Source organism: Pectinophora gossypiella, chromosome 23 (assembly GCF_024362695.1).
Source record: "Pectinophora gossypiella chromosome 23, ilPecGoss1.1, whole genome shotgun sequence".
Taxonomy (NCBI): domain Eukaryota; kingdom Metazoa; phylum Arthropoda; class Insecta; order Lepidoptera; family Gelechiidae; genus Pectinophora; species Pectinophora gossypiella.
In genome coordinates this window covers 10878429-10950517 of record NC_065426.1, presented here as the reverse complement: position 1 = coordinate 10950517, position 72089 = coordinate 10878429, and the positions used below count along the sequence as shown (strand labels likewise).

Here is a 72089-nt window from a genome sequence, read left to right as displayed (position 1 = left end):
CAATCTCTTTTTCTGTATGTGGTATGGGTGTACGTATTACCAGTGAAGGCATCGTCTGGCAGGGTCCAGGAGTCAGGCCGGCGCGCACGCAGCGAGTTGGACGGCACAGGCAGCAGCGGTCGCGAGTCTTCATACAGCTGCAGGACGCACACGTGGTCACAGCAGGTGATGAGGACCTCCGAGCGATTGTTGCGCTTGTACTCGCTGGGGGAACATGATACTTGGTTGTATCATCACGTCATTGTCTAAGAAAGCGTGTGCCGGTTCTAATCCTGGTATCGGCCTTTCAGTTTTCACTAACACAGTTGGCCATTACAGACAGATCTATCACGTTGGCATACCCTGGACAACTCGTTTTACACAGACACTACACATTGGCGTTATCATACACGCGCAAATGTGTGTGTGACGTCTGATGCCCATACGATTGAAGACTAAAGTAATACCGAGGAGGGGAGGGGGGTATCGCCGTTCGGAGAGTCGCTGTCGACGCTACAATTCTCGTGAATGATTCTTATATTATGTATTCCCCCTAGCAGCATCGCCATTAACCAACAGGGAAACGAGATTGACATAGGCCCGTTCTGGTCATTGACCTCACAACGCATACGAGAGAAGAATGGGACGCAATAAAGAGGCAAAAAAACAAAAACAAAGTGATTACAAAAAAGATAACCTATTTGTAATCCTGATCCGTGATGACCTGAGGAAATTTGGTCATTTTAATACTAAAAAGAATGAGAATACCTGTCTTCCTCCAAAGAGCCAACGCTCGCGTCTCCGTCGTCATTCTGCAGCATCAGCCCGCCAGTAGACCCCTGCACCACACTGGACCGCCGTGACGAGACATCCAGGGAAGAGGGGAACAGCTCTTCGTCGGGGTCTTCTTCTACTGGTTTCTGACGAGCAGGACCTGACGAAATAATTAGACATGCTGATGTAATTAGACTGCTTATACTGAGGTAATGATGCTTTATTTTTCTTTTTATAAACTAACATGGTGAACATTGTTGCGTTCTAAAACTCTTCTGATTGGCCGTAGCCCTCGATATAATTCGCGACACGCGGCGTAATTGCTATGCCACGGTGGCTGGTGATGCTGTAATGCTAAAGATGCTAATTCTGGATTGTCAAGAGCTGCGGGTTCAAATCCCGTCCGAGTCAAATCAACACTAGTTTAGTTAGGTTTAGTTTGGTTTGGTTGTAGTTTATTTTAGAAGAAAAAAATACTTTCTACATAAGAACTTCTAGAACTATCCATTAGTAAACTCCCTACCCGGATGTATGCAGTAGGGCCCGAACTCCAGCTTGCTCCCGAGCACACCGATGAAGGGGAACTTGAGCTTCACCGTTTGCAGCAGATACTCCTCGTACAAGTCCCAAATGTATACCACCTGGAAACATGAAACACTCGTAGCTAGACAAGTGGAAACCTCGCTAGTATACAACTTTCCTGACACCAGAGTTTCTTTAATTTTGGTGATTCATGATATCACATGTGTTCGGTCACCAAAATTCATCCAGTTGTTATTAAGGCGCTAAATTCTTTTGACATGACTCGTGAGGCAGAGACAAGTAGCTGAACGTGCTATCTGAAGCCTGGAATCATCTCACTTTCCGACAATCGGGTGATTCTACCTGTCATATTCTAATTCTAACATGATTGTGAGATCACCGATTCGTGAATGAAACCCAAAGCTTGTCAGATGCTTACACAGTTGCAGCACTAACCGAAGACAATCTGCATGATGCACATACTCGTAATATCTCTAAATAAAGTCAAGAGATCGGAATTGACAATTGACTCTTAAGTCAAAGGAGACTCACACAGTCGCAGCAACACGCGATGACCACTTGCATCAGCTGATGAACAAACACGTCTTGTACGGCGGGCGGCGGGACGGTAGACGCGGTCAGGACACAGAGAGCAGATGGACTGGAACGGTGCCATATGCGGACACGGCCGTCTTGACTACCGCCGGCGATGATTTGCAAGGAGGGGACGTAGTGGAAGCATGTGATGCCCTGCAGATGGAGGCATAGGAACGTAAACAAGTATTACATAACATAGCATCACATCTGCATTCCCCAAGGTGTAGACAGAGTTATGTATAGTTTAACCCACATTTAACGTCTCATCTGTCGAGATACCAGACACAATAGGGGATTAAAAGGTCACATTAATGCAATTCATCAAAGAAAGCAATATGTGAGTCAAATTGCTTCAATGTGGCTTTTTTAAACCCCCAGATCTTCGATTGTGTCTAGTCGAGATCAGCTTTCTGGCAGACGAGAGGTTTATCATTCTCAACCAACTTATGATCCCCAAGCGGGATGTCGATGATATCCTCATAATCCAGGCTTTTGAGATAGACCGTTGTTAGTGTTATTCTGCGCGTGTGCGTCCACTCGAGTGGAAGTCACAATGATGTCTCGTTTAGAACATTTCCATTATCTTCAAATAGAAACGGCCTCTGTGGTCCAGCGGTTGAGCGTTAGACTCATGCACCCGAGGTTCCAGTACGGAATCCCGGCTTGAAAATCACTCTGTGATCCCCAGTTTGGTCAGGACATTGCTGGCTGATTATCCACTTGTCAGAAAGTAAGATGACCCGTGCCTCGGAGGGCAGTCGGTCCTGGCTACGTAGTCGTTACATGAGCCACATCAGGGGCTTTTAGCGGCTCAATAGTAACCCTGACACCAGGGTTGATGAGGTCGGTTATTGATGTTACAACCCACACGATAGAAGAAAAATATTTAAATAGTGAAATCAAAAATTTTGTATCCAGTTACCCGTGGCACTTTAAACACGTAATCATCCATCTTCCCGGGCAGATGCTTCAACCTCACGGAGCAGTTCCCGTCGTGCGCGCACGTGGCCAGCACGCCGCGGCTGTAGGCGGCGCGCCGCGCGGCGCGGGAGTGGCTCTGCTTGTGGCGGGTGGTTGAGACATACGAGGAATGGGGAGGGGAGGACAGTTCCTGGGAACGAAATGAAGTAAGTTAGTCTTATATTGCAGTTTTCTTATGGTACTTAAAAGGAAATCGGAAATCTTCCTCCTATGGATGGATCGTAACACAAACTCTTCATTGTAACACAACATGATATAAACAGGACATTGGAAATATACAATACAAGCACAAATGGATGAAAGAACCTTCAAATGGATGTCCATGACTAGAAACGGTCAGGACACAATCTGTGAATAGTTTCACAGCCGGTTACATAATATGTAATTTAATGTTTGACGTTCAAAAAGCGCTGTGTAATTTTGAAGAATATTATTTTTTAATTTTGACGAATTACCCACCAGCGTCTCATCCATCCATAATAATGGCACAACTCAGAAATTCGTAGCAAAACCGACTGACATCGTAACGAATACTAAGAGGGATGATTCAGACCACGATTGTGAGTTAATATCAAGTGGAATTTTCCACCCCGTATAATAAACATTTCTTTTTCTTTCTTCCAGTAGATTACCATCCAGAAGTAACAGTTGGTCCGGTCCGCATGCTTCGCGTAGAAGAGAGTGCGCGGGCGCATGAACCGCAACCGCGTGACGTCACCGCGCTCGCCGCACAGCGCCAGCTCCGGACTGTCTACTCCCCACTCGGTGTATGCCATGCACTGGGGAATGTATAGTTAACATCACCATACCAGCTGAAAGCGCGCCCCATTTGTCCGGCCAAGTAGTTATAATACCATTTGCGGTAAATCTTCAATAATTCAAACCTCTTCTATAGTTTTATCCCGTTAAAGATTCCGCTTACCTAACCTGAAGATTTGACAGGTTCGGACTCTTACAGAAAGTCACTTCTGAAACGCATTTGTCGAGAATGTAGACGAAGTCACCTCAAAAAAAGCTGCAATTAAAACCAGTACACACCATCTAATTCTATTTTAAGTTATACTTACCTGTTATTTTCTTATCCACCGAAAATAAAAGGGACGGGTAATCAACAGGTATAAAATGTATACCAATTTAACATTCCTTTCTCAATCTTAGGGTGGTATTAATAAACGAATCTCAGCTGAGACTGCCCTCAAGATCATGCTCAAGTCTCTGTTTTTATATGAGAACTGTCACATTGACATGATCTTGAGGGCAGTCTCGAAGCTGAGATTAGTTTCTTAATACCACCCTTAGATGTTACATTTTAATATGTGTATTTTTGATAATATTGTATGGTGTGCCTGTGGTCTCCTTCAATAATAAAAAAAAAACATTTTTCTTTCTTCTACTTGACCGGACATATGGGAAGCGCTGAGGGCTTCAAATATGCAAGATAATACTTAGGAAACGTCTACTAATGTGGGACCACTTACGACAGGTATATTGGGCAGTCCAGTGATACAAAATGTAGCGGTGTGCGCAAGAGTGGAGACGTCATAGACTGTCAAACTGCGGTCTGAAGCTGATATGATCAGGCTTTGGACGTCCTACAAACAAAATACAACAATATACAAACAACAACAATGGTATTATATTAATTTTGTGTAAGTTTTGGTTGCGTGATGTTGGTCGCCGTGTAAGGGTTGGAGGCGTGTGATGCTCTGTCGCGGGGCCACCACCTCCAATTCAGTTGAAAACGATATAGATTACTGTACGTACCATGTACATAGTGTACGTGAAAAGATTTTATGTGTACGTGCTATAATTAGAAAGAAAACAACAAATTAAAGTGGCTTCGCTGGAGAGCATACTCCCCAGCGGAGCCACTCAGTTTGCATACTTCGAGATGTTTTCTTCCTGTAAATTGTAGTATAGTTTGATGTACGTACTACGTACATAGTGTACGTGAAAAGATTTTATGTGTACGTGCTATAATTAGAAAGAAAACAACAAATTAAAGTGTATATGACGGCATGAATAAAACGTGAAGCGCTGAAGATTTTAAGAAACAATCTCCTTGCGAGAACTTTTTATCTATGCACAAACTACTAAGAGAACCTATTTCAGACGAACGTCTCTCATACAAAACAAAGAGCCTCAGAATTTAGAGTATGACACTTGATTTGACATATAAAATTATATTGCCACACGCAAAAATAATTGTGGGGTTGCCATAGTAATGATATGGCACGGCGTGGCAGTAGTGATAGCTTTAAATTATTTAGATTACTTTAAATTTTGATGACAAGGTTTGGTGACGGATCGGTACGGCACTGACAATTTATGTCAAATCTGTCATAGATACACGGCCGGAAATGTTCATACAAAAAAATTGTACCATAGCGCAAATGTACCGAGTTTAGAAAATGACAGCTACTTCACCCCTCTCCTACTTCATTTCACCCCTCTGCGATCTTCCGCCATCTTGGGACAATCTTAGGTTAGGATATAAACATAGACACAAGGGCAAGCGCTGCCCGCCCGGCGTCCTAACCAAACAAATTCCAAAATCAATCATTGTTTCATTGTAGTTTTATAAATGTAAGTGATCGAGTGAAATTTGCGTTGAATAAATTCCGTAGTTAGCCTCTCAACTAGAAAACTGTGATATCCATACAGTATGAGTGTAAGATAAGTAAGCGAAAAGACGAAAAGACGCTATATTTCACCAGTTTCCTAAAAGTGAGCTAGGAAGAACTCTAGAAGTGCAGAAGTTACAGTGTTTGTGTGATGACAATTTGCGAAGGCTTAGGACTACTGGGAACAATTGTGTTTGCCATGCGGATTGCACAAAGACATTTTTATTAAAAACTATCCGGGTCTCTCAAGATTAGCAGTGTTATTATAAACAAAATATTAAAGGGTACAGATGTCTCTAGATTAGAGAGTTTAGAGGAAAGTTTGCCATTAATGCAAAAAGGCATATTTAAAATAATAATAATAAAGCTCTATTTCAGAAAAAAAATCCATAAAGTATAAAACAAAATTAAAAAATAAAATGTTATACAAGTAAACTGCAGTCTTTTTTTATAAACCTTGTCATCAAAATTTAAAGTAATCTAAATAATTTAAAGCTATCACTACTGCCACGCCGTGCTATATCATTACTATGGCAACCCCACAATTATTTTTGCGTGTGGCAATATAATTTTATATGTCAAATCAAGTGTCATACTCTAAATTCTGAGGCTCTTTGTTTTGTATGAGAGACGTTCGTCTGAAATAGGTTCTCTTAGTAGTTTGTGCATAGATAAAAAGTTCTCGCAAGGAGATTGTTTCTTAAAATCTTCAGCGCTTCACGTTTTGTTCATGCCGTCATATACACTTTAATTTGTTGTTTTCTTTCTAATTATAGCACGTACACATAAAATCTTTTCACGTACACTATGTACGTAGTACGTACATCAAACTATACTACAATTTACAGGAAGAAAACATCTCGAAGTATGCAAACTGAGTGGCTCCGCTGGGGAGTATGCTCTCCAGCGAAGCCACTTTAATTTGTTGTTTTCTTTCTAATTATAGCACGTACACATAAAATCTTTTCACGTACACTATGTACGTAGTACGTACATCAAACTATACTTCAATTTACAGGAAGAAAACATCTCGAAGTATGCAAACTGAGTGGCTCCGCTGGGGAGTATGCTCTCCAGCGAAGCCACTTTAATTTGTTGTTTTCTTTCTAATTATAGCACGTACACATAAAATCTTTTCACGTACACTATGTACATGGTACGTACAGTAATCTATATCGTTTTCAACTGAATTGGAGGTGGTGGCCCCGCGACAGAGCATCACACTTGGAGGCGGAGATCCTCGAGCTGGCTTTTTCCTCGCGCAGCGTATTTCACTTGCGGTCCAGAGAGGCAACGCTGCAAGCATAATGGGTACGTTCGGGCGGGGCTCGCTTTCCGGAGGGCTTTTTGACGTTTGATATGAGTTTTTTTTATATATTTGTGTATTTTGATGTATTTTAGTGTAGGTTTTTAATTTGACTGTTATATATTTTTTAACATTGTAACTATAATGAATTACATGACTTAACTATTGGTTATCTATCTTATGAAATTTAATTGAATTTTATATCATTATAATTATCAAATCAACTAATTTCGTTATTTACATAATTAAGTCATTCATTACAACAAAATTAAAGGAATCATTTTTGTGTACTACATCTTTTTTTGTACTTTACAGTCTTATTTTTATTTTTTTATATCTAGTTTATACATTATTGTTTTCTCGTTTAACAACGCATTAGGTTCCTCTGTATTTCTGTATGTTCATTTGAAATGATAAATAAAAATACTAAAATCATAGACTAAAAGCCTTATTAAGATTTCTCTTCGTTTAAACTTCTAATTTCATAGATAACAGACATATTATTATGCATCTTTCATCTTTGATTTTGGGTATAAATTATGGCCATTTTTATTACATCAAGGTACAATTACAACTCCCATCCATTATTATTCTGATCAAAATAAAGAGAAGTGATGGTAAATATAGCGCAGCTTCGCTGTGACATCAATCGATTCAAGCAACTGTTGGAATCTAAAGGTTTTTTCAGAAATCCCGCAATTATTTTCCCGGGATATAAAATAGCGTATGGTCTAATAAGTACTTTATATAATGTCCATATTGTCCGTCAATAGGTAAAAAATAAAAAGTATCAAGACGTTTTCATCCAATTACCCGAGTGTTGCTTACTATACAAATTATATTTCCCCATTTGCCATGAGATTCTGGTACACCTATAGCAACATCATTCTTAAAATCTCCCATGACTCGATTGGTAGTGCCAAGCAGTAGTGCCTAGGGGAACACAGGAATAATAAAGGTTATTTAAGATCACACATAGAACCTTACAGAAGCATAGACAGCATCAGTGACCCAGCGGTTCCTGACGCGTTTTTTTATGCCCATTCTGTCATAGAATACCTGGAAACAAAAAAAAAATAAGCAACAAATTAATTTGATTCCAAAACCTCTCAGACCGTCCATATCTTAACCTCCTAAGGTCAAGATTTCCAGGCACAATAGTTGAACAGTAGATTCGGATTTTAAAAGAACCTTCCGTCTTACGAATTAAAAAAAAAGTCTACACAGAATGGGTCCTCGTCGACGTACCTTTGGCTGATAACTTAGGCATATAATACATAATATAAACAGCCTATATACGTCTCATACGTGCTGGGCACACGCCTCCCTTCAATCAACCGGAGAGGGTACAGACCGCATTCCACCACGCTGCTTCATGCGGCTTAGTAGAGGTGTTTTACGGCTAATAGCCAGGACCAACAGATTTACAGCCTCCATGGTCTAGTGGTTAGAGCGTTAGGCTCTCAATTTGGAGGTCCTGGTTTGAATCCCGAAGGAGACATTGTCGAAATCACTTTGTAAGACTATCCTTTGTTTGGTAAGAACTTTGCAGGCTAATCAGCTGATTGTCCGGAACAGTAAGATGATAAGTTGTCCTTGTTGATATCTTTGTCCAAACCAAACGTTTCCTCACACCCATATAACAACTAGGACTGGTACAGTTCCAAGTGCGGTTGTACTATATACCAAGTGTGGAGTGTGTGTGTGTGAAAAAGAGGAGGCCTATACCCAACAGTGGGTGGATATGTCGTAACGTGGCCAGATCGTAGAATCGATCATTTCATGATGTTGTTGATTTCATCTTTTGGCGAACATTTATTTCCATAATTCTTAAACAATATCTTTACAAGTATACCCAATGCGATATCGATACATAAATGCGATTAAATATTTTATAAAACAAAGTATGAACACACCCACAACATAACATCTAGTACCCACTGAAATAATTTTGAGACCGTTCTGTGAATTTCACCACCGAACAAGTAAATAAGTCAACCTCGTAGTTACGTTCCGCTATATCATTAATGTAGTGCAAAGCCCTAGTGACAGGAGCACAGTCCCCCATGTTCGTTCTCGAGGGCTGCACCCGAAACATTTGCGGTCTCCGCCTTGGTTCTCTCGCGTCTCTGGGCACTCTCAAGTGTAACGATTCCAGATAATACAACATTCAACACAAGATAATATTCCTCCAATTGAATGTGTAATATACCTGCTGTATTGGTCTACTTGAAAATTCAATTGTTTTGATTGTATTATTATAGTTTTAAGTCTAAATATTTGTACGCCAACATGGCAAGATGTGGAGATACTTTATTAACTGTACCTACTCTTACCAACGGCCTCCGTGGTCCAGTGGTTTGAGCGTTGGGCTCACGATCCGGAGGTCCCGGGTTCAAATCCCGGTGGGGATATATCACAAAAATCACTGTGTGATCCCTAGTTTGGTTAGGACATTACAGGCTGATCACCTGATTGTCCGAAAGTGAGATGATCCGTGCTTCGGAAGGCACGTTAAGCCGTTCGTCCCGGTTACTACTTACTCATGTAAGTTAGTAGTCGTTACATGAGCCATGTCAGGGGCCTTTGGCGGCTCAGTCAAACCCTGACACCAGGGCTGATGGGGTTGGTAATCCACATCAGAACCCACACGATAGAAGAAGACCTACTCTTACCAACTTAATGTACTCATATCTACAAATAAATGTCTGATTTCAAGTATCACCTCATAAGAGTGCGCCAGTTTGAGGTCCCCGCTATACACACCCACCCTCCCCCCGCGCGACACCGCCACGTAGCAGAACGAGTCTTCTCTCTCCACACTCACCAGCTTCACTATCGTCTCTCGCTGGAATGAAAGAGATAGTCAATAATGACAATAGTAACATTTTCTTTTTCAGACAACTGTCTCGTTATCTCCCCAGCATTATTCCGTTTATCACAGGGTCCGCTTACCTAACCTGAAGAATTGACAGGTCCGGTTTTTGACAGAAGCGACTGCCTGTCTGAACTTCCAACCAGCGAAGGGTAAACCAACCCAATACATGTTAGGTCACATACTTCTGTGATAATACTACTGCTCTCAGATGGGGAGGTGCTCGTCGTAATCAAACAATTCAGCAATTCTCTTGAATAACGTTATATTTTCATAAACAATTTTAACTCTCCAACTCTTCATAGCAGATTACCGCAACCGAACAAAATTCCCGTCATCGCCTTTAAAAAGGCGGGAAAACGTTCCCGTTCGAAAAAGAAGAAATCAAAAATAAAAACAAAAGAAATAATACGCCAGTTTCAAATTAAAAATAATAAAGTCGTGACACAGATTCACGACTTCATTCCGTCTGTTATTAAGTTATATAATCTAATAATAATTCAATAATAAAATAAACATTACGAACCCTAACACTTGCAAAAGTGCATTTCTCAGAAATGTGTGTTTGCTCACGATGCTTTCCTTCAGTGTCTCTTAAATTAGTGATGTGAATATCAGCTGGACTGACCTTACAGTGTTGGAGTCGCGTTGCAGCCAGCTCACCAGCCGGCGTCCACAGTTCAGCTCGCGCCCGCGTCCTTCTCGCCCCCGCCCCCACCAGCCGGTCTACCAGCCGCCTCCACCGCGCGCGGCCCGTGTTGAACCCATCCACTAGATGGAACAGCGCGTGAGCGTGGGTGGTGTACTTGTGGTGACCTGGCGGATTAAGACTGTATTATCTTCTTGGACTAACAATGGGGACGCAGCCGTGCTCTCCAGACTGGCTCAGAATAGAGAAGGCTTTGCGGTAGTGGTCACCGAGACGCCCGATAGGGTATGACAGTTTTAGAAGAAGATTATGGGTTGTGAGGTGAATGACCAACCTCATCAATGTAATGTCATAATATTTAATTATAATATATAGGTACGTCTGATATAAATGGGTATATGTATGTATGTATTTATATTTATACATTTCTACTTTATTTTTATTTATTTATTTTACTTTTATTTGTTTTTTATTTATAGTATTTATTATTTTATACTAGATGTTGCACTGTCCCGCACCAAATTGTAATAATGTTTCCTATCCACTGTTTTGTTGTCTGTTTGGTTGCCTGGAAGAAATTGCTGCTTAGCAATAAGGCCGCCAGATTGTACTGTATCTATCTTCATCTGTGTGAATTTGTTTTGTATGTTGTGTGCAATAAAGTATATTTGATTTGATTTTGATTTGATTTGATCAACCCTAGTGTCAGGATTACTATTAAACTGCCAAAGACCCTTGACCTCCTGGCTCATGTAACCAGACCAACGGCTTAACGTGACTTCCGCAGCACGGATCATTTTAGTTCCGGTTATATGATCTGTGGTTCCGGGCAATCAGGGTGATCAGCCTGAACATAATAATCCTGACAAATCGATTTTCTATCCGCGCCGCCTTCACTTCATAGAAGGTCCGTGTTGCTCTATGGTCTCACTTTGAATGCGAGACTTAAAATGTTGTGCGCACACGTGCGCATGATCTCTAACAATGACCTAGCACTATGTTCTTTTATCGTATGTGTTATGAGGTGGGTTACCAACCCCATCAACCCTGGTGTCAGGGTTATTATTAAGCCGCCAGGGGACTACGTACTTACATCAGCACCATAAATACCTATGGAAAGTCGTTCAAAGTAGATATACGTAAATTCCTCTGCATAGAAGCAACGAACCCCGCTTTGTACAGTCACAGTAAGTCATCAGTTAAGACCGCTGTTTGAGCAAAATCCATGCCCTTCCCTATCTACCACATAACTTGCCCGGCCGTATGGTGAATTGGTGAGCTTACCAAATATCCTCTCTATGGAAGCAACGAACCCCGCTTCGTCCAACCACAACGGGTCGTCTGTGGGCGCGGCGGTGCGCGTGAAGTCGATGCCCTCTTCAGCTGCTGCTTGACGCATTACTTGTTCCACTCGCCTGGTACAAATGAGACATATACATACATACATAAACGGCCTATATACCCACTGCTGGACACAGGCCTCCCCTCAATCAACAGGAGGGGGTATGGAGCATTGTGGGTTGGTGGAGGTGTTTTTAAGGGACCAACGGCTTAACGTGCTCTCCAAAGCAGGTGATTCAAGCCTGAAAAGTCCTTACCAACAAAGGACAGTCTCACAAAGTGATTTCGACAATGTCTCCATCGGGAATCGAACCCGGACCTCCAGATCGTGAGCCTAACGCTCTAACCCCTATACCACGGAGGCTTTCCGTGAGACATATATAAAAAAAAATATTCGTCATTTGCAAGTCCATCTCGAGCACTTAGATGGGTACCGTATCGGTATACAAAGGGTGAACTCAACCGATATAACGCAGCGCGACGCGTCGTTATGAAATATTTGTAAGACATTCCGACTCATTCATTTCGTTGATTTCGTTTCGATTTTTCATTATGAGGCATGTGCCCAGCAGTGGGACGTATATTTTTACTTTACATGCCTATATTGGCGAAACATGCTGTACCTAAATGTAATAAAATAATCTAAATATATAAAAGGAGAAACTGACTGACTGACATATCAACGCACAGCCTTAACGGCTAAATAAATGTAGGCACTTGAAATTTGGAAAGGACGTAGCTTAGGTACTGTAGAGGTGCACTAAGAAAGGAATTCTCGAAATTCCCACGGGAACGGGACTTAGCGGGAAAAAACATTTGTATGAAAAAAACATTCTCGTCTCTGAATTCCAGACGAAAGCTTATAGGTACTTCAGGGTTAGCCTCCTCTGATCGTATTTTCCTAAATTTATATTACTTAAACCAAATTATCATAAACTAATAATCTAAAAATTAATAACAATTCATTATTTGATTGAGCTACTTATACTATAACCTCATTTAAAAATAATAAAATTAAGCATAATTTAACCTTTCTCCCACACACACAAAGATCTCTCTTTTATAACACGCCACGAGGACGAAGTCGCGGGGAAAAGCTAGTAATGTAATATTAGTCAATTGTAGGCTCTCTTTTTCTTCACTTATCACTATAATAACATATAAATACTGTATTATGTCTATCTATTGTTCAAAATAAAATAAAAATAAAAAAAATATTGTGAACTTTACCACCATGTTTCCTGTGAATGATTGATGATTGATTGATTGTGGGACGGCTACCTGTATTTACGTAATTGTACAGGGTGTTAGTAACACGGTCAGTACAATACTGTGGGGGATGATTGAGCTCATGATAGTGACTTAATAACATAAACATTAACAGCCTATTAAAGTTAAAATTCAAAAATATCTTTATTCAGTAGATAACATAGTTACACTTTGAATCGTCAATTTTTACATAACGAACGTCTCATCCGCCTAAAACTACTGCAGCTTCTCACAACCTGTAAAGCCCGGGAAAAGAAGCTGCAAGAAAAACCTGTTAGATTATGGAGGCTGTTATTACTCTGCATTTCACTTAAATTACATACATACATACATAAACTCACGCCTATTTCCCACCGGGGTAAGCAGAGACTATAGGATTCCATTTGCTTCGATCCTGACACACTTCTCTTGCTTCCTCTACATTCATCAATCGCTTCATACACACACGCCTGTTTGAAGTAGATCGTATTAAACCTTTTCTAAGGAAACAAATTCAAAAATTTTCACTTAAATTAACTCACTCTTTGTCCTGCCTGTCTATCCTACACATAAGATCGCGCCTTTTTCCCATTGGGGTAGGCAGAGACGACGGAATTCCACTTACTACGATCCTGACACACCACCTTCTCTTTCTCCACTGACAGTTGACTTACCTCTCAATATCATCAGCTCGTTTCTTCTCCTTGCTCTTGTGGAAACTCCTGCGCAGTTTGAAGAGCACGGCTGGCGTCAGCTTGCTCATCAGTGTGCGCGCTAGCGACTCCTGCTCATCTTCGCTGAAATGTTGTATACAAAATCATTATAATAAATATTATATTTTACTCCAATAAACGCGCGCGATTTTAAATCCATGTTCAATGACGTTGGTCTAATAGAAAGCTCGTTGAAGTGTGGGTACATGTCAAATTGCAATAGTGTTTTTAAATGAATTGCTGCAATATGGCCTTTTTAGACCGGAATACTTAGCACAGAACAATCAAAAATGTAGACAGACACTAGAAGTCTTATCATAATCATTTTACTTAAGTAAGTACCTAGCTAATCTCATATGAGTCATATCCAAGGCAACTTGCAACCATAGGTACGGTCCTTTAATACCATGTCATATTCACATTTTTTCCATATTATATTGTAAGTCTTACTAAATTTTATGTCCTAGGTCTGCCAACCATTGCACAATGGCTCAAATTAGCTTCAAAACGTTTTTTCGATTATGCTCCGCACCACCCAAATCCCTTGGTAGTTGCGGCTTCCGAATACATTCCGCTTAGGGACGGTACTGAAAAGTATCGGCGTCCGAAGGACGTAATATACGATCCCGACGACCCGATTACTCTAGCCATAGAGGCAGCCAATCAGCTCGCCAAAGACACCAAACACTTCAGAACCCCGATACCGACCCCGCCGGCGTGGTCGACGATTTCCCTCATTCAGCGCTTATCGCTATCGACCCACTAGGGTCGATTAATTCTTTCAAATATTCTTCCTCTCAAACGACGCCCTGAGCCTAGTTCCGCGCCCAACTGGGCACCCTCAGGCCTGTTGTCTTAAATTTTGTACCGGGGAGCAGAAGTCGCTCCTCATTTGTCCGGCCAAGTAAATATTGCCATCAGCGGCAATTCTACAATAACACGTCAAAAAAAATAACTAAATTTTGAATTTGCGACAGGGTTCTAAAGTGGGTAGATAGATAATATTACTCAAGACTGTACTTAGTATTGGATTCCTAAGCTATAAATAGATATATATTTATATGGCAGTGATGGAGGGTATCCAGGCCATGGTAACAGGTTAGCAGCCCATACATAGCAAGTTGAATTCATACTATCCTACGTACTTACCTACATTTTTATTTATTTTGTTTTGTTGATTTGTCAATATTATTTAATGCCAGATCTAAGTTTTTGTTTTATTTTAAGGTTTTTACTTATATTTTATTTAAAAATGTAATTGCATGGTTGAAAATGTAGTCTCAAAGGAAAATATTATGTAAGCTTAGTGTAAAAAATGTGAGGTAACCGGGCCTCTTAAAACGCCAAACAAAATAAGCGCGCAAGGGCAACAAATATTAAATAGAAATATGTTTTTTTATTAGATGAACCGCTACAATGTTACTGATGATGTACTAACCCTGATAAACTTTCTTCAGAATAGCTCCTCACTGAATAACTCCTTTCAATGATCTCTGAACACTCTTCAGCCAAAGATTTTTGAGATTTTATAGACATTTTTATGGAAACACTTAACTTGCAACAACCGCCAAAACAAAATTGTTTTATCAATACTTTTGGCGGTAACAATGACAGCCAATTGACACATCGCCATCTAGCGGCGCGTAGACGAACTATTTAGTTCGCTGTACGACACACTGTAGTTTAATTTTTATTCGTTAGATGGCGGGCAGTATTATTTTAATATTTTTATTGATAGATGGCATTAGGTACTATGTTTTATAAAGTGGTAGCAGAATATAAAATGTATTTTTTTTTAATATGTTTTCTTTTTCTCATTATTGTCACTCTAGCGTTATCCCGTTTTTCACGGGATCGGCTTACTTAAAGATTTGACATAACATTCACATAAATAGCCTAATACGTCCCACTGCTGGGCATAGGCCTCCCCTCAATCTATCGGAGGGGAGTATAGTATCGACCGTACTCCATCACGCTGCTCCACTGCGGGTTGGTGGAAGTTATTAGTCTACTAACCCGTGACCAACGGTTTCACGTGCCTTTCACGGAATCATCTTATTTTTTCGGACAATCAGGCTTATCAAGAAGCAGTCCTAGATTTCGACAAGTGATTTTGAAGTTTCGACAGGTCTGGTTTTTTACAGAAGCGACTGCCTGCCTGACCTTCCAACCCGCGAAGGACAAACCAAAATGCATTTCTCAGGAATGTGGGTTTCCTCACGATGTTTTCCTTGATCCAAACATGAATTCGAAAACAAAATCGCCCGTTAATGGTGCAGGTCAATGGTGCATACGGTACAACGGGCAAAATCGACAATCATTTGTTTAGGCCTGTGCTGGATATGAACCTGCGACCTCAACGTGAGAGGCAAGCGTTCTACCAACTGGGCTACCACGGTCCCACCGAGCTTTCTGTTAGACCAACGTGATAAGTAGGTATATATTTTTAAGGAAATAAAACATAGATGGAACATTGTCTATTTTATTTATGTATGTATGTATAGTAATACTTATGCTAGTCATACATTAAGGGCTTTACAACGAAGGGCGAGCGAAACTTCGAGACTTCCATTACACGCTGACATTCAGTTCTTTAATACGAGAAGTGATATTTAGCGCAGTTATACAAAAAATAGTTTATTAGAACAAAAGGGATTAAACCATGTAGGTGGATAATGGCCCCGATTCCTGCAGACACCTCCTAATTTTATTTTAAGTTATACCCGTCATTTTCTTATCCGCCGAAAAGGAAAGGGACGGATGATTGTCAACAAGTTAATTTTAAAACGAATGAATAACCCGGGCGAATAAAATAGGCATCTCGCTGGTATGCAATCCGTTTGACGTGCTGTCTACTTAATTCTGTCGGGTTATTGGCGCATGTAAAATTTTTAGACGGTTGTTTTAGATTATTGCTTAAAATTGACGTGTGTTCCATAAATTTTATGCCTGTCGATTACCCGTCCCTTTCTTTTTCAACGTATAAGAAAATGACAGGTATATAACTTAAAATAAAATTAGATGACGTCTGCAGGAATTAGCACCAGTAGTTAATTAAATTATTAAATGTTTTCGAATGACTAAAAACGATTCTGACAGAAATAAACTTTATTTTTATTTTAATGTGACGTTAAAATCTAGCTCTAAACAGTACTTTTTAAGAGCTTTCATGTTAAAATAAAATTCTGACAACTAAAATGAGCACTTATCAAAATATAGGCTTTATTTGTATGCTACCCGATCCGTCGAGCCCGACAATTTTATATGTATTGTGAAATCGTGGCTCGATTTGCTATTACATTGCCCGATGCATCGGGTCCGATGGATTGTGTAGTGTAATAAGGCCATAAAAATATTTACTTTGTTGATAATAACATGCATAAAACAAAAAAAAATACATAAATAAAAGAGTGTGTTATAAATCCAGTTTACTTTCGCTCACCTCTGTCTACACCAGATTGAACATGGCATGAAGGTATGTTAATAAAATCTACGTTTTCATGTAGTTTCAAAAGCTCTTTCGTAAAACCAAATGTATAATTATAATAATTACATCACTTTGGCTTTAGTGTATAATAATAACTAATACAGAAACTTATAATATAACACTAATGTAAAATAAAATTATGAGTTGAAGGTACCCGAGAAATATTAAATTAATAATACAAAATATAAAATAAAATTGAACAAAAAGTAATTTTATTACTTACAATACTTAACGTATAAAATAACGGACGGAAAAATCTCCTCGGTTTTTTTATTATTCTGTGACAATAATAATTATTATTACAAAATGAAAATAAATATACAAATTGCTAATAAAATTATAGAAATCGGGACCTAAAATTATAACAAGTAGGAACTATTAACCACTTCAAAATTAATGAAAAATAGTGGCCGCAAGTTTCCAAAATATTTTTTTCCTATTGTATTTTTAATCCTAACTATTTATTTCATACACACAAAAGTATACTTTGGACTTTACACCTAGTTTATGATTTGAAATTATTTTTCAACTATTATTTTTTAATAATTTATTTGTTTCGCTCGTTAGAATATGCTGTTTTATCATTATTAAATTATTTCCGATAGTTTATTTTTAATCGATAAAAACATTTGACGTTTACATTCACTCAGTTAACATATTCACACTTAAAAATTTTGGCTTTAGCGGATTTTTAGAGAAAACAATATTGTTTTTTTTTATACTACAACAATGATTTATTCTACTTTGAATTGGAATGTATATCTACTTAATCGATTACCACATTTTTCGTAAATACATCGATATTACTAATTAAACACTAATAATATTTTATAATAATCGTTACTTAGAATAAATAGCTTCAGTAGTAAACTATGCTAACTTTATATTTATTATTGTTCAAATGCGTATACATGTATTTTCTTGAATACAGCTCACAATTAATGCAACATTTTCATTAATAGTCCTGAATATAACTAAATTTATATTCACCCTCAAGTAAACAACACTTTAAGGTGAAATGTGAATAATTCCCGTATACTTTTTAGGAACAGGAATCGTTTATTCATTGGAAGGAATGTTGCCAGTCATATTTAGGGGTTTTAACACGATTTTGTTTACATTTTCAGAGATAGCGACAGTGCTTGTTACGAAAATACTGACGATAGGAAAATGTAAATAATAATATCGTCAATCAAATTCAGCCAATCACCGTAGCGGGCCTGAAACGCGCTAACAGAGTTTTCCTTACTCGACGCACATAATAAATAATAAGTTTCGACCACGCTGTTAGTAAACTGATCATACTGTTTATATGATTAGGAGCGCAAAACTTCAGCAGTTCCATTCAGAAATATGGACCAAGATTTTAAGTACTGGGACGTCAGAACACAATGGGGTAGCCTAGTATTGATGGTTTCCTGCAGAAGAGGCTGTATGGCAAGTACAGTTTGACGTATATCATCAGTTGCTTGTCAGTCAGGCCCCGGCAGGGATTTGTATGAATACTAGGAGAACAGAGGATCTAAAAGGACTCAACCACATTGGCTCAATTCATCTAAAAAAAGCAATATTGCAATTTGATAATTGCGCCTGTGATAAGGTATAGGCACTTAGTTCATCTTGCGATGGATGGACCTTTGACCAATTATTATTGGGATATATTCGTTAGCTTATGCTATGTAAGTGTGCAATGTAATCAACTATCAAATATTTCTTTTTAGATGAACTGCTTCAATTTGGCCTTTTTAGCCCTTCAGAACAGCATTAAGCAAAGATTGATGGAAAATATCTAGGCGCTGGGTCCAACCGAGATTATAAAGTACCAGGAGTACATAGTTCAGCAATAGCTCATATGACAGGCTTCCCCGGCCGCCGGTCAGTAGACGGGGCTGTGTGCGTCATAGTTGAGCTGCAGGTAGGGCGGTATGGCTGCCGACAGCTCGGAGGCGCGGCGTCGCAACGCAGCGATGCTGTGACCACGCCACACCTCCTCCTCACCATGCTCGCCGCCTCCACCTGTAGGAGGAAGTATTATGTTAAATTCAAACTCAACTTAACTTCATTCAGCATAGGCAACACACTTTAGATCGCCAATTTTTACATAACGAACGTCTCGTTCGCCTAAAACTACTGAAGCTGCCAGAAAAACCTCGTAAAAGGGCCCTATTGTTATACAATGTAAGGCTGTCTAATATCGGTTTATAGCGCCTGCTATAGTCTAGGAGTCGAGAGCCACAGGTCTCCAAAAAAACAAAATTAGTCATTAGCAGTCTCGCTTACATTGTGTTAAAGAAGTCTATTCCTTGGTCTACTGATATGCCCGGGATGATATAAGATATAAGCAGCTCAACGTAATAATTAAGCTTTTTATTTAAACCCTAAAGCACATAGGTATGTCATCATTGGCCCCAATGCAACAAAGTGGATTTGAACGAGGTATCGGCGCCGGCGGCGAACTATGCGTGTCGTCTACATCAGAAATCTGAATCACTACATCTGAACATGACAATGATGGCGTGATGGGATAACGGCGTACAAAGTTAAGTAATTAAGTAAGGTACCAGGACATCAGAACATATGGAGAGCGATCACCTGAAGCAGTCGGCAAGGTTTGCTATTACGGCGTGGCGTACAGAACAGTTGAGTTTGAGTACCTGTAGATTATAGAGTAGAGGTACCAGGAAATCAGAACTCACCAGAAGCTGTGGGCGATGCATTGTTGTTCCCGCAGTGCGGCATGTGCGGTGGCGTGGGCGAGCCCTCGAGCGGACCTCCGCCCCCGCCCCCGCCGCCCGGCGCGCCCAGGTTGTTGCAGTACGACATCATCGTGTCTCCTGGAACGTACAGAATAAAGTTAGTTATCTCCTGGCTATCAGAAGAGGGCATACCACGAAACAAAAGTCATAATGAGCGCAAGAGTTTCCGCGGAAAACTGCTATCGTAGCAGTGTTGAAGGAATTACTTTCGTGGTACGGATTCTACACTATGAAAAATTTCGGCACACAAATTCGGTGCTTTTAGGGTTTTTTGGTTGATTATGGATCATATTTGGCAAGTTTACAATAACGCTGATGTTCGCTTATGAATCCACTCACTGGCAACATTGGCAACTTTTACGTACCAGTGTAATATTGTCGTCTTACCAAGTGAGTTGAGAGGGTAATGCGACTGGTACCCCTGTGCGGAGGACACGGAGGTGATGGGCAGCGCAGGGTTGAGGTCCGCAGCTAGTTGCGGTAGACCTCCTGCGCCGAACCCGCCCATGCCGACGCCGCCTTGAGACAGCTGGCCCAGACCTGCAACCAGGGGATTACCGGGTTCTGACAGGTGTCTTGTACAATTGCTTCCTCTGCTCAGCTACAGCAAGCTATCTTCTTCTTCTATCGTGTGGATTGTGAGGTGGATTACCAACCCCATCAACCCTGGTGTCAGGGTTACTATTGAGCCCCCTGACATGACTCATGTAACGACTACTAACTTACACCAGTAAGTAGTAACCGGGACTAACGGCTTAACGTGCCTTCCGAAGCACGGATCATCTTAATTTCGAACAATCTGGTGATTAGCCTGTAATGTCCTAACTAAACTAGGGACCACAAAGTATTTTGTTATGATGTGTCCCCATCGGGAATCGAAACCGGCACCTCCGGATCGTGAGCCCAACGCTCAAACCACTGGCGGAGGTCGTTAGGAAGCTATAATTATTTTCCTCGATAATAAGTGATTTGGATTGTAAAATGAAGTCACAGTTTCCACTAACACAGTTGGCTCGATCATAGACGTCGATACGGCTCACCACCTATCACGTTGGTCTAACAGAAATCTCGTGTGGGTACATTTTTTACGATAGATGTACCTCTGACTACCCCATGAAGCCATACTTTCATCTGGAATTGTTTTGATGATGATCGTCGATCACTGATGATCATAATGACTATTGAATTGTCTTTCACACATTAGAGCTGGTTGATGTAAAAATACCCAGCCAGAGCCAAGTTAGAAGACGAACTTTTCTAGAAACACCCGAGCAGGGATTGGAACTAGTCTGGTTTGACTACAAGGTGTCGTTACCAATTACACAACAAACAAAAAAGAATAAGTAAGAATGTTCCAATAATTACGCTCATCTTTATTCAGTTCCCAATTAAAATACCTTCACAAAGCCACTGACAATGCCGTAAGCGTGGCCATATTGGTCAGCAAAAATTTAGTATCGATCGTCATCGACTCACAAAGAAGGAGGTTAAAAGTACCAGGCTAGCATAAAATATCAACAGCTTACCAGCTGGCATAGACCACGGCCGGTCGCCGAACACGCCGGGGCTGCATACATCGCCTCCGAACGGCGGCAGGCCATGAGACGGCAACAGGGCACCAGGCGAGCGAAACACGTTCGTGCTTTTCTTACGCTTCTTCCATTTCGCGCGGCGGTTCTGGAACCACACCTGCGGGAAAGAGATGGGTAGATGTTTGTCAGTTTTTAATTTACTAGATTTAAAAAAGGAATCTAGTCCAGGGGACTTTTTTAATCATAAAAGTGTCATTTAATGCCTTTTGTTTCTGGCAGCACAACATTTTTTTTGGTTTTCACCGAAGAGTAAGACAAAGGGAACTATGCCCATACAGCCATGTCTTACGTATTTTTTTCTTGATGATTAATGAAATGATGAAAGCATAAACTTTCGAGTTATGAAGCGGCTTGTTGGCACGAAGCGAAAATAGATAGATACACTTTGTTTAGTGAATATTCCGATATAATAACCCTGTCGCGAATGTTTTCCAACTAACTTAATGCGATCATTAACCACAACACACCACTTCGTATTAATTATTTAGATTATTCAATGAAGAAAGCAACTGTCCCGATCCCGTTCCCGCCAAAAAGGCTGGCAGCAAAATATTTTTTATAATATCTAAACAGCGCGTCGTGTAAAAAACAATAGATTTTACATCAAAAAATAGCCGTCATCTTTCAGCAGCTGCAATCCATTATCATATTTAATAATTCGAAATTCAAAATTTGTCATCATCGAGACGTGTAACTTTTAGTAAGTAGCATGTAATAATATGTGTAATGTAATTTAATAATGAGTAGATAAAGTAGTTCATTTTAAATTCAAAATTAAGAACATAATTTTTCAGGTCATTCTTAAAAACTAATGTAGTATATGTAGGTGTTATTATATGTATGTATAATTATTTAGTTATATATAATAGTCAATAATAAATATGTAAGTAGGTGTGCCAATATTTATATATATTAATTTTATATATTTATGTATACTATAAATATGTAGTTAAATGTACTTATTTTATGTAGGTAGTTCTTTTAATTATTTATTTTGTAAAAATGCACTAATCCGCTATTATTATACTTGTACAAAATTTTCCTATACCCGAAGGTTGTCTGGAAGAAATTGCTGCATGAACAATAAGTGTCCTTATCTCTGTATTTTGTGTCCATTGTGCTCAATAAAGTATTTTATCTATCTATCTTTCTGTAGGACCTTATAAACAAAATAAACATCTGCCTTAAATCGTTTCTCAGCCCGTCAAATCCCTTCAGAAACCACACAAACTTCCATAAACAGCGATCAGCATTTATCCTCAGTTTATCCTCACATTATCTATCAATAACTCCATCGCGTTGAGAAATGACGAACAATTCCCCGTGATCTTCGGCTTAACCCACAGCCCCGCCGATGCGGTGATAAATGGGAACCAAGGAAGTCCAGAGGGAGGGGGTTTTAGGTTTCTCTTTGGGATATTAATGGTTTTTGGATACATACACTACCTACTTAAATTATTAAAAACTACAAGTGAGACAAGGCGTCCCAAGCCGGACTTGCGCCAATGAGTTATTAATGTATCTTAAGTGCAGTTTTCACTAACACAGTTGGTTCGACCATTTTAAACGGCGATACGGCTCACCAGCCATCACGTCAAACAGAAAGCTCTGTGAGGCGTGGGTACTTAGTTTATCTTGTGATGGATATACCTCTGACTACCCCAATTGGGATATAGTCGTGAGATTATGTTATTCGTTTCTGCTTCAAAAGACAAAATTCGCCTGAAATGTTCTTGCGAAATTTTTCGTTGACGTTCTAAAGTGAAGGACAATGACAGTTCATGGTAGGGCTGCTAGAAAATATTTTTAAACGACTTCAAAACAGAAAACTTGCAATTTTCTTATTGTTGTAATATAGTTCTTTACCAAACCATATCCCACATAGTGAACGAGTGCCCTCTGCACCGGTTCCCAGGTGGTATAGCCGAACTGCATTGTGTGACGGATGCAGCGGAGACTTGGTTAGGGGAGCTTAAGCTGGATATTTGATCCAAGCAGGATATTTGTGTGCCATACGCAATAATAGTTCTTTACCGCGTAATTTGGTTTTGGTTTTTGATGTAGAGAAATATTACAGTACATACAGTACATACTACGGAGATGGAGTTTAGAATGGATAAACATTGATACATCAAAGTTACATTGCTCTACCATTATTTTAGAACTCGAACAAATTATTTACAAACAAAAAAAACTTCCAACTTCGACAATCACTGGTAAACTCGTCAAAAACTCAAACAAACCAGAGAAAAATAAACTGAAAAACACATTTAACCACTTCGCGAAACAAAAAACAAAAGTGGTAACATTGCAAAAAGACAGACACATTAAATATTGACTGCGACGCGCGAGGGAGGAAGTGGTCCGACTGGTGCGAGGGAGACAGAGGTACTCATTTGGCGACTGTCAACTGCAAACTTCCATTATTTATCGTGTGTCAGACAGCAGCGGCCGACGGAATTTCGTTTCGGAGTTTTCCGCGTTTTCCCCTATTTTGTTTATTGCCTACAACATTATGTTAGGACGCTTCACAGCCTGTTTTCGTGAGGAAATGTAAAAATAGTTGCGTATTTTAGCATCTTTATATATATGTATGTATTTTTGAAAACAGATTCGTAGAGAAGCGTTTGTAGAATTCAGGCATTATTGTAAATGAAAGAAAATTGATATGATCCATTTTAGGACTTCGTTTCGAAAGTAGTTGTCTTCCGATTGCTTTTGGTTCTGCCCACCCTACTACGGATTATGTTAATTTGGCGGTTCTAAAAGGTCCTTCACTTATGACAAGAGCAAGAAAAGGTACAGAACTAAACATATAATGTATATGTGTGTCGTAGATTTAACCTAAATAAACTTTTTTATATATTTTTTTTTTAACTAGAGGTAGAAATATCAAACTAAAATAAAGTTAATTTGATTTGAACCTGCAGCTATTTTCAAGCGGGGACGAGCATGTTAACTAATATAAAATAAAATAAATAAGTATAGAAAAAAAATATATAGTCTCTATGCCAACGCCATCTATCCGAAAATTTTGTTGAAAAAAAAGTTTTGTTGAAATCCCGTGCAATTTTGAGATTTTCTATTCAATTTTTTATTTATGAGCTGGGTGGTGTAACAAGGGTCATCAATTATACTCAAAAACAAAGATAACAGAAGCATAAAAGTAGAAGATTAAACGATGGCAACTCTTAACAGTACCATCTATATGTTTTAGGGTACGTTCCCCAAACAAAATATGCGATTTGGTATTTGCTGTCGCTGCGCACTTATTTTTCACGCGCAAAATGTCAAATAGCAATATTGCTTTTTTTAGATGAATTGCATCAATGTGGTCTTTTGAACCTCCCAGTTATCATCGCCAATCACATCATCACCAGCCCATTAACGTCCCCACTGCTGGGGCACGGGCCTTCCCTATGGATGAATAGGGAGATCAGGCCTTAAACCACCACGCGGGCCCAGTGCGGATTGACGGTTATTAACGACTGCTAATGCAGCCGGGACCAACGGCTTAACGTGACTTCCGAAGCACGGAGGAGCTCGAGATGAAAACTTTTTTTTTTGTGGTCACCCATCCTATGACCGGCCTTTGCGAAAGTTGCTTAATTTCAATAATCGCAGACCGAGCGCGTTTACCGCTGCGCCACCGAGCTCCTCAGCGCCACCGAGCTCCTCCAATCACAATTTCCCAACAATTCAGTAACCATTCGCATTACAATATATTGAATATTTCAAAACCCATACTTATAACGTAAAAGGTGTAAAGGTGTGTAGTGTATGTCGTCACTATCGTGAGGGTTGAGTTAGCGACGAGTGTTTGTTCTTCGTGTTGCCTCGAACGTGCACTTGGTAGGGTGTGGTGCGAGTAGAGGAGGTAGCGGGAGCGGGGGCGGAAATGTAAGCGTTTTTCTCACAGCTGCACAAGCCTAATGCCTTGTCGAGGCATTTGTAGCCGCCGATTGTTCTCCTCTTGTAACTTTTGTAATTGTTTTTAGTACATTGTTTTAAGTTTAATTTGGATTTGAATAAAACATAAATCTATTTTTTTAAAGATTTACATATTTTAATTAAGATGTGCATACCTAATAAAGAGTGCAACGGTTAATGATGGCGTCATACGTGTATGTTTTATACGAATTCTATAAAAATGTATCGTTTTGTGCTTCGTAAAGAGTATCTCATTCGACTAGGTTATACTGTTGCCTATTGAATATATTCCTATTAGTCGTCCGTTTCCGCTCCCGCTCCCGCCGACACAAGCACCACACCCCCGCGTGAACACACTAATACGCTTCCCAAACATACCGCAACTAACTGTTGCTACCTGTGTCTAGCGGCTTTGTATGGAGTATGCTCCATATTTAACAGAAGCTTTTATAAAAGCATTATAAAATAGATTTTTGCTTTTTTCTTGCATAATTATTCTTCACTAAAAAACTTAAGTATGATCGGCTATTTGCAAAAAATACTTTTGTATGCAGTATCTTACGAAAAGTAATGATAAAATTGCAGCATATCACATAAAATATACACTGCCGGTAAAGTGGTTACGGAATTTGAGACGTGTTGTAGTAAAAGAGAGTGGGATTGAACCGGCGACAGAGGTTCTCATACAAAATGCGCGTTAGAGGTTTTCCAACATCTTTCTTCTACTCCGTGGTGCATACCTTCACCCTGCTACTATTTACCATCTTCTTATTTACGAGTCGATGGCGATCGATACTAAATTTTTGCTGACCAATAATAGGCCACACTTACGGTATTGTCAGTAGCTTCGTAAAGGTCTTTAATAGTGCAGGTGTTATGGCACTTAGGACAGCATAAAAGGTGAGCCATAGTTTGTGGTGATACTCCACACTCGCAATCATCGCAACCATCAACCACATAGGTAGGCAACCTGCAGAGATTATCCTTGCAGCGGCCAACCTGTGTCCGGAGCCTATTTAAAGACTTCCATGTGGGCCACGCTAGGTTGCTTCCAGGCGGGAGACCCTCCGATGGCGCGATAAAAGGGGTGGGAGAACACTTCCGCCGCCAAAGATTTAAGCGGGCTTGGCTAGGTTCGGAATGGATTCGGAACTATTTACCATCACACCCCCAAACACAACCACCAGACAGGGTCTATAATGCGCGCATCTGTATTCGCGACCCGTGCCCGCAGTAAATATCAATTTACCGCGACGATACCGAAGCGATCGACCGAGCTATGATCAGAATAAGGATGTCTTTATTCCTAATAGCCGATAAAATCGAGAAGGTTTTATCGGGAATTCTTAGATAAAGCGTTTAGGAATATAACTTTGACGGGTTTGTAATGTTTTGGAAGAATATAAAGTACGTTAGGACCTTATGATGTTTACAATACAGTCAGTTTTCTTTGTATGTCCTTTTGTATATGTTAACGGAAATGTATGTAATATCTAAAATCGCACGGAAATGTGTGAAATAAATTATATTATACTTGCACATTACACATTTGCTAAATAGCAATCGGAAATGTAAAACATTTAAGATATTGGTGGGTACGCGGGGACGCATTTATAATTACTTAATTATCAGACTGATTACTTGCCGAATGGAAATTTGATTTTATAAAAATAAATATAAGTTGATTTTGTGATACGTTAAAACTTAATAGACAGTTGATTTTAGAAAATTTAATTAGGTAGATAATATGAACATATTATTATTGTTTTGACTGTTACCCGATTGTCTCGATAAGTGCTATAATAAAAAAAATTCATTAACAACGCGTTTTATTATTCCTTGATTTCATACATTTCCGGTAAAATATACAAAAATTAAAGTCAAATTTTCACAGCGTCAGACTTATAATGATCGGGAACCAGAATGTATCTGGTGTCAGGGTTACTGTTGAGGCGTCAAAGGCCCCTGACATAGCTCATGGTAACGACTACTTACTTACATCAGTAAGTAGTAACCAGGTTAAAGTGTCTTCCGAAGCATGGATCATCTTACTTTCGGACAATTTGGTGATCAGCCAGTAATGTTAGGACATTACTACTAACTACTATTACCAAACTAGGGACCACAAAGTCATTTTTGTAATATGTCCCCACGGGGAATCGAACCCGGGACCTCCGGATCGTGAGCCCAGCGCTCAACCACTGGTCCACTGAGGTCGTTCGTAAGTCCCGTGTAACAGGGGGCGAATCCTGGAAACACATTAATTCAAACTCAAGTCGAAGCCCCAGAAGCGAGTGTCTTTGTTTCAGAAGAATTCAAGTTCCATTTAAAAAAATAAACTATTTAACCAATAGGTATGCATAAACGAAAAAGATGTGTCAAAACCTTCGTATGGAGTATAGCCCTCTATGGATGTGAAACTTGGACACTGACACAGAAGGACAGAGAGAGACTCGAGGCCTTTGAAATGTGGTGTTGGAGGAGGATGGAAAGAATAAGTTGGACAGAAAGGGTTACAAATGAGGAAGTGCTAGTAAGAGTAAGGGAAAAGAGACAAATACTGAGAATTATTGAGGACAGAAGAGGCAAGATGATTGGACACCTAATAAGACACGACGAATTCATTAAAAACATCATAGAAGGAAAGCTAGAAGGAAAGAGAGGAAGGGGAAGACCAAGAAGAGCTTACATGGAACAGATTAAAGAAAAGGTTAACGTCGTGTCTTATAGGGAAGTAAAGGAATTGGCCTTTGATAGACTGGAATGGAAAATGCTACACCGACAAGAGCGTGGCTCTTAAATTGATGATGATGCATAAACGGCATTCTGAATTTGAATCTTTCTATTCTATTTTCAAAACACAGCAAACAACCGACTGCACGAAGCGTTTGTTTCAACGCCTACACACAGACATACGTAGTACTTGTGAAGCATACAGTGCTATGGAACACAGTAGAGCGGTACATACAGTAGCATACAGTGGAACGGTACACACTGTACACAGTGCGTAGTGTAGTACATACGGCCGCCGCTCGATATGTACGCGCGCGCGCCCCGCGACCCACTAGGGAGGGGAACTTGTCGATAAAAATATTGGTTTTATCGATGATTTTAATTAAATTTATGTAATTTCAGTGTGGTGTAATAGTTTAAACGCTCATCCCCGTTTGACAAAAGATGCGAGACTTCTTCGATATTTTTTTCTCATTATAGCCTCTCATTGTCATTTGTTGTCAGATAGAATTGTCAAACTTTTTATGAACATAACAGTAACATAATATTAATTGTGCGTGTCTTTTAAAACCATTTGAAGCAGAGACTGGCAATCATTTATACTTAGGAATTATTACCAAATATAGTAAGTACCTACACTTACTAAACCTAACAGTAAGGCAGATAAGAGTCGTAATCACTACTAATAAGTAGGTAATTAAAACACATTTTAACAGGTTCTTATAGCGTTTAAAGCAAGGATGAGACTCCCGATATTTATAAGTAGGTAGTTTTAATTCGTTCTTCGTTAGGAACTTTTCATTCATAATCTCAAGTTTTTAATTCTTTTTGGGAATGTAGAACACATATCGTCTGAAGATGGTTTTGCAGTAGGTATGATAGGATAAACAAGTTTGAATCAATCATTGACGAACTCGACGAAACCATGGAAGACTATGTGGAGTAATCTCGACTCAATGTATTATCCTGTTGATAGATCTGTGGCATATTTAAGCTGTTTTATACAAAATTGATTGACAAAACAAACTTCGGGCGAGCGAATAGAAAATTCACAAACGATAAAATTAAAAATTAATTCTATCGACATCTGAACGTTGAAGTATTCCCTATCGCCCCGCCCCGTCACATCCGGTTCAGCGAGCGGAAGTTATGTGCTCACTTATATTATGTTGGTAGCGCTGTTTCTGCGCTCAATTTATATTGCTTTTCAACGAAATGTCTATTAAAATGTTCAATATTGAAAATTCTTTTGAGTTTTCGCATTTTTTCGCTTGACAACTTTGTGTTTTGCTCAAGAGTTAATGTCATTAAATTTATGAGGTAATTCTAAGATGATGGAAGAAATAATGAAAAATACTTCATTAAAAGGTAAATATTATGTTTAAGGTACACAAAAACTCATGTCGGTTATCTACTGGAATTTGAAATTGGAAGAGAAACAAATTGTCAAAAGAGTTGCATATTTGTATTTGAGTAGATAGTTTAATGAACTTTATAGTAACAAACCTATCCCATCTCGTTAAACAACGCTTTATGCTGTCATTGAATATAATATGCTCAACTTATAACCTATTTGTAAGAATATAGGTAAGTTTTTCCTTTATCTCTGGCTACGAATTCAACTTATAATAACATTTTTTCCAATATTCCCGCCGCTTAAACTTCGCCAATTTCCTTCAAACAGAAACGAAAAATTAATACAACTCCATTCCTTAAGAAGCATGAACTTTATATTAGCCATTTCCCCGTCCCCGCTTAACAAAGGATTCCTTTTAATTAGAGCGAGGGAGACAACAGACGTACAATATTATATACTTTACTAGAAGAGCGAGAGAGACAGAAAACGTCGCAGTTAGATTAAAATGTCTGTCTTATTGTTTTACGTACTTCTCGCGCTATCTTATTGTTAAACTTTGAGTCGCGAATCCCTTTTTATTGTAAGGACTATTATTGCTTTGCCGAGATTGTTATTAAGACGGTGAAGTAAAATGTAAGATTAAAGGTGTAATTTTGTGAGGTTTACGGAAATGTAAAATGGTTGGGTTTGCGTAGGTTAGGAGCAGTAAGTTATTGGAGACCTTAGACCGCGATTGACTTGTGTAGTTGAGTATCGACAGAGTGACGTCATACATTATGTGAAAACGACTATCTTGTTCTTCTACAATATACAGCAATCGAGCGATAGTCTCACCTTCGCCATTGTAGTTCATCATCATCACCAGCCCAATAACGTCCCCACTGCTGGGGCACGGGCCTTCCCTATGGATGGATGGATAGGGAGATCGGGCCTTAAACCACCACGAGGGCCAAATACGGATTGGTGGTTATTAACGACTGCTAATGCAGCCGGGACCAACGGCTTAACGTGCCTTCCGAAGCACGGAGGAGCTCGAGATGAAAACTTTTTTTTTTGTGGTCACCCATCCTATGACCGTCCTTGGCGAAAGTTGCTTAACTTCAACAATCGCAGGCCGAGCGCGTTTACCGCTGCGCTACCGAGCTCCTCACATTGTAGTTAACCCTAGTAAATAATATTGCAAAACGTGCACGTCATTCTACCATAAAAATAACCTACATCTGTAAAAACGGATGCAATAGTACGAAACAGCTCTAATCTATTTTTAACAGAATCAGAATCAGAATCATTTATTCAATGTAATTATCATGGATAAACTTGTTGAAGGTCAATGTAACATTTTTGAATTTACGTCATTTAGCAAGGTGTTATGGCTGAGGAGAAGAAATGACAAGAAACTGCAACAGCAACACATCTTTTAAATCAATGAGGGTAACATTCGTTCTATGATGGATGTGGTGCGACTAATTCGTAGTGAAAGCCACAGGGCCTCGCCTTAAGATATAATTTCTCATTTTATGCAAAGTACATTTGCAGACACACTTATATTGCAGTCCTAATATGATAATTACGTTATCCTCTCATAGGAATATGATCAATTCAATTCTAAAAACTAAAGCATTTAATTCGCACCTTAAGTACCAACCGACACTGTATCATGCCCATAAACAATGGGTAATATAACAACAAAGAAAACCAAACCCCACAAAGTCAATGAACGCGGCACTAAGACAGATGTATCTCAAACGCCGGGGCGGGTGCTCCTAACACTCCCGTCGCTCCGAATGCTCCCAACACTCCGCGGCCTCCAGGGAGAGTTAATTCCTTTTGCATGTAGCTGTCCGTCTGTGTCCCCCCCCCCCCCCCCACCAAACGAGGGGTATTTCAAAGAGCGATGGATATTTAAAAAAGTATTTCTTCAAATTTTGACTGAGAGCCGCTAGAGCTTTTTAATTTTCTGTAGGTTGGTATTTTGGTTGTTTTAAATGAGATCTTGAGTATATGATGTTAAAACAATTTCTTTACCAACAAAATTCTACGTTAATAATGCAACTTATCTATCTAGGCATTGATCCGTTTTTCACGGGGCCCGCTTACCTAACCTGAATATTTGACAGGTCCGGTTTTTTACAGAAGCGACTGCCTGTCTGACCTTCCAATCCGCGAAGAGAAAACCAGCCCAATACATGTTAGGTCACATAATCTCCAGGCATTTATTGGAAATGTGGGTTTCATCACACAAATTCCGACAATCATTGGTTTAGGCCTGTGCTGGATTCGAACCTGCGACCTCAAAGTGAGAGGCAAGCGTTCTACCAACTGTGCTGCCACGGCTAATAATGACAACTAAAAAGTATATATTTCAAGGATGTCGTGGGAATTCAGAAAAATGAAATTATATATAACTTGACAAATTTCCCAAAAGCCGAATGACTTTTACAATTCTTAAATAATAATGTAACGAAACGGTAAATGTCTATTATATACAATACTAATAAAACAAAACTGAACTGTCAGAATATAACTTAATTAAAAATAATTCTGCAGATTAAGACGAGGAATTCCCTAAAGATATATGTACCATTACGAATTCAAATATTTGTAAAGTTTTACAAGACTAACAATCCTTTTAAAATAGAGTTTCTTATTTATTTTTATTTTTTTTTCATCGAGTACGTTAAAAATGACACTTTAAAAGCGAACATTTAAAATAGACTTAGAAAAAAAAAAGTAAATTCGCACCAAATAAATTACCAAAAGCGAAAATTCATTGCCATATTAAAAAATAATATATTGTCTTACACAAATCCCCATGAATCCTCAGTTGGGGTAACACCTAATTACGTGCGCTCGCCCCTACATATTGACTTTTAAATCCGAGGCGCGCCGGGGGGCAGCGTTGTATTATTAACGGATTACGGCGCTCAATTACCCTGTTTGTAATGTAATGGACTGGAAAAATAAGTCCGCTTTAATGTGTTCAAATATCGATAAAATGAGGGTACATCACTATGCTTTGTTTTAGTGTTGTGGATAGTTTTCTAGCGGTGTAGTTTTTTAAATTGTTATTCCTGTTCCGGCTTTTGATTTTGTTGATTTATAATACGAACATAATAAAACCATCACTAAAATGACGACTTTGAGCGTTTCATCAAAAACCAAATAATTTATACATTGTTTTAAAAAACCAAATAATTTCCTGAATTCCGAGGTTTTCTCAAGCAATCCTGCTATGTTTGGTGAACTGGGGGGTTAAAATGGCCACATCAAAGCAATTCATCTAAAAAGCAATATTGGAATTTGACATTTGCGCATATAAAAGTAAGTGCGCAAAGCAAACAAATGTCAAACAGCAATATTAGTTTTAAGAGGAATCGCTTCGATGTGGCTATTTTAACCCACGGTCGCATGATTTGGAGAATTTGCAACAGTTCAGTATATAATACAAACATTATTATGATACATCAAAAGTGGCAATTATAGACTTCCAGTTTATATTCTCACATACCAAGGTCGCAGATACTAAAAATAATATTTTACAAACGAGAAATTGGCTGTTACATGTCTTTTCATTATGGCTTTTGTTTTTTATTTCACGTTCTTTTATTTTTATTTTTGGCCTGTGCCCGTCCGTTTATTACGCTGTTTATGTTTTTGTCTCCTCATATCCATCTCTGACAGAGAGCAGCAGTAACTGTTAGTACTATTCAGAGGCGGAGCACAGGAGTCCTAGTACGGCTTTGTAATAGACTACTCTGGGCGCCATCCCACTTGTATGCAGTCGATCTTCAAATCTACACTCAGGCTCCTTTGTGTGATCTCTCTGATGCAATACAGGTGACCAACAGAAATCTAAAGTGCATCGCAGACTGGAGCCACTCTTATGGCCTAAAGGTCAATCCTACCAAGACTCAGACCATTTTAATTGGAAGTCGCTGGTTCGTGTCTAGAATTGACTTTAATACTTTGCCCCCTATAACGTTTGACGGTGTACATGTTCCGTATAGCCAGCCATACTGTTAAGAATCTGGGCATTATCTTTGACGAGTGTTTCTCCTGGAAACCTCAGGTGACAGAAGTTAGCAGGAAGGTGTTTGCCGCGTACGGGTCGCTAAAGCGTCTAAAAAACCTCTTGCCGACCAAAACCAAGATCACTCTAGCACAGTGTCTCGTCCTGCCTATTTTAGATTACGCGGACGTTTGTTACCCGGATCTCTCTGTGGAACTAGTTGCAAAACTTGAACGTTTACAAAACCTATGCATAAGATTTATTTTTGGCCTGCGGAAGTTTGATCATGTTACCGACTACCGTGCGAGGCTTGGGTGGTTACCGATTTATCGTCGGAGAGACTGCCATATCCTGTTCCTTCTATATTCCGTCCTTTTTTACCGACTTCAAAAAAGGAGGAGGTTCTCAATTCGACCGTATATTTTTTTTTTTTTATGTTTGTTCGGGCATATCTTCGTCGTATATGAACCGATTTTGATAATTCTTTTTTTGTTTGAAAGGAGATGTACCCAAGGGGGTCCCATGTCAAGAAAGTCAGGATCTGATGATGGAAGACCAGAGAAATCGAGGGGAATTTTCAAAAATCGTAGGAGCGACTAGTGCGTTTGTAAAGTCATATTGATCGGATCGCTCTTTAGGCTTCGGGAAAACTTCCCGACCTTCGAAAACTGGTCAGCATCAGGGAGACACCCTATGGCCTGGCAAAACTATACAACCTGGAGCAATTTTTCTTTCACGAAACGTATTTAAATCTTGATCAAATCCAAACGCCGGTGCAAAAAAACAAAATGGCGGAAAAAAAAGATGGCCGCCATACAAAATTTTGTCGATTTTAGAAGAAGCCCCTTTGGGTAAAAATAATGTATGGGGCGCTTACTCAAAACGTCATGTAGAGTACGGAAATACTTTCTGGTCACCAAAAACTGCTCCGCATCAGAGAGATACTCTACGGCCTGGCAAAACTATCGCACGTGAACCAATATTTCTTTCAGAGCACTTATTTAAATCTTGGTCAAATTCCATAGCGCGTGAAAAAAAAACAAAATGGCGGAAAAACAAGATGGCCGCCATAGACAATTTAGTTTTTTCAGAAAATGTCTCGGGGTATAAAATATATATCGGGGTTGTGATCGGATCGTCATGTTAAGTATGGAAATACTTCCCGATTTTCGAAAACTGCTCCGCATCAGGGTGACACCCTACGGCCTGGCGAAACTATCGCACCTGAACCAATTTTTCTTTCACGAAACCTATTTAAATCTTGGTCGAATTTAATGGCCGGTGAAAAAAATACAAAATGGCGAAAAAACAAGATGGCCGCCATACAAAATTTTGTTTTTCCAGAAAATGTCTTGGGGTTAAAAATGATGTATAGGGGTGTGATCGGAACGTCATCTTTGAAAACTGCTCCCAATCAGGGAGACATACTACGGCCTGGCAAACCTATTGCACCTGGATTTTGTTTGTTTCCACGACACCCATTTAAATCTTGGTCAAATTCTGTCGCCGGTGAAAAAAAACAAAATGGCGGAAAAACAAGATGGCCGCCATACGAAGAGGGACAGTTTCGAATAAACAGGACACGCGAGCTGCTTTAGCAGCGAGCGAACCACGCGAAATCTACTGTATCTATATGTGTGCGTGAGTGTGTATGATAGCAGCTTCCACTGACAACCACATGTGTGTATGTGTGTGTGTGTGTGTGTGTGTGTGTGTGTGTGCGCGTGTGTGTGTGTGTGTGTGTGTGTGTGTGTGTCTGTGTGTGCGTGTGTCTGTGTGTGTGCGTGTGTCTGTGTGTGTGCGTGTGTCTGTGTGTGTGCGTGTGTACGTGCGCGTGTGCTCGTGTGCGTGTGCGCGTGTGTGAGTGTGTGTGTGTGTGTGTGTGTAAACATGTTCATCAATAATAATTGTGATCACTACTAATCATATATTATTATATACAGGGTGTTAGTGACATCGTAACGAAAACTTTGAGGGGTGATTGAGGCCATGATTCTGAGATGATATCAAGTGGAATTTTCCGTCGCAAAAGTATGGAATTGAAAATAATTAAAAAAAATACAAAAATTTTCAGGATGATTCAGACTGAAAATTCCACTTGATATCAACTCAGAATCATGGTCGGAAACATCCCCCTCAGTATTCGTTACGGTGTCACTAACACCCATACCTACTTGTATGGCTACCGTATGTACTTGTGTGGGGTGTAAGTGACATCTAACACCCTGTATCAATATAAATCAGAAAATCTGTCTGTCTGCATCCTTGCTCAGTCTAACCATCACTTAAAATCGTAAAATAAAATAAAATTTTTAACAAAAAAAAACCGACTTCAAACGCAAAACTAAAAAGCAATAAATATACTTCGCACAAAGTAATTAGTACGTATTTTCAATTAGTTAATTATTTTATAATTCTGAAGTCGGTGCCAAGTAAATGCTACAACAACCCTACTACAATATCAAATTACTATGTACACACAATATTGTTTAATACCTATATCAAAGCAATTACAAAACAATGTCAAACAAAAAATTACAAAACAATCAGTATTGAAAAATATATGAATCGGTACTTCGTTGTAGCATTTCCTTGGCACCGGCTTCAGAATTATAAAATAATTAACTAATTGAAAATACGTACTAATTACTTTGTGCGAAGTAAATTTATTTATTGCTTTTTAGTTTTGCGTTTGAAGTCGGTTTTTTTTTGTTAAAAATTTTTAACCCTAAATCTCCTTGCTATCTTAAAGATCGCTTCGTCTTTCATTCTTCCACTCTTACCCGCAACCTCCGTTCATCCAACAATCTGTCTCTAAATATTCCTTCCCATTCCTCAACTTTCTACTCCAAGTCTTTCACGGTGCAAGCTGTCCGTTTGTGGAATTCTCTGCCTGAAAGCATTAGGAGAGCTTCGTCATTGGAGTCCTTTAAACGGCAAGTCAAGGCGCATTTCCTTACCTCTATTTCCTCTTCATCTTCATAATCTATCTACTCCTTTTCTTCCATAGTATATGAAGTAGTTTAAGTAGTGATATTTATTTATTATAACAATTATAATTATGTGTATTATTATTATGTAGTTTATGTAGTCGAAAGTGTATTTATTTTTATATGCACAAGTATTCCCATGCTGCACTATCCCGCTATATTACTTAATATTCAATATCTCCTATACTTAAAGGTTGCCTGGAAGAGATTGCTACTTAGCAATAAGGCCGCCTATTGTACTAATTCTATTTCTCTTTTGTTTTGTATTTTGTTTTTTCCTGTTTGTGCAATAAAGTATTTGTTATGTTATGTTATGAATTAATTTATTATTTATCACCCATAATTGTATATAGTCAGGAGCTTAAGTGTTTATCTTCCGATTATTTTAGTCTCTGTCTACCCCATTTGAAATAACAGGTATGTTAGCCTTAGTTTAGCCAGGGACCGTGCCCTGGATAACAGGGAACGGCAACTCCAAAATCCGGATAAAAATAGCACTGACCACAAAATTAATAGTGAATTTCCCGGATTTGACGTGAACTAACGATCGGACCGGACTCTCTTTGAACCACCTGGGAATCAAAACCGCAGTCATCGCCCCACAGACGACTTATTAACTACTGCCCCTACTACAAATTAACGCGCCCTGATCCTATGGATTAGGACAGAGATTACATGTTTGCGGCCAGGATGTTTATGAAAAATTCTGGGGTTTAGTCAAAATAGGGCTGGGTTAATTTGGGATAATAAATGTAAAAATAATGAGATATCCATCTAAAATATTTACAACTACGCAAACTTACAATGTTCGTGGAAATATATGTATATTGAAGGAATAACTGTTAAAAGAGTTTAAAAGAGTTGCAATAAATAGATCGAATAATTATAATCGATTTTCTTTCTGTAATAGTATTCCTTTATTTTTTATAGAACATCAAAAAAGAAAATAAATAATAATTCTTTCTCCTATAAATAATATTATATTAGGTAAAATAAAAGTCATAGTCAATTATTTAATTAAATACCTGCCATCTTACTATTCGGTACGACTGCACCGAACTTGTATTTATCGTTCATTGGCACTATTGTGGTTCCACTAATGCACTTATATAATGACACGCACAGATTTTTTACTGTTATTTAAATATTGTTTAAAATTGAAAAGCACACATACAGTCGATAGAATTATTCGTATCAGATAGATAAAAAATTGCCACAGTAAAATATTATTAAAAAAATAATTTGTTGGGTTGCCAACACTTACTCTATTTTTATTTACACAGCCACACTAAATAGTGGTAGCTTTTAGTTTTATTTTTGTATAGTATCATCCCTTACTCGTCCCTCCCATCCCTAGTTATTGCAACCGGCAGCAAATAATGCTAAATCACGCAAATCCCGCGGCGGGGCGTCCGACAATTCTGCCGCCAAAAATTTTTCGCCTTCGCACATTATTTTTTATTGTGAAAAGTGTATATTGCCTCTTTAGCGGATCAACGACGTAATAAGGTTATAGTTTATTGTGTAATATTTGTAATTTGTTTCCTATAAGGGGCACTGTTTTAAGTGTGGATTTTCGTTGACTTTTTTGAAATTATAGTACGGGGAAGAAAATAAAAGACAAGCTGTAGAAAGACAGAAACGGTTAGTTTCGGCTCGATGTGCAGTATTTACTGCCGCGCATTTTATACTATCTGTTGTATTAGGAGTAACGAAAAAAAAAATACTTATCCTCCCAAGCATGTTACAACAGTTGACTAATCAAGAATATTATACAATATAATTAAAGCACATAATAACGGGTTCTTACTGCGTTTAAATGGGGATATGAGACTCCCGATATTTCGGCACTGTTGCAAGTGCCATGATCACGGGATGACTGATGAGGTTGGAGTGGATTGGAGTGTGGAGTGGATCATGGCACTTGCAACAGTGTCGAAATATCGGGAGTCTCATATCCCCATTTAAACGCGGTAAGAACCCGTTATTATGTGCTGTAATTATGATAATAACCGCGTAAACTTAAAACAATGTATTATACAATATGATGAACTGACGGGGGTTAAAATGGTCACATCGAAGCAATTCATCTAATAAAGCAATATTGCTATTTGACATTTGATTGCATTGCGTACTTACTTTTATATGCGCAAATGTCAAATTGCAATATTGCTTTTTAGATGAATTGCTTCCATGTGGCCTTTTTATCCTCCTGTTTATATGTATTATGAACGAGAGTGTTGCTTGAAGATTTGTCTGTCATTTAACTTTTTTAAAACATAATAATACAACAAAATTTAACACAACGCTGGTGATGAGTATCTCAGCCTATCCCATATTGATATAGGTGTGATGCTCTGTTATGTTAATAATACAGTTTCGTATTTTGTGTTACTTAGTTTTGTATTGATAATTATTTATTTATTTAACGTAATTATCATGTATAAACTTGTTGAAGGTCAATTTGATATTTAAGTATGATGTCAAATAGTTTTATTATATGTACTTATAAAATAAAAATATAATAATAATATATATAATATTTTTTATTTATTTTTAGTAATTGGTAACAGATGGAATAAAATTATAAATATGTGGCCCTATATTTTTAATTTTACCTGGCTGGTTTTTATTCTTTTGTTTTATTCTTTTTGTTTCTCTCTCGATTGGATGCGTCAATTTTAGTGCAGTATTTAATTGTAATATCTAGATATGTACAGTCATGAGCAATATAATGTACCCACTTTAGGACTCTGTCGCACTAACATATTTGACATTTAGTGAGACTTACAGTTCAATTTGTCAAAAAAGTTAATGTGACATGGTACCAAAGTGTATACATATTAATGCTCGTGACCGTATATGAATATTGTAAAAGCTAGATGGGTATCTAGTAGATTAACTACCTAAGTACATCCTCACGTGGGCCAGAGGTAGTATTGCCACAATATAAATGTCCACACCAAACCCTCCTTTTAACCCACACCTTATAGTTAACCCCTCTTTATAATTTGAAACACAATCAAATTAATCATCAAATTGACTTTCCAGTCAGCATCTGCCGATTAATACACGTACCAGGTGTTGACTGTTCACCCCGCAAGACACACACCTTGATGATCCCCAAGTATTGTTCTGATTGCATATGAATTACTATTGAATATATTGAAAGGGTGATGGGCGATGTATGAGGGCCGGGTTCATCTTTTGACGAGGTTGCTTGTATTATAATAATTACCAACTTATTGTTTGTAAATTGAATTCATTTTATTCAGCAGTAACAGTGTATTTTATTTAGAATAAAAATAAAAATGACAGTCAAATAAATATAACAAGACTATAATAATTATAATTATTTGCATTATTATTTTATTTTTATCTATAGTATAGTAACATTAATATAGTTTAGAGTTTAACAATTACAGTATATTTTATGTATTATCTATACATAAATAAATAAATTATATTTATAATTACCATTAATAATTATAATATTTTTTTTTTGTAACGTGGTCTTACTTTATTCATCTTTAATATATATTTATTGGATCTTTACCATTTTTTTTTCTTTTTACATATAAATATATTTTGCATTTAATATATATCGATATTTTTCTTATTCCCCCTGAGTCGCGCGTTCACAGCATCACTATCGCCATTCATCTGGCAAAGCCAACATTACCGAACATTAACATGCGGCGCGGACTGTATTGAGATTTATTACCGGCGCGACTGTACCGCCGGGGAATAGAGCTAGTATTGATCAGATGACCTTTGAAAACCGTTTTAGAAAAACATGTAGAAATTTGGTATTTCATTTATTGTGCCGGAGTGTACCTAATGCTAGTATGCGATTTTTAAATATTTGTGATTAATTATTCAATTTATACTAATTAATTATAGAAACTTTAACAAAAAGCTCCGTGAGGCGTGGACCACCACTTAAGATATATGCGTGAGCTTTTTTTTGACGTGATTTATTGTAAATTTTCCGCAGACGGCATTAACTACTTGGCCGGACAAATGGGGAGCGCTGAAGGCTCCTGAAGGCTCTCACCCGGTACAACGTTTAAGACAACAGGCCTGAGGGTGCCCAGTTGGGCGCGAACCTCGGCTCAGGGCGTCGTCTCAGAGGAAAAATATTTGAAAGTCATGAGCTTATGTTTATGGAAACTGTAGTAAAACTATGAACTAAGGTAAGCGCACTCAAGTGAAATCGGGACAAATGCTAGGACGGACATATTTTTAACCTAGTGTTTTATATATTATTATAATTTCTATAATATATATTCACATACAACTTGAATACGCCCTTGGAAGGTACGGAAGATTCAACGCGGGCAAAATTGCATTCATTCGGTAAACTTTAAATAGAAGTAGATAAAAAATATAACAACATAATAGAAAAGAAAGAAACCAAATACAAAATAAAGTTTAGACTACACACACGAAAATAAAACTTCCGAACATCAACCAGAAGCTGCAACATAGACCAAATGTAAGTCCAAATCAGATCTTATTACATATTAAAACTAAAATGCAAAACCTGTGCGACGCAACACTACGTCAATATCCATTAATGACGTAATGTTGTGTGACGTAACAAAAAGCCGGTAATGGCGCAATGTCGTGACCAGTGATGAGCTGTTCCCGGGAATTTTTCCAAAGTGGGAATGTTCCTAAACTTTTTAATAGTAAGAACGCAGATAGCTTTTCTTTTTCAAATTGTTCTTTCATCTATTCTGATGCTCTCTTTCTAAAGCTTAGGTAATAAAGCTCTTATACATTGTTTTAAGTTTACGCGGTTATTATCATAATTAAAACACATAATGGCCCCGATTCCTGCAGACACCGCCTAATTTAATTTTAAGTTATATCCGTCATTTTCATATCCGTCGAAAAGGAAAGGGACGGATGATTCACAGCTCTTAATTTTAGGAAGAATGAGTAAATGAATGAATAACGCGGGCGAATCAAAAGGTACGTCGCTGGTATGCAATCCGTTTGACGTGCTGTCTACTTAACTGTGTCGGGTTATTGACGGATGTAAAATTTTTAGATGGTTGGTTTAGATTTGTGCTTAAAATTGACGTGTGTTCCATAAATTTTATGCTTGTCGATTACCCGTCCCTTTCCTTTTCGGCGGATCAGAAAATGACAGATATAACTTAAAATAAAATTAGATGGTATTTACAGGAATTAGCACCAATAATGGGTTCTACCTACATAAATTATGGATCTACCTACTCCACTCCAATCTCATCAGTCATCCCGTGATCATGGCACTTGCAACAGTGTCGAAATATCGGGAGTCTCATATTCCTACTTTAAACGCGGTAAGAACCCGTTATTAAGTGTTTTAATTATAATAAAGCTCTTTTTACATAAGCTTTCCGCATTTTTACTGCCGGGAATATTCCAAAAGGGGAAATATTTTCGGGAACGACACATCACTGGTCGTGACGTCCCAAAAAGTGCAATGCATTATAGAATAGCAGAAAAGATTCGAGTGTAACTGTCGTAACTGTCGCGACAGTTATAGTGGTTACGTACGTATGGGATTTATTTATAGCACACATTCGCGAAACGTTTTTAATGGTGAATTAAAAAAAAATGGCTTTGAAAAGAGGCCTTATAACTTAAATTAAAGCTTCTGAAGTGTTTTTAAATTTAGTGTCTACAACTGTATAAATGCAAGGTACAACAACGCTGTGTCATCCGGGGGGTTTGGGGGGGGGGGGGGGGCGATGACCTATAATACAGGTTTCCACCTAGTATAGGCATCGGCCCTCCACAAAGAGATGCTGTACTCTTATAAGTCAATTGTTACTGTATTTGTCTTTTTGTGGATTGTAATAATAAACTTTACTTTACTTTACTTTAACTACTCAATGCTCAACTCAAGTAGAGAATGGCGCCCAAAGACATTTCGGTGGGACATTTCGGCGGGTACAGTCATGAGCAATATAATGTACCCACTTTAGGACCCTGTCACACTAACATATTTGACATTTAGTGAGACTTACAGTTCAATTTGTCAAAAAAGTTAATGTGACATGGTACCAAAGTGTATACATATATTATTAATGCTCGTGACCGTACTAAAAAAGATTTGTTTTGTCACTTTATCATGACCTTTGTTACCTGAACTTCTTCTATCGTGTGGGTTGTGAGGTGGTTTACCAACCCCATCAACCTTGGAGTCAGGGTTATTATTGAGCCGCCTTAGGCCCCTGGCATAACTGATGCCCCATGACCCCTGTAACGACTACGTACTTGCATCAGTAAGTAATAACTGCAAACCTAAACTATAAAATTTAAAAGAAGTAGTACTTACTACTTCTAATACCTAGTTCTAATACCTTCTAGTACCTAAAAAAAACTAATATCTAGTAGTAGTAGTAAGTACACAACTAGTTATTAGACTTTTTTTGCCGGAGAGCTAACTCAAATCAAATCAATTCAAAAACTTAATTGCGTTCCATGTAGTAACTTTCAACATCAAGAAGTATACTTACTTCGTAAATACGTAAATTAATTTTAAATTTTAATAAACATAATTATGTCTGTCTTTAGAAACAAATAAAATAAATTTACACACGTACACTACTTAAATAAAAGATACATTTTATTAATTATTTTAGAAAACATAACAATTATAAAAATACAGTAAGCAAACAAAGTTCTAATTACTGGTTTCAACTGGTAACCCTATAGTAGTTAATATTATTATGATAATAATAACAATTAATATGTGATAATAATAACATTTAAATTAATTATAAAAATAACATCGATATCGACTCCCGCGACCCATCCCTATACACAGTGTTCAATTATGTAAGGCTTAGTCAAACAGACGCGGTAGCACGATAATTTATTTATTTTTATTTTATTCGCCGACGCCCGCGCCGAATGCACGCGTGAAATTTTAATGAATCCGTTTATTAGCTTTTAAAAAAGTGTCGGGGAGAACGGGAAGCGGTTTTTTTAAAGTAATTTAATATGGATTACATTACAACAAAAATACGTACTTAATGTAATATTGGTTATTACTGCTATGTTGCCTAATTGTTTTTTAGGCATTTACCTTGGTAGTACAGTCATGAGCAATATAATGTACCCACTTTAGGACTCTGTCGCACTAACATATTTGACATTTAGTGAGACTTACAGTTCAATTTGTCAAAAAAGTTAATGTGACATGGTATGAAAGTGTATACATATTAATGCTCGTGACCGTACTCATTTAATTAGGTGTATACTTAAGGTATGAAAAATAACGGTATAATTTCAATATTTTTCCTTTCCAAAGAGTAGTTAGTTTAAAAAAAATCTAAAGTAAGCTGAACGCCGTTTATGTCTACGTCTTTGCTTGGTAAAAATGCGTTCATCAATTGTTTTTGTTTGTATTCGGAAGTGTGATGATTTCCGAGAGACATTAAAAATATGCACTGTACGTACAATAGTTTTTTTACTCATTGTAGATTTGGCACTAACTACTTGGCCGGAAAAATGTGGAGCGCTGAAGGTTCGCACCCGGTGTACAATAGAATGGTCAGCTACGAAAATACAACAATGAAGTAAAGTCAAAAGCTCTCCAATCGCTGTCAATATCCGCGCAGGCGTAGGCGGTGACTGGTCTCACAGCCGATCGGGGCTAGCTTTTCATTAGTACTTAACCAGTTGGGGTCAGAGCGAGCGAGTTAGACAGAGGCCGTACACATTCATAGTTACAACGATATTATATTGCTTCACATAGTTGGTTTCATGACTCCGTCTATCCCAAAAACAAAAACACTTAGTTTGGTATTGGCCCCGATTCCTGCAGACACCTCCTAATTTTATTTTAAGTTACACCCGTCATTTTCTTATCCGCCGAAAAGGAATGAGACGGATGTTTGACAGCTCTTAATGTTAGGAAGAATAAGTAAATTAATGAATAACCCGGGCGAATCAAAAAGGTATCTCGCTGATATGCAATCCGTTTAACGTGCTGTCTGCTTACCTCTGTCAACTTATTGGCCAGTGTAAAAATTTTAGACGGTTGATTTAGATTTCTTTTTAAAATTGACGTGTTCCATAAATTTTATGCCTGTCGATTACCCGTCCCTTTCTTTTTCAGCGGATAAGAAAATGACAGGTAATATAACTTAAAATAACATTAGATGGTGACTGCAGGAATTAGCAGCAATATTACCATAAATCAATGATTATTACTGTTAAAAAAGGCGGCCCAAGTTCCGATGGCTTTATTGAGCCAAAAACAATAACCAAATTGACAAGAGAAACACAATCGGCGACCTTATTGCTTATTGTTATCACGACTGTAATATACAGGGTGTTGCCATCGTAACCAAAACTTTGAAGGATGATTCAGACCATGATTCTGGACCGATATCAAGTGAAATTTTCCGTCGGAAAAGAATGAAACTAAAAATAACTGAAAAAAAAACACTAAAATTTTCATCAATTTTCCGACAGCATATCGACTCAGAAAATTATGGTCTGAATCATCAACACGAATACTGAGGGGGATGATTCAGTTCATTATTCTGAGTTAATATCAAGTGGAATTTTCCATCGCAAAAGTATAGAATTGAAAAAAAATCCTTTAAAAATACACGAATTTTGCGACGGAAAATTCCACTTGATATTAATTCAGAATCATGGCTTGAATCATCCCCTACAGTATTCGGTACAATATCACTTACACTCCTTATATTATGCTTCTTGTAGCCTAACCAGACAGAATCCTTTTCGTTGTTGTAAGGCCTATTATTATTTTTAAACCAAATCTTCATTGTTTTGCTGTTATGTCTGGAAATCCGATCAAAATCAATATTACAAATGTGGCTACTACCCCAGTTAAATATAGTAATGTTAATGTTTGCAGGTGGGTGTGTTATGTTTAGTTTGAATTTATTTGCGACGCATCGATGTAAAACGATTAGAGGTGGGCTTTTTAATTAAGGTTTAGTTTTAAGTGTACATAATTTATTTTATTTTGAGTTTCGTTTATTTGATTTAGTTTTATTTAATTTTATTTTTGTTTTTGTTTTATATACAGGGTGTTAGTGACATCGTAAAGAATACTCAGGGGGATGATTCAGGCCATGATTCTGAGTTGATATCAAGTGGACTTTTTAGTCTGAATATTCCCGAAAATTTTTGTGTTTTTTTAAATTATTTTCAATTCCATACTTTTGCGACGGAAAATTCCACTTGATATCATCTCAGAATCATGGCCTCAATCATCCCTCAAAGTTTTCGTAACGATGTCACTAACACTCTGTATTTATTCTGTAACTGTTTTATGGTGTAAATAAAGTTTTATTTTTCGTCATCGTCTCTATAACAATCGTCGGCCCCGCAGCCACTGTGTCCCACACAACACCATCAGCCTCACTGCCCCCCTCCCCCCTTCACAACTGTAAGTAAACACAGCTCACCCCAGAACACTTCGCAGCACACCGCTACATTCCGACCGTATTTATTCACGCATATCCCACAACGCGCTACTTTTTTTAAACTATTTTTTTTATAATGCAGCCTACATGGTATACGTTAAAACTATCGTATCATTTACGTAAGAATGCTTCTATTTTTAAAAATCGCATTTCCGAGTGCCAACGAACGAGAATTCCCTATGGACCAGAATTCGAATTTAGAACTTTAAACTTTACTGAGCCGTGGTAGCCCAGTTGGTAGAACGCTTCGAATTCAAATTCAAATTCAAAAATATCTTTATTCAGTAGGTAACATAGTTACACTTTGAATCGTCAATTTTACATAACGAATGTCTCATCCGCCTAAAACTACTGCATCACAACCTGTATAACCTGTATAGGGAAAAGAAGCTGCAAGAAAAACCCCGGCACAGGGCCCTAGACGTTCTTTAAAAAAATAAACATAAAATATTGGTATACAATTGAGTAATTTAGCTGCCTAATATCAGTTCTCAGACAGTTAATCCCATGTATTCATATCTTTTAAATAATCACTAACTTTATAATAACCCTTTTTGTAAAGTTTTTGTTTAACTACTGTCTTAAAACAGTTGAAAGACAAATTCTGAATGTCAATGGGAATCTTATTGTAAAAACGTATACATTGCCCCTTAAAAGATTTAGTAATCTTATGTAATCGACTGACTTGTAAAGCAAGTTTATTTTTATTCCGGGTATTAACAATGTGCCGATCGCTATTTTTTGCAAATAATACTATATGTTTTTTTACATATATTAAGTTTTCAAAGATATATTGTGATCTGTGAATCTAGCACAGACCTAAACCAATGATTGTCGCATTTGTTTTCGAATTCATATTTGGAACATAAATGATTATCACGTGCTCAGCGGTGAAGGAAGGAACGTGAGGAATTCCACATTCCCAAATGCATTTTCGGAAGAAAGTGACTTAACCTGTATTGGCCTGGTTTTCCCTTCGCGGGTTGGAAGGTCAGACGTGCAGTCGCTAGTCGCTTCTATAAAAAAAACCGGACCTGTCAAATCTTCAGCTTTGGTAAGCGGACTCTGTGAACAACGGGATAATGCAAAGGAGATGATGATACTTTACTAGCCGAAACTTTACTATTTAATTTATAAGTCTCATACATACTTTACCTCCTCTTGGAATGTTTTTCGCAAAATCCCGTCTTAATGAGCACCTAGGTCCTAATCGTAGTAGGAAGGTCCTAAAAGGAACCAACGAGCAAAATTTAAGACTCGGAGAACTTCTAGTTTTGATACCTACAAGGTTTTCTTAGTGCAGTAATATGCTTCACTCACAAACTGTATTACATAACTTCACGCCTGTATCCCTGAAGAGGTAGGCAGATAGAAGTGTATTACATAACTTCACGCCTGTATCCCTGAAGAGGTAGGCAGATAGAAGCTGCAGAAGCAGCGTATAATACACCCACGCCAGCTATGCGTAAGTCCCATGTAATAGGGGCCATGAAGGACATAAATCCTGGAAATCTCGTGATATCATTTAACTATGATCCAAACATGAATTCCAACTCATTAAGTCAAATTCAGTAGTTTGGACGGCCTCTGTGGTCCAGTGGTTGAGCGATGTGCTCACAACCCCGGAGGTCTCGGGTTCGATTCCCGGTGGGGGTCAAATCACAAAAATCACTTTGTGATCCCTAGTTCGGTTAGGACATTACAGGCTGATCACCTTATTGTCCAAAAAATAATATGATCCGTGCTTCGGAAGGCACGTGAAGCCGTTGGTCCCGGTTACTTCTTAGTGATGTAAGTACGTAGTCGTTACATGAGTCATGTCAGGGGCGGCTTTGGCGGCTCAATAATAACCCTGACACCAGAGACGATGGGGTTAGTAATCACCTCACAACCCATACGATAAAAGAAGAAGTAGTTTGGAGCCCGAATCGGGATTCGAACCAGGGACACTGAATAAAACAACCAATGTACTTCAATAAAACAGAGAATTAGTTCACAACGGTCAGAGAGGCTATTATTCTCCGCTATACAACCACTATAACACCATAAGCAAATATGGAGGTTTAATATTTTTATTGCAGTGCTAAAATGTAGACAAAAAACTACTTTTTTTGAGCTTCTGAATGACTCTTGTGGGGGCTAATTCTGTGGTATAGAATAGACAAAAAGTCACACCTAAATGATAAAAATGTCTGCTATTAAATGTGTTTCTCTAGTTATAAAATAACTTGTATACCTACATTAATTTAAAAGATGTGTTGCTGTTGCAGTTTCTTGTCATTTCTTCTCCTCAGCCATAACACCTTGCGAAATGACGTAAATGAAAAAATGTTACATTGATTGAAATGTTTGGATCAGCGGTGAAGGAAAACATCGTGAGGAAACCCAGATTGCCGAGAAATGCATTTTCGAAGGTATGTATGTATAACCTGTATTGGGCTGATTTTCCCTTCGCGGATTGGAAGGTCAGACAGGCAGTCGCTTCTGTAAAAATACCGGACCTGTCAAAACTTCAGGTTAGGTAAGCGGATCCTGTGAAAAATGGGATAACGCTAGGGAGATGATGACTGTAAAACAGTCTTAAGTTATAATGTAACTGAGTTATTCTATATTTTAAGTTCCGCTTTATGAATAAAAGCTAGATTTAGCTATTCAGAAAACGATTAAAAGAAAAAATGTTCATAATATTTTTTTTCCTCGCATATTTTTCTCAAGTATAACATACGTAACAGTTTCCTGCACCAAAATACCACAACATCGATATTAAGTGATCCAACCTTCAGCCGCGCATTGGCAAACACCGGTCACATGAGTTCCGAGCTGTTTACTCTCGCCGCCGGCAAGCAAACTGTATTAACTAAATACGCCGCCGACTCTACAAACACTCTGATTTGGGAACCACTATGAGAGATCTAAATAAAGGAACATTTAGTTTAACTGATCATGTATTTGTTGAGTGCCGTGGTAACAGGCGAAGCAAAAAGGTTACGTTTTATTTTGATTTAATCCGAGCTTCGACTTGATGCGTTTCCCGGTATAGAGTATCCAGAATCTGAACGTGGTATATATGCCTACGCCTTCTTCCAACTCTACCACTTACACCTTAATTTTGACGTGACTTATTGACTGGACAAATCGGGAGAGCTGAAGGCTCTCACCCGGTACAATGTTTAAGACAACAGGCCTGAGGGTGCCCAGTTGGGCGCGAACCTCGGCTCAGGGCATCGTCTGTATAATATCTGAAAGAATTAATCGAACCTAGTGGATCGATAGCGATAAGCGGGGTCGGTATCGGGGTCCTGAAGTGTTTGGTGTCGCGAGCTGATTGGCTGCCTCTATGGCTAGAGTAATCGGGTCGTCGGGATCGTATATTACGTCCTGCGAACCAGTTACACTCGCATCTTATATCTCTTCCGTAAGTCTACCTTCATTCATTCTCTCTCATCATCATCAGCCGTATGACGCCCACTGCTGGGCATAGGCCTCCCCCAAGGATCTCCACGACGATCGGTCTTGCGCTGCCCGCATCCAGCGGCTTCCCGCGACCTTCGCCAGATCGTCGGTCCACCTTGTAGCGGGCCTACCCACTGGGCGTCGTCCGACACGTGGTCGCCATTCTAGAACCTTTCCGCCCTATCGGCCATCGGTTCATTCATTCTCTCTACCGAACCGAAAACCATTGGAACATCCATTTCTCAACTCTCATCACTGCATTTTCTTTCACAGCACAACACTCCATTATCACACTATTTCTTATTCTATCATTCATTTGGAGTTGGTTTGGACACGTAGAGCGGATGAAGGATTGGTGGTAGTGCTGGCAGAGGAAGACCTAAAAGGGCGCCTATTGACCAAATTGGAGATGTCCTTAGAAAAGAACACAATTAAAACACATAATAACGGGTTCTTACCGCGTTTAAATCAGGGAGTCTCATATCCCTCCCAAATCAAATCAGGTATATGAGACTCCCTGATTTAAACGCGGTAAGAACCCGTTATTATGTGTTTTAATTATGATAATAACCGCGAAAGCCTAAAACAATGTCCTCAGAAAAGGTTCAGTACGATCTACTCTGAACCGGCGTGCGTGTATTAAACGATTGATGAATGTGGAGGTAGCAAGAGAAGTGTGTCAAGATCGAAGCAAATGGAATTCCATAGTCTCTGCTTACACACATACTCCTCAACGCTCTTATTTCCTCTTCTTTCTCTTACGTGTCTTCTGCCAAATCCAACATTCACTACTATCGTTTTCGTAATAGTTTGCAACATGGCTTTGGCCCTTGGGTTATCATATCCATATTAGAACTATGTTATAACAAGTGGCTGCCAGCTGGCTGATGCTTGTGGCTCTACCCACTACATTTGGGATTACGGGCGTGAGTTTTTGCAGATAAATAGGTTTTTTAATACATCAAGTCGAATATAAAGATTACGATTACCTACCTAATATTATATTTTTAACTAAAAAATATCGCATACATCCACGATGTAACAGAAAAAAAAACTGAATCATAAGTTATTTTCAAAACAATAAGTAAAAACCCCGATGGTTATCCAAACATGTCCTAGGTTGTCTACTCAATCACGATAAGTCTGTTTCGAGCAAAAACTTTGCTTATAAAAATATAACGCCAAAGTTCTTCATTTCTTCATTAGTACACGAACTTGGTGGGTAACTACGTGTTTTTGCCCTTCGCGGTTGAAACTGCGGGTCCTTGGGGACATGAGGCTTTGTCTTTTATAAGGGAACTTGGGAAGCGTCTGCGGGAAAGGGGGCAAGACCTTCGCTCCGGTTCATTTCTGGTTCAGCGTATCTCTCTGGCAATTCAGCGCGGGAATGCTGCCAGTTTGATGGGTACGTTTGAGCCAGGAATGATCCGGGGCGGGCTTTTCGAATAGTGACGAAGTTTGTTGCTGATTTCGGTTTGTATTTTGACGAAACTTTTGTGGATTTTTGGTTTATTCTTGTTTTTAGTTCCTTTTTGACGAAGCCTGTGGTGGATTTAATTATGTGAATTTATTTTCTTCATTTGTAGACATTACAAATTACAACATGAGGTGTTTATAGGATCGAAAGTATCAAACCGCACCTAAAGTGCTGTTGAAAAAAAAAACCGGCCAAAGCGAATCGGACACGCACTATTAGGGTTCCCTACCCATAATACGAGCAGTCAATTCAATGTTTATAAAGAAAATTCAAAAAGTTTATAAAGATCTTTTGCACTTTCCGCAAAATCTATGTAGTAATGAACCTTACGTTGTTTTAATTGCTTTGTTTTTGTTTCGACGTCGGTGTTTGCTGCATATTATAACCTGGGGTCCTTTAAATCACGAGTGAATAGGCATTTTCTGGGTAAGCTCGTTCCACCGTCGATCTCTTCTTCTCCTCGTGGAAGAACGAAGTCAAGAGCAAACCCATCTTAATTTAAAAAAAAATAGAGTTGAAGAAGCGAAGTGGTATTTCGTGGTCACTACTTAAGGTAAACCTAACCTAATAGGAAATAAGCGTAATCCAAGTATTATGTATGAACTTATATTCACTAAAACTATTTAAAACAAAAGTTTGGTATAAAAAACCTAAGCGCATACATGAAACCGATCTTATTTGCCTTCAGTTTTTCCTAATTTAAGTATACGGAACATTAAAGCAGTCAGTATGCGCAAGATTCACAATATATTCAACACAGTAGCAGGCGACGAACAGATTGTCAACAGACATAATGAGTAGAGTTAATACACTACGATACGAGTAGTTAACGATCGAACGGCAATTTTCACGGATTACAACCGAGACGTCTTAGTGGGGACACACGGGTAGCAAGACTGGTGGACAATGTGACAGACATAATACATACAGTAAGTAATAAATTGAACAACGACTCACTAACGACAAGGATAAACCGACAGGGGTAAACAGAAACTATAGAATTCCATTTGCTTCAATCTAAACGTACTTCTCTTGCTTCCTAACCTAACATAACTTGCTTAAGAAGGTCTGTTTTGTAACAGATATGACTATTAATCTCCTAAAAGCGATTTAATCCCAATCACAGGGTCGACAAAACCACAATTTACAATGATTAATTATTCTAGTATAATACTACAATAGTAAAAAATAAAACAGAAAAAATAAAGAATGAAGAAGAAGAAGAAAAAGAGGGCGAGAGAGAGAAAGAGAGAGGGGGGGGAGTGTATGAAGAGTGTAATAGTATATGGAGTTTTGAAGGCGATTACTCCACCGACAAGAGCGCAGCTCTTAAATAAAGAGGGAGAGAGAGAGAGAGAGAAAGAGAGAGAGAGAGAGACTACAATAACCCATGATACCCCTGTTTGGAGAATGCGTGACTTACATCATAGTGTCACTGGTTCGAATCCCGGCTCGGTCTCTAAATCACTGAATTCGATTTTATGAATTTGGATCGTAAATAATAGATATCCAGTGGATTCTAGAATTTTTGCCCTAGGTGTACTATACACCTCTGCCTACCCCATCGGAGATGCAGGCGTAACGCTGTGATTCATTCTACTTCACTCCCAATCCAGTAGACAAGCGACTGATAAACTGTTCACCATCCAATCCGTCTGTGTGTGACCCGTGTTAACGAAATACAAATATTAGTTCAAACACGACACAAATTAAGCCTAACGTGTAACGCAAAGCACAGTTTAACTTGAAACTAAATGCTTGGACAAAGCCGCAGTTAACGGATTACCCACGTGCTTATTTGATAGAATTAGAACTGTCAAGTTACATTGTGCACCTCAATATGGCGAGCAAAGATTTACTCGATAATAGTACAAATTGAAATCACAAATGATAATCTAACAACATTTGAATCTATAAAAAAAATGTAAAGATGAACTACAAACACACAATTTACTTTATTGATTATATTATAACAGAGTTTTAGTTTATAAAACACGATTATAAAGTTTTAAAACCTATAAAATAAAATATTCAATAACAACAACTTCTTTGAAAAGGAATACGTGTGAATGTATTAAAGTACTACTGAGACGTACAGTAGTCTCACAAAGTCATAAAACGATAGCATAGTCAATACCTCGGGCTTTAAACTCCATAAAACACCAATAAACCGCGTCTCGCGCCCGTGAAAATTTTACTAAAGCGTTTGACTGCATCGACCACCCATTCGCAGTGGCTTTACCGCACATAACCTCGGCTTATGGCCGGTTAATATGTGACATGAAGGTTGTTTCCACTGCCGGTCGATTCAGGTAGAAGGTCCTGTGAAATGTATCGACTTAGTGCAACTTTTGTATGGAACGTGCGAAGAGGGTGCCGCAAGGTGATATTGTCGGGCCACTTTTATTTTTTGACACGATTTTGTTTTTTATTGAGAATATTATTTGGCCGGATGTGGGTTAACGGTTCGGTTTATGTTTGATGCCGATTTGTAAATGTTTTTGGATATCACGTGTGGTAGTGTAAATATTATTTTGAGAGGAAACTTAATTCGTTAGTATCATAAATCGTTTATATCATATTTGATGCTTACAAATAAAATGAATCCTTTAGGGCTTGTTTGACATTGCTTAATGCGTGAAAACCCTAACTGTTAAAGTCCTTACCGCATCGGAGATTTTCTTTTGTTATAAAGGTCGCTAGCTTCGAAAACCTGTTTCGTTTGGCGTGGGATTAGGAATGGTTTGCGATCCCGTCAACCTCCAACCGCTATCAGATAGGAAAAAGATACAATGCTACGAGAAAAATCCTTGTGGGTTAAAAAGGCCACTTACAAGCAATTCTTAAGACTTTTGCGCATATGAAAGTAAGTGCACAATTGCTTCAATGTGAGCTTTTGAACCCACAGGGCGTATTTAGGACGCCTTTCATACGGATTTCTATAGTTTTCCCCTAGTACCAGGGTTGATGAGGACGTTCATTCGACCCGCAATCTACATGACGGAAAAAATAAGCAAAATTAAAAATTTTGGAAAAACCCACGACGGTAAAAATATCATCGAAAAAGAATAAAATAACTCAAAACCCCCGACTTAACCCAATTATTATGTAACGAAATATTAGGTATATTAGACTTAAAAATACTTTCTAAAAAAGAGTTGATATCTCGAGACATCGGTAATAGATATACTTAAGTACCTAAACAATGAATATGGCTGTTTACAGTTTTTTCCTAACGTGTCTGTTTCTCGAAGATATACTTAAATGTAGCGATAATAATTTTACCATAATGCATAACCGAGGAATATCCGTCGGGGGCTGCCTTTTCTATATGAAATTTCAACAGAAATTTAATCATACTCATAAGTGTATTTTATGTCGTCGTTAAACATCTACAATTCTTCAATAATTGTATTCACGTCACTAGAAAAACTTTAGCTGGGTTAATGGCAGCCCCCGACGGATATTCCTCGGTTATGTATTATGGTAAAATTATTATCGCTACATTTAAGTATATCTTCGAGAAACAGACACGTTAGGAAAAAACTGTAAACAGCCATATTCATTGTTTAGGTACTTAAGTATATCTATTACCGATGTCTCGAGATATCAACTCTTTTTTAGAAAGTATTTTTAAGTCTAATATACCTAATATTTCGTTACATAATAATTGGGTTAAGTCGGGGGTTTTGAGTTATTTTATTCTTTTTCGATGATATTTTTACCGTCGTGGGTTTTTCCAAAATTTTTAATTTTGCTTAATTTTATTTCAGACTTTTTAGAGAGCATATACGAATTATAATCTATATAATGTGTAGGTAAGATCTCGCAAAACAATAAGTGTGATTCATCCTACCACATAATATTAAGTCCCTTATTATATATTATACAGTTGCTTTCTGTTTAAAGTTACCTCTATAACACTCATCTGAGAACATGCACCAATCACCCACGAACTCATTCCTGAAATCCGCATTGAAATCAGACAATACGTTTTAATTTTAATAATATTGCAATATAAACGATTCACACTAATATAGCAGCGCCTCCTAGTGAGTTAATATCATAAGACTTATCTTAGACCATGCACCATTCAACTACGAACCCATTGCTGAAAACCGCATTGAAATTGGACAATTCGTTTTAATATTATTGCAATACTATTTTTCACTAATATTGTAGCACCCTCTAGAAAGACGTAATTTTTATATTATTTGGGAACATGCAATAAGCTACCACGTACACATTGCCGAAAATAGAATTTATTGTAATCGGACATTTCGTTTTGATTATATTGCAACATTGTTTTGCACTAATATTGTGGCACCCCCTAGTGAGTTACAGCCATGACACCTGTCTAAGAACATGAACTCATCAAACACAATCCCGTTATTGAAAACCGCCTCAAAATCGGATCATTAGTTTAAAAGATAGGTGGTAACATTACTTTGCACAAACGCACACACAAACATCTCTCACCCTAAACGCATATACCTGCTCCGTTCCGTCGTGGGTAATAAATGTAATTAAAATTATACTAACCGTAATTAACAACACTTTGCTTTACTTAATACATAACATACATAAACTGCCTATATACGTCCCACTGCTGGGCACAGGCCTCCCCTCAATCAACCGGAGGGGGTATGGAGCATACTCCACCACGCTGCTCCACTGCGGGTTGGTGGAGGTATTTTTACGGCTAATAGCCGGGACCAATGGCTTAACGTGCCCTCCGAAGCACGGAATCATCTTACTTTTTCGGACAATCAGGTGATTCAAGCCTGAAAAGTCCTTACCAAACAAATGATAGTCTCACAAAGTGATTTCGACAATGTCCCCATCGGGAATCGAACCCGGACCACCAGATCGTGAGCCTAACGCTCTAACCACTAGACCACGGAGGCTGTTTACTTAATACTACCTGATTATTGAGTGATGGGTTCAAGTTTATGAATTAAATGAGGATTAATTGGATGAATTTGATTCACTTGACCACACAATCCACGTGCCACTTATAGTCGATCTTGATTTTTCTTTAATCTTCGTCAATCACTTCGTATTAATTTATCTACAATTTATTGTTTATGATCTTCTCTGAAATCCGGCTTGAAGGACCATGAATATGCCTGATATGACTTTTTACTGATTTTTAAGGGATTTAGGTAGCAATGAAACAGCACCGTGTTCGACGTAATTACGTGTAATCAATGGAACCGAAAAAAAAAACGCCTGGTAAAAAACAATTAACTAATAAAAACTATTGCAAATAAATTGCTATTATAAATTGAACAGGCGTTTCGCATAATATTGATCCTAAACACTAATATTGTGGCGTTCCCTAGTGAGTTACAGACATGACACCTGTCTAATAACATGAACTCATCAAACACAAACCCGTTATTGAAAACCGCATCAAAATCGGATTATTGGTTTAGAAGATAATTAATAACATTTCTTTGCACAAACGCACACACAAACATCTCTCACCCTAAACGCATATACCTGCTCCGTTCCGTCGTGGGTAAAAAAGCGGTCGCTGGCTTATAACTACTCCATACCTGTACTCTGCTCTCGGTGAGTCCGATCCTCATGGCGATCTCCTCCCTCATGAAGATGTCGGGGTAGTGGGTCTTGGAGAAGCATCGCTCCAGCTCGTTCAGTTGGGCTGGCGTGAACCTGCAACAGGGGCATGGTATTAGTGTCTAAATTAGGCAATGTTCAATGTTGTGGGTTCAAGATCCTACTTATTTATTGTGACTTAATTATATTGACAACTCTTTTACAAGCTGTTCTTTTGACAAATTATATTCAACATTGTACTTTTCAACTTGAAATGTTTCTTTACTAATAGGTAATATATTTTATTTTACTTTCTGTATATTTGTTTAACCATAATAAAGACTATAGAGAACCGGAGAGGAAATATGTTTGGCCACCTGATACGATACGATTCATTTATAAAAACATCATAGAAGGAAAAATTAAAGGAAAGAGAAAAGGGGTAGACGTAGGAGAACATTTATAAAACAAATAAAAGAGAAGGTGCAGGTCGTGTCATATCAGGAGGTGAAGGATCTGGCGGAAAGAAGAGAGGAATAGAAATTACCCCACCGACAAGAGCGTAGCTCTTAAATAAAGAGAGAGATATTTGTTTGTCGATATAACAGTTCATTTAGGTATTATATAGTCATGGTTTGCCAGGAAATATAGGCTTTTTGGCAGTCCAAAACCTCACCTGGTAAGTGGACAAAATAATCCCTGAAAATATTAGGGATCAAAAATATTTAGTTAGTAGGTATGGAGGTGTAAAGACCACACAGCCACTATTCTGTAAAGGAGAATGGCAGAAACCATGACGATGTATGAGTCATTAGTGCGAATGTGGTTACTCAACCTTCTGGTATGTGTTCTATCAGGTAGTGGCAAACTACTAAAAATAGACGGTACTGGTAATTTACCAAATTACTTACTAATTGAACGTGCTGTCAGTTTTGGATGTTATATCTCAGGTTTTAATGAATTGATATCAACTCAGAATCACGGTCTGTATCATCCTCAAAGAAATTTTCATAACGATGTCACTTACACCCTGTATAGACATATTATTTTTCTTTTTGCATATGCTATGTTACCAATATGCAAAAAGAAAAATATTTTCTGGGTGATTCTCCAACAATCAGCAGAGATGCGGTACCTCTCTGGACCACCTCCGAGCATCGAGGGGATGCCCAGGGCTGCCATCCCAACAGTGACACGTACAAAGTCTGTACCTAACGTACCTGGTGCGATGCCTCTTCTGCTTGGCAGGCTTGTCAGAGTCTGATGCTGAGGAGGACATGCTGCCCACCGTCGCCATGTGACCGCCGCTGTGGATTCCACCTGCACATTTTAACTACATTAGAACTTCAGGCGCACCCCGGACACTTCAAAAACACCTCGGTTTACACAGACACTACACATTGACGTTATCGCATGCATCTGTGTCTAAAGACTAAAGTAAGACCAAGGGGTGGTGAGGAAACCCTAGCTCAGTCGCTGGTGGGGAGCGGAGAGTTCCATTATACAATGTATATTCCTTATTCTATGCTTCAGATACAAAATACAAATACAAAAAATACTTTATTTGTCTTTCAATCACTTATAGGGATAGCTTAAAAAGAGACCCTTTTAAGCGAAATGTCTGAGTCAGGAGACATCGCTTTCTTAAAAAATATATTGTATATACAACAACTTGTAACAATATACATTTAAAATAATTTAATTTCTAAATAATTTGTACGCGTATAGGTATACTGGATGCGGGCAGCGCAGGACCGATCGTCGTGGAGATCCTTGGGGGAGGCCTATGCCCAGCAGTGGGCGTCATACTATTATACGTTGAATATCTCTCTCGTCACGTCGGTCAGCTGGAAGATACCTTTTTGTTTAGAGGTAAGCACCTGCACTGTCTGTTTTCTTTGCATGTTTCTTGTGTCTGTTGTGTACAAATAAATAAATAAACAATTGTTCGACTTAGTTTTCTTTTATTGTGACGCCTTTTGGCGGTTGTATAATAACCCTGACACCAGCGGCTTGCACGCCGACGACGCTGCGCGCGTACCCAGTAGTATGAAGCAGGTTGTTTGCACGTTTACCTTGCAAGTGGTCGGAGCGAACAGAGTGCGCGAGCTGCAACCGCGCGCCCAGCGCATGGTGACGCTCGAGGGTCGGCTTCACCTCGTGCGGCTTGTTGTCATCCACGCACTCTTTGTGACCTACAACACAATGGCCATTATTATTTATCTAGACACGCGGTATGTGTCAAGCCAAGTTCAAGAAACAGAACTGGCGAGTGCTACTTGTGTAATATTACACGAACCATTTGGAGCCACTTTTGACCCCCTCATAAACTATTTCACATAAACGTATCAAATTTGGCTCATATATTGAGAATTGTGAGATGTATATGTGTTCTAAATTTCATAAGCTTATCTCAAACGGTTATTTAGATATTAATGTCCAAAAATCCTCATTTTTATCAATGACTGACTGACTGATCAACACTCTAACCCAGTTCCAAATGACCTAGAGAGTTAAAATTTGGTATGCAGAAAGGAATAAATAAAAAACTGGCCATTTTTTAAATAATAAGATGCTATTATGAACGCTTAACATAAATACCTAATTAATGCCTGTACCTAACTATAGATGTAAGAATCAGTAAGTAATTAAAACTCATGACAGCCGGTCTCTATGTGGTAGGTATGTGGATTAACTTAACATATAACATAACACATAATCACGCCTATATCGGGGTAGGCAGAGCACTAAGTGATCATAGAATCACTTGATGCCACATTCGACAAGTACTGTGAGGGTAGGTAAGCAAGTTGGAACATGTGTTTAGCGGTGATAGGTTGTCAGCTTTTCGCCCACCATACAACACAACTCTCATCCATTTTACTGGCATTTTATTTTTTTAACTTAACGTGAATCTTAAACGAGTTTAATACCTACCTACCGCCCAATTTTTTTTCATTCATTTTGGTAACTACTTAGGTATTTTCGTTTTAGTAGATAAGTATACTAGGTATACTTACTTATTTACAATTAAGAGTATGTACGTATACTTATAGTCGGTTTTCATATTTATTACTTACGTTATTAACTGGGATTAATTATTATTTTTATATTTAGCGCACATCAATAGTGTAAAATCATTACCTACACATAAATAATGATAAAATAATCACTCAAATATTTCAAAGGTACATGAAAATATAGAAAATAACACTGAGAAGAAAATTATACCCCGTAAACGTAGGAAAATACAGTAACTTATTCAATTATTTTATATTTTAAAGTCTACTTTTAGTTTTGAATTTGTCCTTTTAAAAGGACCCACGGCGTTACGAGGATATTCTACTTACCTACAAAAAGTAATGATATCGAATCAAAAACATAAATATGAAATGAGAGTCAAGTTTAATATAATAATAAATGCCTTGGTTGTTGACTTCAACGACAAAAGAAGTGAGATCTAAATGGGTGCCAAGTTCAATGGTCAGTCCTGAAATTTATTTATAAGTAACAGTATAACATAACATAAGATAATGTATTGTAGCCTAAGGTCTGTCTTGGCTAGTTTTTATAAATCTACCAACGAATTATTATGTTCGATCGCTAGTTGCTAGTTGGTAGAAATACCAACAATCCAAATTTTCGGAATTATAAAATAAGAACCGACAAATACTTGTAGGTTTAGTACTTGCGAAAGCTATAATTCATATATGTATGAAAACTAGTCAAGACAGAATTGGTAAGAAAACTGTTTCATTAATTTAATAATAAAAAAAATTAATTTAATAATAATAAAAATATTAATCATTATTTATTTTATTTTAGTTTGTACCTGTCTGTACCTGTGCTGTTAATAAAGTATAAAATGTTTCTATCTTTATTTCGAAGAAGTAGAACTAGTTTAGAACTGCCGAGACTCGAGATAAACTAAAATAAAGTTTGTGTCTGCGAATTGGCATCAATAACAAATTATTTTCAATCAATAATTAGATAATTTTTTATTGTATCAATATAATAATAATAAATTAATAATCAATATTCTTTTTTTTTATTTATATTTTTTTTTATTTTTTTATATTTTATTATTATTATATTATATTATTGTATGTCTTTTTCATATCTCGGGCCTATGGAGGCCCGGACTTTTGGAAGGCGTGCGTGGGGCCGAAGCCAACACGTAGAGGCCCCTTAAGACAGTTTAATCTAAATGTGGTGTGACACCAACCGGCGATTATATTATTTTGTCAATATTATTTATCAATAATTTACTTATTTAAAAATATAAAGGCATTTTGCCTTTTTTTAATAAAAACTTTTATAGTTTGGTTATTTAATGATATTTAATGATAATGGTTATTTAATGGTAACAAAAAGGTGCGTTTTCCAAAAACTACTCTGTAGTATTAGGTATAGTATTTTTGTATGAATAAAAGTCAATTATATATTTGTTCTTAATTCAACTATTTTTTTATTAAAAACGGGCTAATCTCATTTCGCGCACGGTCAGTTGGGGCAAAACTTTAAAAGCTTAAATAAATGAAATATAAAAATATTAAAAATATGACATTAGATCGTTAATAATAAATTGATATTATAATTTCGTTTTAAAATATTCTAGTAGTACTTATATTATTTTTTTATTTAGCATCACTAACATTTTGTGGAATTATTGTAATGAAGTTTATTGCTATTCCATTAAAAATATTTTTGTATCGCAAATCGTAATGACTGAATAAACAATGAGAATATCTATAAATCAAAACAGGCCTTTTAACACTGTTTGTTTTCGGACTAAAGTTACATAATTATAAATACTGAGTCATTCAGGTCGTTTGAAAATGTTTCAGCAGATCTGAGTTAAATGCCATCTAGTGGGATTTCATAGTTTTTGATTAACAGACACAGACAGACATAACTCGATGTTGTATATTATATTTATTAGTTGCATAAGCTTGATGAATACAGAAACGGCACCCGAGAAGTTTTCTACCGAAATACAAGTGTTCATACAGAAATTCATACAAACTCCTGTTTGCCGGTAACTCTTCTTAAGGTACCGGCTTTGTGTGTGCACCTTAGATTCCAAATTCCGCTTAAGACGATAATTTATTTTTAATTGCAGCAAAAGGCTACTTGACAACTTTGCTAAATTAGATACTTCTAACGATTTTTTTTGAAATTCGGATTGCAATTATTTTCGAAGATATGTGAAAAAGAAAAATTCTATAATTAATTAATTTTATAATTTATCTTTGACCCTATTTATAATTTTAATTTACCTTTGCACAGATCCCTTTATCACAGTTGGATGCAAATGAAATCTCTGACAGTCGTTTTATAATCCACGCGTCAACAAACGCCCTTCGGCTTATGGTTGTCTCGTAAACCGCCTTAATGGAATCGGATCCCGTAAAACGGAACTGCTTAGATCGGACGGGGGATCAGCGGATCCGGAATAGTATTGTATCCTTTATTTTTGTTACGGTCTACAATTTTTATTAGACGCAAATAGTTTTCACTCATCTTGCAAGTATGCCTGTGTATTTTTGTAGCTAAAGTACCCATGTTGAAAACATATTATAATATTAAAAAACAAACAAAAAAAACTCTCTCTCTCTCTCTCTGTTTTTCTGTAAAATATCAGGAATGCAATAAATATCTTATCTTTTCGTATCTTATTTACGATTTTTAAATATGGAAACACTTTATAATTACATTCGTTTCCGGAGCTTCCACTCTTCCTTCTCTCAATACAATACAAAAAAAAAACGCTGCTATTTTATTCGATAAAAATAATATCAATGCCATGAAACCCAAAGATTTTTCCAAACTATGTGTAAAAAAATACTTATTTAAAAAAAATAAGGTGAAAAATAATAATACAATTTTATAAATATTCACTTTTAAAGATCAACCTTCGATGAAATGAGAAATAATTTGGTTTTATATATTTTTTTTGCTTTTAAATATTCACAGTAAGATGAGACTGAAGCCAGTTTGGGGGGGGAGGACAAATAACATAAAGAATCATTGAAATGTAAGATTTTAGGTATTATAATTATAAATGTGTACTGATTTATTAAAACATCCTCAATCCTCAGAGGCTAGAAAAACTTGAAAAAAGTGTGCCTATCTCGTTAAAAATAAGATAGATCTCTTAACAACAGAATTGGGAGTTACAAGTCCTAACCTCAGCCTTATGAAGAGAAGCTAAAATTATAACAATCGATTTTTATTTCTTTAAAATCTGGGTCGTTTTACAAACTATAGCATTTCACTAAGCTATTATAATCTCACTTATAAACCAAACCATTTTCCATACAGTGGATATGCATTTTTTTAAACTTACATATATATTAATATTATTTTACTGGCGAGGAGTGAGTGTATATACTATGCACCTACCACCTTAGGGATAGGTACAGGCGGGATGCCATAAAAATATTATTTTTGAAATATTTAAATAGCCGTATCTTGATTTATTATATTTTCTTCATACAATTAAGCTATGGATGAATCAATGTCATCATCATCATCATCATCCAAGCCGTGTCCGGCCAAATAGTTAATGCCACCTTCGGCAAATCTACAATAAGTCACGTCAAAAAGAAAAAAACGGCGATGACAGCCCTATAGAATTTGCTATAACCTAAACCACTTGGAAGGAACTCAGGTACATTTTATTGCGTAATACAGGCACAGTACAGATAGCTTCCGACGGAATAGATTACAGGATTAATTTTTTTAACGTGTATCAATTACTCATCATCATTATCTCCCTAGCGTTATCCCATTTTTTTATAGACGCGGCTGCCTGTCTGACCTTCCAACCCGCGAAGGGAAAACCAGCCCAATACAGGTTAGGTCACATACCTCGGAAAATACATTTCTCGGGAATGTAAGCATCAATTACTAATAAGAAATTATAAAGATAGACAGACATAATCAGATAGATTTTAATAATGCGTAATTGTAGTCTAATTACGCCGTTGGATTTAATAATAAATAAATTATTTATTTTTAATAGCAGCATAATAAATTATTTATTACTGAATAAACATGTATATTTTAATTATATTTTTTTATCAATATCAATAATTAAGTACCTGCTTAAGATACACGGAGCGCGGGAGATAATTAAGAAAAGCGGATAATCAATGATAGATACCTAATGTAAAAAAAGAGAATTTGCAGTCGTAAATAGATCTCGATGTTTTAACATTCTGAGCAACTTTTGATAGGGTAGATAGGTACCTATAAGAATACCCTATCATAGTTTAAAATCTTCACAAAGGGCAGGACTCGAACCCATGACGTCGTTGAGCTGGAACCTTTGTTTTCTCAATCCAGATTCCACACATTTTGCATGGAGTAACATCCTTAACTGGATCAAAATATATTCATGGTACCTTGATCCTATATTAGAATGATAATAGGTATAGTCAGGTCTCACAGAATACCAGCGTCGCGGCGTAAGCTGAGTGAGGACCTTTTATACGGGACACCATCCACTACACATGGGTAAGCCGACATGACGTCACATTTTAATTTAGGTATAAGTTTCTGTGTTCGTTTTCCATGTTTCTATATAGAAAATATTCCGTGTGTGCGTTTGACTTCTGATGTGATGTCATTATAATGTATATATATGTAATCCGTGTCTGTGGTGTCCTAAATAATAAATGTTTCTTTCTTTCTTTCTTTCAATATCATGTACCAACTTCAAAACCCTGTCGCACTATCATATTTGACATTTAATGAGACTCACGGTTTAATTTGTCAAAAAAGGCAATGTGACATGGTTTCAAAGTGCATACACATTAGTACTCGTGACCGTTCGCGGGGTAGCAAAACTCTAACTTTGTTAAATTAAATAATCTACGGTGGTGGCTTCATTGTATGTGCATCAAAACCATAATTGTATTTTTAATTTACCAAGTAGCACTAGCACAGTATTCATCCCATGATAGACTTTAGTCGTATACGAGGGAGCCATTTAAGAGCTCAATGGTCATTATCTGCTCACCTCCAAGAGCTGTAGCGGTGAGGTTGTTGAGCATGGCCCCGCGGCCAGCAGCGGCCGTCCTACGCCGCCATCCCCCCCAGCCCCACACAACCCACCGAACACCACCACATCAACCTCCAAGTCTAACACACCGCACCCCTAACTCCCAAAATCATCATCTAATATCCAAATTATAATCGATATCAAACACACACTGAAACAATACAGTCACTGAATCTAAAAAGCAAAAATATCAAAAAGGACAAAATTCCAGCGAAAACCCGCCTTAATACAAAACAATTAGCGCTATATTACAGCCAATTAGTTTTAATTACGACTCCGTTCAAACTTATTTACACACTTAATTTTTGTTATAAAATTAATATAACCCGTTTAGTATCAATTTGTATAAATTTGCAGTTTGATTGGTTCGCCCTTAAAATGATCGTTTAATGTGAAAACCGACTGTCGACTGGTACAAAAACAGATAGTGCCACATTGTTGCCCGCTCCGCTCGAAAGGCGCACATCTCGACCTATAGCCGTCTCTTTCCTCCCCACACGAGACCCTATAAACCTCTCCCTAGTTTCACACGCGTGCATCAGTAATGGATGCTTACATTTTGTTTACGTTCGATTTGAACAAACGAATAATCTATTATTTCATTCGTGCACGTATTATTGATACGGACCTTTCAGATTCATGCAATATTCAGACACTAACAAACCAGCGTCTATCTCTTTTTAATATGTGAGTTGCCTATAGGGGTTTTATATCGCCGTCTTTGTCTGACGGAGCTTTTGAATATCGAACGCAGCTCGGGTCGTCGGGGAGCGGCCAATAGGAGCGCGGAGAAATCACTTGAGCGTCGCTAGGGTTGTGGCTCACGTCGCGATATTGAAATATTATTGCTATGTCTCGCGCAGGGCGTTCCGTTCTTTTGTAATGGAAAAAACAAATAGTAGCAGTGTGTTGGTGGTATAGCGAAGTATACGTGTGTTGGGAGTAAATAAGAGCACTCGAATAGAAATATTTCAGGCTGCGTCCGCGGCTGAGTGCGATTTCTTGTAAAAGCGCCTTTAATTTTCGGACTCTGTTGAATAAGGAATGCGGAGTGGGGACGCACGAAACGGGAGCGCACCGTTTTATTACTATCCACTCTTTATTTTTATCTAGTTCGCTTTGAGACAATGCAAATGGTATTTTGATGTTGTCTGAGAGTTTAATATTTTATTAAAATTATTTATTTCTTTGTAATATTCTGAGAAAGCTCCGAAATTATAAGTATTATAACGTTTTAGCTATAATTTCTACGTATTTAGCTCTCTGTATTCTACTTCTTATATTTCCAACGAAGGGATGCTGTGAATAAAAAATATAAACAATGTAAAAACCTAAATTATGACAGATAATAATTATTTATGTTTTTGTTCAGAGTTAACGAATAAAAATACAATTATTTTATTAAGTATAATTTTTGTTTTACAACCGCATATTTTATATTTATATTATTTAAGTAACTAATATTTTTTTTAAAGTTCTTTAATTTTATGTTTTTTCTCTTCTTCATATAGTAGATTTTTTTATTGAATAATTTATGGGGTTTTTACTTTTGTTTTAGTTACTTTCCATGAAAATAACATCGTTCTGAATAAATATCAGCCGACGGTTGCGAGTGGACGTAACAATGAAGTTACCTAAAACCATCATACCTATATTTAAGACTTAGATAAGATAATATAATATGTATGAATTTATACTTTTTAATAAATTTTCATTTTTAATCATTATCTCCCTAGTAATACTTAGGTATGTATCGCATTTCCACAAAGTCCGCTTACCGAACCTGACGATTTGACAGGTCCGATTTTTTACAGAAAGCTGCCTGACCTTCCAACCCGCAGATAAAAAACATAGGTCACATTATTATCTCCGAAACGCATATCTCGAGACTATGGGTTTTCTCATTTATTTCTTTATTTACATTTCACGACTTTACAGTGCAGAGGCGCCAATGCACCGTGAAACTCATGTTTTCCTTTACCGCTGCGACGAGCACATAATAATCTAAACAACTTAATTCGCAAATTCAAAAATATTCGGTGCTGGATTTGAACCTGCGAACTCACAATGTAAGTCAATCGTTCTTCCACTGGGCTACCACGGCTCTGGACGGCTCGGGTGCCTTTAATGTTAATCAAAGGAATAAAAATCGCTTGGGACAGGGAAGGATGGATAGTAATGGATGACCTTTGCCCAGCAGAGGAACAGTTTAAGAAAAAGAAACAACACCTAGCTGTATTGTAACCATGGATACCTGCTAGCAATTTCGCGTCACTTCACCTGTCCACCCCACTAGTGTGCGCAACAGGAATGTAATTTTAAAATTCTTAATAAAGACATTGCCTCTTACACGGCACTTGTTAGTGGCTACCAACCGGGATGGTAATATATATTTATATACAGAATGTTCAGAAAAATCATCATTACCTCTCTAGCATTATCCCGTTTTTCACAAGGTCCGCTTACCTAACCTGAAGATTTGACAGGTCCGGATTTTTACAGAAGCGACTGTGTGTCTGACCTTCCAACTTGCGACGGGAAACCTTCTCGGGAATGTGAGTTTCCTCATGATGTTTTCCTTCACCGCTGAGCACGTGGTAATCATTTATGATCCAAACATGAATTCGAAAACAAATTCAACAATCGTTGGAAAAAAAAGAATCTATCAATTTTATTTTCTTTAAATAGTATAGTACATAAATTTTATGCTTCTAGTAAGCTTCATAAACGTTTGACTCGCTTTGTGAGATCGCTGGTTCAAATCTAGTATGGACCTAAACCAATCAATTCGAGTTTGTTTTTAATTCGCGTTTAGATTTTTACATAATTATTCTCTCTTATTCAATTAGGTGAAGGAAAACATTGTGAGGAACCTCGCATACTTAAAACGTTCTTAGGTAGATATGTGAACTGTACTCTTCGCTTCTGTAAAAATCCGGACCTGTCAAATCTTCAGGTCAGGTAAGCGGACTCTTTTAAAAATGGGAAACACTAGGGAGCAAAACAAAACAACACGTTCAGCTGCTTGTCTACTCGGGCATACCGCAATCCTACAGACAGGTTAGGTTAGGTTAGGTTTAGGTTCTTTGTAATCTAAATTGCGTGTCTAGAAATTCAGTTACAAACTCAATGGATAATTTTCATGGGCGACAGGCTGATCCCTTGTCGTCATAAGGTTCATCACATATAACTTAGATTTTCCTATCAACAGCGGTTGTAAGTTGCCGTTTATTACTTGTGGCTTTGTCCACCCTATTAAGGATAACGGGCGTGTATTTTCTGGAACGGACTTAGAATTAAAAATAAATATATTTATCGCAAGTGCACATAAGTATAAGTGTACTATTGTATTTATTCTATTCCTCTTTTGTTTTGTATTTTATATTTTCCTGTTTGCGCAATAAAGTATTTTATAAAGATTCTTATTTATTTGTTATGTCATGTTACCTATATTACAATTTTTATAACGAATGTAATATACCTAAACGAAAAGCATCACCCTATACCTAGACAACTCAGCATGCAATTATCAGAACGCAATATACAGTATGCGCCCAAAACTCCGGCGAGGAATGTCTGGTATCCTTTGTGCCAATTAATGAGGGGCGCTACGCGACGTAGACCTGCTACACCGGCGTAGCTATTGGCTACGAACGGTCGTATAGCAATAAGTAATTAATTATTATTATGGAAGTGTATGTAAGCGATTCGACTCACCTAATCACGTTGGTCTAACAGAAAGCTCGGTGAGGTGTGGGTACTTAGTTCATCTTGCGATGGATGTACCTCTGACCACCCTAATTGGGATGTAGTCGTGTTATAAGCAACTTAAAGCATTCTATGAATTTTGTTTACTCCAGAGAGGTTCATCCGGTTGTCTTTCAATTCAATCACTTGAAAGCTATCTCTTTCACACTCGTGTCTTCTAATATCTCCGTCCTTGTCTGTCTAATGGCATTAGTTTTAAGTAAAGACGCATTAACTCCAATAAAGGTACAACTTGGTGGTGATTGTGTCTAAGTTGCTTAAGTAATTGTAAGTGAAATGAGGTTTTATTGACTTAGTTTATTGTCAGGATAGATTGATTAACGGTTTGAGAGTCGCTTGCGGGGTAGACAGGGAGAAATCTGCTTGTATAGACGCTGTGTAATACAACGTACTAATATTGAAATGTGAAAGGAATTCTATTTGTAGTCTTTTCACTGTAGATCCAGTGGTGCCGGGTTCGATTCCCGATGGGGACATATCACAAAAAATACTTTGTGGTCCCTAGTTTGGTTAGGACATTACTGGCTGATCACTAGATTGTCCGAAAGTAAGATGAACCGTGCTTCGGAAGGCACGTTAAACCGTTGCTTCTGGTTACTACTTATTGATGTGAGTGAGAAATCGTTACAAGAGCCATGTCTGGGGCCTTTGGGGCTTAATAATACCCTGACACCAAGGTTGCTGAGGTTGGTAATCCACCTCACAACCCACACGATAGAAGAAGAGTAACCCACGTCTCAAACTTTTATCACCTATCGAGTAGTAGTAATATTAGGTTTGATTTCCGTCATGAACAATTTAGGAAACTTTTTCAGTGTTGGTTCATTTATGTTACCCCCAAGGTCCAAAAGGCCAAATGTCTACTTTAATTTAAAAATACCTTCTTTCAGGTGGGTACGTTTTAGTATATAAAGCGAATGGTGGTGGAGGTCTACCTAGATGGACGTACATTGACAAATAGGAGATGTCTTTAGAAAATATTCAGTACGATCTACTCCGAACCGGCGTGCGTGTATGAAACTATTGATGAATGTGGTGGAAGCAAGAGAAGTGTGTCAGGGTCAAAGCAAATAGAATTCCATAGTCTCTGCTTACCCCGGTAAGGCGTGGGTTTATGTATGTATGTTTTTTTAGGAGGTAAGTAGTAATCTCTAAATCCTGCGAGGTACTGGGGGGTTAAAATGGCCACATCGAAGCAATTCACCTAAAAAAACAATATTGCAATTTGACATTTGTTTGCATTGCGCACTTACTTTTATATGCGCAAATGTCAAATTGCAATATTGCTTTCTTAGCTGAATTGTTTCGATGTGGCCATTTTAACCCCCCTGAACCCCACACGCGGTGCGACGTAAACAATAAACTTAAAAAACACATTAACGCACAAGCGACCGCGATGATTTTTAATAAAATATGCAACACCCCATGAAGCGGTACTATAGTTTTCGATCTCACATGTTACTCGAACTGGATACGGATCCAGTTTAGAACCCAGTGTAGAACACGAGTTCTACATAGCGTAGAAAATAAGTTTTGTAGGTACAATTGGTGCAAATATATATACAGATTGCCTGCAAAACTGAGTCTTTTAAAATATAATTTTTGCAAACTATGGGGTTTTTTTAAAATAATTTTATCAACTTTCTTAGTACTTTTTTTTTGGCGTGATTCATTGTAGATTATTTTTTGGGTTTTTTCTTGGCCCCAGACTTGCCCGAGGGCATTGACGAGGCCGAAGATGGAGCGAGCACGCCTAGAAGGGGCCTGTTCACTCTGGCCTTGAAATCACCCTGGTTATATGCATTCCGAAATACTGATGACGGTAAAGAATTCCACTCCCTATTTACATTATAGATTTTCCGCAGATATAAAGGACGTAAATCTTTAAAATACTATCCAGGCACTGCCAGGGTAAGTGATTATGTTAGAGCACTGAATGTGCGTGTCACGCTTCTTATCTTGGGTTGTCATGAAAGCTACGAAGAGCAATGACAAAACTTATGTCTTCAATATAGTCGATATTGTACGACCTAATAGTCTAATTTCTTTTAAAATAAAAAAAAATAGATAGTGTAAATTAGTACTCAATCAGTGAACATCGACGTTCTTTATTAACAGATTATTTTATTTTCACAACAAAAAAAGAAAACAAATATCAAAAATAGCAGTAACTGTCAGTACTATTCAGAGGCGGAGGGCAGGAGTTAGGACTCCTGTCTATATCTGTATGGCTTTGTAATAGACTCCTCTGGGCGCCATCCCATTTGCGTCAGACACAGTACTGCGGGGCGGAAGGCAAGAGGGAAACCACTGCCCTATTTTTCCCTAAAAAAGTTGCATGGAAAATGTTTGTAATTTCGATGACATATATATTATATATTACTCTGTCTACCCCTTCGGGGATACAGGCATGATGCTATGTTATGTTATATTCTCATAGCCTCATATTTGCAACAGTATTCATCAGCTCTTCCTGCTTATTACAGGTATCGCCGGCAAAGTGAGATTGCGTCGAGTTCCACACTCGTAGTAACCATGTTAGTTTAATATCGGTTATGGTTGAACCTATCTTTTATGCCATCATCACCGTACAACAGCGTAACCGCCCTTATTTATCACTTCCAAAACCAACTATCTGCCTTTGCTTTTAAGCTTCAAATTCCTTTGACACAATTTTGATTTACAATTTTCTTAGATGTTTATAAAAATTAAAACCTTTTTAAATTGAGTTCTAAGGTGGATTTTTGCGTGGAGATTACTTAAGGGGAAGTGTGAGGATGCAAAGAGCATAAAACGTTTACTGTTTAACATAAGTTAATATTAGTATGTGACCAGCTATGCCTTAGATAGATAGATAAAATACTTTATTGAGCACAATGGAAACAAAATACAGAGATAAGGACAACATACACAGAAAAGCACAACAGGCGGCCTTATTGCTCATGCAGCAATTTCTTCCAGGCAACCTTTGGGTACAGGAAAAATTTACCTTAACACACTGTCTTAAGGTCGTAAGGCCCAAAGACTTTTGAAATCCAAATCCCATTGTTTAACTATTGTGTCTGGAAATCCGGGCCTTACGAGGTTAAAGCTATTATGGATTATTCTAGACGGTCAATATACTAAATACTAAATTTTAACAGAGTGGAATTCGTTTTTTTTGACGTGTCTTATTGTAGATTTATCACAAATGGCAATTGCTCTAGAGCAATAAAGCCGCCCAAATTGTACTGTATTCATGTTTTATATCTGATTGTTGAAATTTAGTTTTGTGCAATAAAGTATATTTGATTTGATTTTTGATTTAATATGAAATAGTATTAACTACTTGGCCGGACAAATGGGGAGCGCTAAGGGCTCTGGTACACAATTTAAGACCCGCTAGACTCTCGGCTTATGGCGACATCTAAGAGGATTATATTTCAAAGAATTAATGACCCTAGCATAGCGGGCCGATAGTGATAACCGCTAAATGAGGGAAATCGAGAGTAGAGTTCCGTCTGCCTACCCCAATGAGAAATAAGCGTGATGTATGTATTTAACGACCCCACCGCCACCGCAACTTTCTCATCTCGGATTGTAATTCCGCTTTTAATATAAGAATACAATTTGGTATTAAAAATGGCCGCGGGTCCTTCCGAGTATATTTCATAGCGAAATGAACACTTCCGAGCTTAAATCGCTGCCCTCGTAAACTTTATCAGAGGTAGAGATGGGCTCGACGTCGAGTTAACAAAAGTTTATCGACATTCGATAATTTACGTAGATAAAAAATATCTCGGGTTCAAAAAATGGTCGTATCTTTCGATTGCGTTGCTTTAGATGTTT

The 72089-nt window shown here is 37.8% G+C and overlaps 1 protein-coding gene across 1 annotated transcript; it reads right to left on the bottom strand.

The window, feature by feature from the left end:
- Positions 1–16077: 16077 nt before the first annotated feature.
- LOC126377582 (homeobox protein orthopedia-like) lies at positions 16078–64897 on the bottom strand. Its single transcript, XM_050025392.1, has 8 exons — positions 64452–64897; positions 58501–58620; positions 57646–57745; positions 56425–56542; positions 21379–21541; positions 20240–20392; positions 19793–19930; positions 16078–19112 (listed from the first exon to the last, which is right to left on the bottom strand). Exons 1-8 carry the CDS (start codon positions 64483–64485, stop codon positions 18973–18975), a joined length of 966 nt encoding a protein of 321 aa, XP_049881349.1. The 5' UTR covers positions 64486–64897; the 3' UTR covers positions 16078–18972.
- Between the last annotated feature and the right edge of the window lie 7192 nt (positions 64898–72089).

Bases quoted from the DNA above. Each gene is read 5' to 3' on its own strand.
- LOC126377582 (XM_050025392.1), bottom strand. From the start codon at position 64,485: ATGCTCAACAACCTCACCGCTACAGCTCTTGGAG. The intron at 19,931-20,239 runs GTAAGACGACAA...TGTACGTTCCAG, and splicing joins TTACCCTCTCAACTCACTTG to GAGACACGATGATGTCGTAC. The intron at 19,113-19,792 runs GTGAGTTCTGAT...TTCCTCCTACAG, and splicing joins TGCATCGCCCACAGCTTCTG to GTGGAGGCGGCGAGCATGGT.